The 52,677-nt window shown below is 47.2% G+C and overlaps 2 protein-coding genes across 3 annotated transcripts in view; both read left to right on the forward strand.

Annotated features, from left to right (window-relative positions):
* The window catches only part of SMG5 (SMG5 nonsense mediated mRNA decay factor), a 19,877-nt gene extending 9,409 nt beyond the window's left edge, over positions 1 to 10,468 (forward strand). The window contains exons 7-22 of the mRNA XM_088467564.1: positions 1 to 41; positions 1,586 to 1,711; positions 1,927 to 1,995; positions 2,311 to 2,519; positions 2,624 to 2,755; positions 3,125 to 3,781; positions 4,351 to 4,520; positions 4,686 to 4,761; positions 4,864 to 5,039; positions 5,440 to 5,598; positions 6,774 to 6,833; positions 7,428 to 7,587; positions 8,013 to 8,103; positions 8,200 to 8,274; positions 8,588 to 8,726; positions 9,720 to 10,468. The exon at positions 1 to 41 is cut by the window's left edge and continues 38 nt beyond it. Coding sequence (XP_088323690.1) covers positions 1 to 41; positions 1,586 to 1,711; positions 1,927 to 1,995; positions 2,311 to 2,519; positions 2,624 to 2,755; positions 3,125 to 3,781; positions 4,351 to 4,520; positions 4,686 to 4,761; positions 4,864 to 5,039; positions 5,440 to 5,598; positions 6,774 to 6,833; positions 7,428 to 7,587; positions 8,013 to 8,103; positions 8,200 to 8,274; positions 8,588 to 8,726; positions 9,720 to 9,803 — 2,424 coding nt within the window. The 3' untranslated portion in view covers positions 9,804 to 10,468. The remainder of the gene's footprint in view (positions 42 to 1,585; positions 1,712 to 1,926; positions 1,996 to 2,310; positions 2,520 to 2,623; positions 2,756 to 3,124; positions 3,782 to 4,350; positions 4,521 to 4,685; positions 4,762 to 4,863; positions 5,040 to 5,439; positions 5,599 to 6,773; positions 6,834 to 7,427; positions 7,588 to 8,012; positions 8,104 to 8,199; positions 8,275 to 8,587; positions 8,727 to 9,719) is intronic.
* Positions 10,469 to 15,865: 5,397 nt separating this feature from the next.
* PAQR6 (progestin and adipoQ receptor family member 6) lies at positions 15,866 to 51,837 on the forward strand. 2 transcript variants are annotated; one of them, XM_088467566.1, is made up of 8 exons: positions 15,866 to 16,013; positions 34,743 to 34,888; positions 37,230 to 37,357; positions 41,281 to 41,486; positions 45,059 to 45,185; positions 45,263 to 45,359; positions 45,731 to 45,875; positions 47,090 to 51,837. In XM_088467566.1, exons 2-8 carry the CDS (start codon positions 34,838 to 34,840, stop codon positions 47,359 to 47,361), a joined length of 1,026 nt encoding a protein of 341 aa, XP_088323692.1. In that variant the 5' UTR covers positions 15,866 to 16,013; positions 34,743 to 34,837; the 3' UTR covers positions 47,362 to 51,837. The 2 variants fall into 2 exon arrangements, with proteins under 2 accessions (XP_088323692.1, XP_088323691.1); XM_088467565.1 differs by lacking the exon at positions 15,866 to 16,013 and adding an exon at positions 19,240 to 19,387.
* Positions 51,838 to 52,677: the final 840 nt, after the last annotated feature.

Here is a 52,677-nt window from a genome sequence, read left to right on the forward strand (position 1 = left end):
AAGTACTACCACGTGGAGGCCACTTACTGTTACCTGCGCTGGTGAGTGATGTGCGTTGCTGTCTGTCCCGCCATGAATGTGGCTCATTCCATATTGATATAAAGCCCTGTATTTAAGCTAATATTTGCCTGCAGCACCCTTGTGTCAGATAGGGGTGTAAATTATGTGCAGAGAAGGGAGCTGGATGTATGTATGTGCAGACTAGACTGTCCAAGGCAGCATAGCGGTGTCAGTTACACATAGCAACCAAACAAAACCGTATTACTCAACGAGAAGCCATCCACTGCTGGATCTTCCAAAGCAATGTTCTCAGGAGCCATGCTGGGGAAATATGGATAATGGGGCTGCATTTATTTACTGTGAAAGGAACCTGTTTGAAAGTGAAATTCTTTTAAATACCAGCAGAGGGCGCTGTAGTTATCAGGTTTATAACGCACTCACAAATTAAAATTTGTTATCAGCTAATTGCTTACTGCTGGAGTAGTATTTACATATTGTAGCTACAGTATAGTAATCCCCCTATTTAGGCGTTTTCACATTTTATTTTCATACAATATTGGAACAAAGTGAATTCATTTGAAAATTGGGAAATCGTTACCACTGGTCAATTCCAGACTATTGTAATGTCCAGTTAAAAAAAAAATATATATATTCTTTGATCTTCATGATGAAGCTTTTGTTTCAAAGTGTGGAATAGTGTGTCATCTGATAAGTGTACTCATGTCAAAATCAATTAAAACACTTTTTTTTAATTGTATGCAAGTGAACTCCAACCAGTCACATAGACTATGAAGACAACTAACTGGTCATCTACTAAGTAATTTACAACAGGCCGCTGTCAGACATGGGAGTACCACTTCAGAGTGTTTCATTCTTCCCACTGAGGGCCTGATTCAGAGCCGGACGCTATTTGCGCTCGCTCGTTCAGAAAAAAGGGCTGGCTATTTAAATTGACCGTTCGCTCTTTGCGGTCTGTTGACGCCACTATGTCTGAACGAGCGAACAAAACATGCGGTCGTTATTTTGTAAAGACGCTCGCTGGCCGCTCACATCATACGTCATCTCCGCTATTTATTAGATTAATCGAGTACATCGAAAGGCGTATGAACTGCTCGCTATTCTTGTGGTTGCATTTTCCTACCGCAATCATGCGAGCAGTTCGGCTAAAAGACAACCAAGTGACGTGGTCGATGATGCTGCTTTGTTAATTATGCACACCCTTAAAACGCCCGTTTTGACCTTTTGGCACGCCTGCGTTCGGATCTCCACTCCCCGTTTTCAAGCACCTTCCCCTGTTACCACCCACAAACGCCTCATCCTGTCACTCAAATTAGCAGGCATTCGCTATTTTACGAGCACACGATTTTCGACCGCACTGACTGGTTCGCGCATGCGTATTACAATCCGTACGCATGCGCAGTTGTGCGAACATCACTCGGAGCGAACGAGCGGCTCTGAATGAGGTCCCTGAGTGTGGACTCTGTATTAGTGTTTGTGCATTAGATTGTTAGCTCTTGCTGAGATGTATGTTTAGTCAATGCTGCTGATCCATCATACAGATCTCTCTTTCCCCCACCACCGGCAGCATCCAGTCAGAGGTCTCGTTTGAAGGGGCTTACGGCAACCTGAAAAGACTCTACGACAAGGCGGCAAAAATGTATCACCAGCTGAAGAAGAGCGAGAACCGCAAACTGTCACCGGGCAAGAAGAGGTGAGAGCGCCCCCTTTGTTGTTTCTTATGCAGGTTATGGGTAGTGACCGTAGGTAAGGAGAGTGCTGTCTTCACTGTACATCCTTACCCAGGGCTGTGGAATTAGGGGGAACCCGGGTGAGACTTTGTCCCAGGCAGCATGGAGACGAGATTGGAGGATGAGACCGTTTGGCTTTCCTAAGCATTGATCTGTAAACCTTGTTCTGATTTCACAGATGTAAGGACATAAAGAGGCTACTGGTCAGTTTCATGTATCTCCAGAGACTTCTGCAGCCTAAGAGCAGGTCAGTGGGAGTGAGAAATATTCTTGCTTTGTTTGTCCCAGGAGGACCAGAAATCTCCTCTCAGTGGTGCGGTGACCTGTCCACGGTGCTGGCTGGACTTGTTACATCCTTGTACTGCATGCTATAGATGTCCAACGTAGCGAGTGGGCTGGTGGTAGGGAAAGCAGAAAATCCAATTGAAGCGATTTTCATATTGGCCCCACCATATTGAGATTTATCCTGGGCAAACAGTGGGGGCTCGGTAAAAGTTACCCTTGTGTCCTTCTCCCAATACGTCATGAGTGGTAACACTGATTCTCTGCTCCACACACCCAGCTCAGTAGACTCAGAGCTGACCTCTCTCTGCCAGTCGGTCTTGGAGGACTTCAACCTCTGCATGTTCTACCTGCCCTCGTCCCTCAACCTGAGCTCGGCCAGCGAGGATGAGGAGGAGTATGAGGGCAGCTACTCCTTTCTGCCCGACCCGCTGGTCTTTCGGATGGTGGTGATCTGCCTGATGAGTGTCCATAGTTTGAAGCGGGCAGGTGAGAATGCCTGGAGGGGATAAAGGACTGTGTGATGGTCCATGCTTGGGGGAATAGCCTATGTCTGACATGACTAAGGTTGTGGAACACTCTCTTGTTTCCAGATTCCAAGCAGTACAGTGCGGCCATCGCTTTCACCCTGGCCCTGTTCTCCCACCTGGTCAACCATGTAAATATAAGACTGCAGGCTGAGCTGGAGGAGAGCCCCATCCCCGCCTTCCAGAACGACTGCCCGGGTGAGTCCCCCTGACCGTTCCTTGTCATGGGGTTGCTTAATCATCGATGAGCTGAGGACTTTGTAAAGGTAGGTCCAGTGGTAGTCCCAAAGTCGTGTAACTGATACATTTCGTTGCGGCTTACTCTGATCTGATGAAGTTGCACGTTATTCCACAACGAAATGCATCTGTGGTTCCCGGTGGGACGATCTTTAAGAAATCCTCAGCTTCATCACTTGCGTTAAACTTAATGTTCTCCTTAACATCACTTCTGAGAGACAGTGTACTTAGATAGTGGATGGTGGGTGGTAAAAAGGTGGACTTTCCCGTGTATTTGCCATTCTTTCTAAAAAGTAGCATTTCCCACTTGCATGTGATTGTCCTCCGCAGACGATCCGGAATCCAGGGAGGTCTCCGATGTGAAAGATGCAGAACTGGAGATGAACCAGGTCATCAAGCCGCCACGGGCGAAGCCTACAAACAAGAAGAGCCAGAGGTACTCTCGCCTGTCCTGTCTCAGGAGGAGGAGACACGCTCGCAAGGTGGACGAGAGCGACCTGAGCGAGGGCTTTGACTCGGACTCCAGCCACGGATCGGCTAAGGGAAGCGACAACTCTGAGAGTGCGTCGGAGAAGAGCGACGAAGAAGCCGCATTTGACATCGAGTCGGACTCCGATATGAACAGCCAGGAATCCCGCTCCGACCTGGAAGACATCGAGGATGACGCTGGAGAGGAGGGAAAGAATTTGAAGGAATCTCCCAAGTCCTCAGAGGAGAAGATAGACGTAAAGCCCGTGAGCGCCCCTAAAACTGATGTCCAGGAGCAACCTACAAACGGCCCAGGTCCCACTACCACCGAAGCCAGTATGGCCAGCAACCTCCAAGCCATGTCTACGCAGATGTTTCAGACCAAGCGCTGCTTCCGTTTGGCGCCCACCTTCACCAATGTCTTCGTGAAACCTGTAGCGGAACTGGTGGCCCCCAGCTCCACAGAGAAAGAGCCACTAATGAATGGAGACGTGGAGAAACCAAACAACATGGAACAAGGTAACGATGAGGACGTACATAACCTCCCCCCACCCTGCAGCCTAACTCTCCCTCTAGTGTCTAAACCTAATAACCCATTGTCGGGATGTCAGTGGTCGGGACTCTGAATCCAGGACTGCTGTTGAGATTCCGGTGCCGGTATACTGACTACCGGGCATCCCGACCACGTCCCCTAGTATAGCTTTTCAGATTAACCCGCTGACCTCAGTTAGATGGTAGGAAAGCTATGGTCTAGCTACATACTACCAGGGAGTGTGCGCTAAGCTTTAGGGTAGGGGGTTATACTTGCAAAATACAAAAAACAAGGAAGATGGACAAGGCCAACTAAATTCAGGTCTTAAATCATTGATGAAATATAAAATGTTGACCCAACTGGGCATAAATCAGAATTAATAGCCTATTTTCGTACACTCCCTTGGCCATCCTCTAGCTGTCAGCAGATCGTTGGTTGCAAGACTGTAACGCATTCACCGTTTTGTACGATCCCGCAGTGACCTTTTATTGGATTGTTTATTCACTGTTTGTTTAATTGGTTTTAAAATTCTCCAGTCGTTTTGTTGTTTTTGGAGGAGAAATCTCTGAGTCGGAGGAAAGCGTCGACAGCGCCAAATCTGGCCACAACGAGAGGAGTCTCCAGGAGAGGCTGGAGGTGATCACCAGCGAGGGACTTCTGGCCAGCGTCAAGATCTTCCTGGACTGGCTGAGGACCAACACGGATATAATAATCATGTGTGCACAGGTAGGTAGCGGAGCCGATGTGCGCCTTAGTCGTCCCCCCACTCCCTGGTGCTGCTCGCTCAAATGAGAAATCATGTTACCACCAAGTGTTTCGGATGACTTTGGAAATAACTTGCGTGTTGCGTTGCTGTTAGTAGGTTTAACTCGTTTCCTGGTTGTCTTGCAGAGTTCCCAGAGTCTGTGGAACAGATTGTCTGTGCTTTTAAATCTCTTGCCGTCTGCAGCCAAGATCCAGGAATCCGGTAAGAAAATCGACCCGCGGGGTTACAGTAATCCTGTCCCAGCTGGGTGACCCCTTTCTACACCCGTGTAGAGATCTTATATGTCGCTGTCCTGTGTCTCAGGTACCCCCTTGTGCAGCGAAGTGCAGACTATACTGCCGGAATCAGAACAGCCGGACCTGAGGCACCACTTGCTGCTACCGGAGGACGCGGCCCTGAGGAGCCTGCCGCCACTGAAGGCCACGCACCGCAAGGTCAATTTCGAGAAAGAAAGGCCGGTGCTTACTGTCCTGGAAGAGGTAACTGGCTGGGACTCTTTAGCGTCTTCGCGTCCGAATGATAGTGGTGTAATGGCTTTTCCTGAGTACTGTATAGGAAGATCATATACTGGGCAGCTCTCCCCACCCCCTCTCCTCAAACATTCCTAGAGCTTGCTGCCTATTTGGGTCTCTGTGTCATGGTTTAGGTGGGAAGGGTCAGAACCAGAGGCCTCCACCCCATTGCTTCGTCCTTTGATAGGGTCCGTGCTGACGGATGGCGCTTTGGGAGTAATACTGAGCAGTTATCGGAGTTCTCCACCTATAGAAGCAAAGTGGTGCATGTATTCTCCTAGCTATTAATGACGGAACGTCCCTGTATAACGATCTATAATCAGGATCCGCTCTGAATGGTTAGATGCCGTGTTTGCTTCTCTTCCAGTCCATCGTCCGCAGTTGCTACATTCGCAGTTTTGGCCATTTCCTCACCCGGCTACAGGGCAACGTCCTGCAATTCAATCCAGACCTGGGGATCTTCACCAGCATCGCCGAATCCCAGCAGGACAACACCATACACCAGGCCCAGGCTCAGTTCCGCATGGTGAGTGCAGCACCTCCGCCTTATAGCCCTGAGTGATATATATTCTGCCCGCTGGAGCCCCTTTACAGGGCGCATAGCCATGGGCGATTTTTGGATCCACCCGCAGTAGTTTGCCCTATAGTCACCGAGCAATAAACATGGAGTAAGGTTATAAGACGGCGATTTCCATCTTCTTCCTGAGTTGTCAGTGTGAAGAAAAATTACTGTGTAGCATTTTTCCAACATGAATTATTTGCACTTACATTTGCTGCATGTCAGCTACTGCTCTCTGTTATCAGCTGGAAGCGCACTGCTACTCTCAAAAAAAAGAGGATTGGGCTGTGTGTTTACTAAAGTGCTATTTCCCTTTTCTTGTTATATACACGGGGGTAGTGGTGGGGGTACGTAAAATATCTCTGGGACCAGCGATCGGTAGCTGTTTTTTGGCAGCGCCCAATAGTTTAGATGGGTTTAGCCACTTTACATGGCTAAATCTGGAGCATTTGGCTTCGACAAGCACGATAAGTAATGGGTGCCCGTGGCACTCGCGCCCCAACGCCTCTTCCCTGCCCGCCTTCTAGTGGAAGGAACAGATTGCACTTTGTTAGTTCTCAGGCCGACTGCCTCAATACCTTACAGCGCCCCTTCTCCGCTGGCCCTGGAGAGAGAGCATAATGCATGAAGACCACTTTCATGTAGCCGAAGCGGCCTGAATAATGACCTCAGAGGACCTGGTGACCGCAAATACCAGTGTCCTGTACCTTTTATCCACTGCCTGTAGAGGGCAGCACATGCATTCGTAACCGTCATGCAACTGGCATCTAATCCCCTCCAGACACGGGTACCACTTACATTGTTAGGTAGCCTGTGGTCTCCGTCTCTGCCAGTCGGAGACATAGTAATGAAATGTGAGTGTAATGGGTTGACATGACAGGCCCCATAAAAAGGTTTTCAGCTGTGACATTGCGGATGCACCCGGCTGTGAGGGGGTTACTGCCCTCCTAGCGTGCTGGGTTGCTGTTTCGTCAGCTTGGAGAGGGGATTGGAATTACCATCGAATGAGGCTTCAGTCAGACAGACTGCGACAGCTGGCACACACAATAATAGCCGCGGTCACTTCCGCTGGGAATGAAAGGAGATCCTCTGCTGTTCTGTGGTCCTGCCAAGTTGTCGTCATCTCTCTCTCTTTTTTCCAGGCGCAGGAGGAGACACGGAGAAACCGGCTCATGAGAGACATGGCGCAGCTAAGGCTTCAGGTACTCAGTCCGCGATCTGACCCATTCCAGGCCTGTCCTATCATCCATCTGGCTTGTCTGAGATAAAGTGCCAGGCGAGGTTACCCCGATCCTCTCTGTATACTGGCCGCAGATCAGGTCCTTTGGCCCAATCATCCAATAAAGTGGCCACACAGAGGACCACACACTGCAGTGTGGCTGGGTTAGTGCGTGTGAGCAGGTCAGAGAGGGCCAATGGCAGCGCACTAGGCTCCTATCATATAAATGTCCTATTTTGTGGGTTGTAGTAAAACCTGTTGTACCTCCTCCTGCAATTTCAGGCCTGGAACTAGCCTGCTGCCAGCATATACCCACAATCTCCATATAACAGACAGAAACAAGAGCCAGCAGTCCCTTCTCATATCATCTATCCTGCCCTCATATCTACCCACTTGTTACACCAGACTGCAGGCCGCCTTCCTGTGAGCTGGCCCAATATGTAGCCTATTAATTAATTTGTAGCTGGTTACTTGGGAAAGGATTGGGCAGGTATCGGTTCTCCCGCACGGCTAGATCCTTTCCCAGATGCGACAGAACAAATCTTTAAACCTGGCTTTTTTTTTTTTGCCTCTGCAGTTGGAGGTATCACAGCTAGAGGGCACCCTACAGCAGCCCAAGTCTCAGTCTGCCATGTCTCCGTACCTTATACCAGACACTCAGGCTCTCTGCCAGCATCTGGGTATCATCAGACAGCTGGCAAACAGCGGGCGCTTCATCATTATCATCCCCCAGACAGGTAAACCCCCGGTAATGTACTTCTTACTGAATAAATATTGGCTGACTGGTTAACTATATCCATTAATAGGATTTGTGACACTTCAGACCCTGCTTGATGACTTTATTTCTTATCAGATGGGGGGGAAATAATCAGTTATTGATTTTCCGATTACCCACCTGCCCCTTTCTCCTTGGCTGTCGCATCGGCTGTTTCCCTGCCACAGGAATCTGAAATTGAAGGGGAGCAGGAATTATCGTTAGGATCTACATACAGGCAGTTCTTCCCTTTATAAAAGTCATGTAATGGTTTTGTATAAAGCAGTTTGGCCTAAGTGTGAAATGTTCCGTATCAAACATCCATTTAGTGACTGAGTTAATCGTCAAGGTAACTTGTCAGTATACTGCGTTTTAACCCCAATCACTTCTGTCGCCTCTGTTATCCAGTGATAGACGGCTTAGACTTCCAGAAGAAGGAGAATCCTGGAGCTCGAGACGGCATCAGATACTTGGAGGCAGAGTTTAAAAAAGGAAACAGGTAGTAGCCCCCCCCCTCCCCGTAACCTGGTCACTGCTGGAGGTATTTGTTGGCACTGGAAAGGGTTAAGTTATCGCTGGTCTCCATTCCTTCCAGGTATATCCGCTGTCAAAAGGAGGCTGGGAAAAGTTTTGAGAGGAACAAACTGAAGCGGCAGGACACTGATGCCTGGTAAGAAGCCACCGCCTGGCTCCCCGCTGAGTCTGTCCTGTCCGGCTGATCGCAGACAATGACTGAACCAGGTTCCCCGCAGTGTAAATACCCCTGAATCACCGTTGTTCAACATAATGGCCGTTGTTGGTGGGACCTGTCCAGCTGTTTGTGTAGTATATTCATGATGTTGGGCCTTAGGACACTCGTCCGTTATGGTTACTATGTTTGCTAAACAATGTTCTGTAGAACAGACTTAGCCAATCTATAGCCCTCCAGCTGTTGTAGAACTAAATGGCCCAGCGTTATTCAGCTGTCCTGTATCGCCCGGCAGGCACCTCTATAAGATTCTGGACAGCTGCAAGCAGCTTACGGTGACACAGGGCAGCAATGAGGAGGAAACCGCCGGAATGGTCACCATTATTACCGGCTTCCAGCTCGATGATCCGGAATGTTTCTCCACCGCCATGCAGGTAGGTGCAGGCTCCGAATCCAGGGCAGATCCGGGCTTCCGGCGGGTCATGTCTTGTCTCTTTAAAGACAAGTGGGACATTTCTGAAAACTAGTAGACAGGAATATCGTAGCGTCTCCCCCAGCCACCAATCAGACGTGTGCTTTCATTTTCATGTGAAATTGATAATTGGGTGTTTTATAGTTTCTTACGTTAGACTTCAGCTACTCGGACCGTGAGTGTTTGACAGTGGTGGCGAACCCTGGCATGCCATTTGCTGTGGGACTACATATCCCAGCATGCACTGCAAGAGTTTTGCTATTAGGGAATGCTAAAACACTGGCAGGGCATGCTGGGATATGTAGTCCCACAGCAGCTGGAGTGCCAGGGTTCGCCACCACTGGTTTAGGATGTATATACCACCAGCAAAGACCATTGCCCATATACCAAGGTTGCCAGCCAACAAGGGACCTGTTCTACTTGCTAGTTGTCAATGTCACTCAAGGTTTCACCTGCCAGATCATAACCACCTTACACAGTCTGCATCTGGTGTGATCATCTGATATAAAGCTTCATAATCTGGGTAGGAGTTTATAAAACATCCATTTATCACTTTCAGATGGAATTTGGGACCTTGTTATATTTAAAAGTTGAGGCACCCGAAACAACCGTCGTGATAACGCAGCCTGTGACCTCACTGCGGCACTTTGTGTTGTCGCTCGCTCCCTAGCGAGTTGTATGTATTTGTCCGAGTTTAGCTGGGTGTATTATTATATACAAACACAGGAGACTCCTGCGCTCCCACATCTGCTTTGGTCAGGCCAGCAGATACTTTGTGTATACTGAGATATAAACTTGGCACATTGCTCGGAGGCTGTGGGTTCCCTCCTTATGAAATGAGATTTCCTCATATGTTTGAAATGGAGGAAGGAACCATGCGTTGCGGAAGCCGGGGGTTTTTCTGTTGTTATATTGGGGTCAGGTGCTTTCTTTCGTAACCCGGTTATTGTGTCAGTCCGCACTGCAGGCCGCGTCCGGCTCCAGCATCGAGATAAAGAACGTCCTAGATTTCTACAAACAGTGGAAGGAGATGGGCTGAAGGGCCGACGTCAGGAATGCCGGAGGCAAGACACAAACCCTAAACATAAAAAGAAACACACAAAACCTTCACGCCCTCCTACGCCGCGGCCGCCGCTGCGGCTTCCGGGAGCAGACACGGCGACGATTTTGAAAACGACCTAAAAAAAAATGAGTCAAACTGCAAAAGATTTAAACCAGCACGCTAAAAAAAAATATAAAAAAAAGTTTTTGGTGTCCTGTATGAAAGACCTGCAGCGCTCCGTGTCCGTAAGTCTGTGGCGGCGGTAATAAAGGGCAGAAGGAGTTTGCAACTACCGCTGGCAGCCGGGGCTGGAGGCGCGATCCTGGCGTTCATCTGCTGCTGTGTGGTGACCTTTGTGATTGACCTGTGACCTTGGGTTAAAGGCGTCCATCTTCCAGACCTGTGGCTGATCGGACTGTACCATGGCGAATCTTTTCTCTTGTGTGGTGACTGGACAGCGCAAATCCTCTCTGCATCATGCTTTTTCCTTAATTATGACCCTTCCTTCTTTCTGTCCCCCCCACCCCCTCGTCCTGTACCTCACCCACCCCGACCATCGCCCATTATCCCCCGTTTTCTTTCTTGAAATTCTTGTCAAATTATTTTCCTGTGGGATCAATTTTAAAGGATGCAAAATAAAGAAAACTGCGCTATTTTATTTACCCTACGCGTCCAAATGTTTTTTTCTCGCATTGCGTGTGGGTGAGGGGGTAGTAACTACAGTGCACATCCACAGTGGAGAAGATGGGGGTAAAGCAGGAAAGTGCAAGCAAACTGCACCTGGACAAAACCATGCTAGAATGCAAAAGGGGCACATACATTTTTTTTGGCATGCAGTATAAATACTGGCTGCTTTTGCATTTAGCCGACAAATGCTTGGCAGCTTTATCTGTACACTGCAGTTTGGATCTGAGGGCCTGATTCAGAGCTGAACGCTCTGACCAGAGCGCTCGCTCTGAATCAGGGCCGTCCTATTTAAATGTGGAGCGGCCTTTTGGACGCTCGCATAGCTGTGGGTTACCACCCACAGCTTATGCGAGCGTCCATGATGATGGTCGCGATGGTCAAAGACCATCGCGACCATCGGGCTTGCGACGAGACCCTGCGGTAGGGTCTCGCTGCCGCAAGCCCAGGAGTGATTTTGGCTCTATCAGAGCCAAAGTCACTCCCATTGACATCATTACTGATGGGAACGCCTCCGTCTGGCAGCCACGCCCCCGGCAGGCCCACCAAAGGGGGCGTGCTGTCAGTCACCATCGACAGCACGCCTCTTTTGGTGCGAGACCCCGAGCGACGTATTTCTCGTCGCTCGCCAGGTCTCGCGCATGCGCACGACGGAGCTCCCTCCATCGTGCGCATGCGCATTCACACAACATCGACCCGCTTGCGAGCGAACTTCCCTCGCGAGCGGGTCTGAATGACCCCCTGAGTTTGGCCACGCCCCACCTAAATCTATCTTTTTGTGCATATCCTACATCTGCCCCCCCCCCTGCAGCACAACATGGTATAACCCAGGTGCGGTTACTTGCTCTTTCTTGCTTTATTCCCAACTCCGAGTCGGACCCTTTGTGTGCTGGCCCTATGTTTAGGAAAATGCAGCCAATCCGTTCACTTGAGATTCTGTCAGGGACTCACAAAGATCCATGTTGTCACTAGTTCCTGGAGGTATTGGTTCATTCCACACACACAAATCTGCCACCTGTGTGTAAATGACGGGGTGCATTTTTGCAGCATTTACCGTACATATGCACTTACACTCAATCTGATTGGTTTGGGTTGTGCCAGGAACAGGACAGGACTGCAGGTAGCTGGGATTGGTTTGGGTTGTGCCAGGAACAGGACAGGACTGCAGGTAGCTGGGACACACATGGGGTGTTGCAGTTTGCAGCAAATGGTTCATTTAGGATTTGGCTGATCCAAGGCTTCTGACTTCTAAATCACACTTTAATGTTCATAAAATATATTCTATAAGAATTACCTAAAAGCAGAAATCTGTCAGGAGGAACTGGCCTCTGTGGCTAGTTGTCGGTACCAGGTACATCAGTGTGTGTGTGTAGGGGGATGGTCTCGCTGGCTCATCTAGGTCCCCAGTGGAGGGCCGGCTGCCTCTCTGCTCCCTAGGCAATGCCTCGGCGGAGAAACGCTGAATGTTAATGAGATTTGTGGCTGGAGAGAAGAGCATTGTTCCCAGGGATAACTAGGAGGCTTGCCATACCTTAACCACCTCATAGCCGCAATGGCCTAAACAGCGACTTACCAACCCTCACTCCCGGATTTTTTGAGACTATCTGCAGGTGGGAAAGGGGTTAAATGAGCGGGGAGTCTCCAGTTTAATCGCTGCGATCTTTGGGTAAAGACCTGAGTGTTTGCAGTGCAGCGAGGAATTGTATACAGTGGTGAGATTATATCTCGGGTCCCATGGCGTCATGGCTCATTAATGAGCGTACATCGGTCCCTACATCTCTGGGCAGATGTCGCAGGCAGCAGAATGTGATACAAGCGGGACCCGCAGTGGTCCACTACCAGCGCTAAGTTTCATATGTGTGGCTTAGACCCCCTCCCTGCACCCACCGGATGGGTATCTGTTCTGGCGCTTCAGCTGTAAGGTTGTCACATTAATTCAACGTGTAAAATTCCCGTCCTCCGTCTCCCACCATCTTGAAGAAGCCACTGTTATCTACTCTACGTCCCGGAGCCAGGATTAGGGAACAGGGACCTGGTGAATATTAAACGCTGTGGTTTTGCGCTCAGAATCTTTGTAGTGATGAGGTTACTGTTACAGAGGTTAAATCCAACATCCTTTGCTCAAACCCATCCTTGGTGCTTGATTTGAGTTTTACTGTCTTAGACGGGAATATTAACCTTGGAGATCGGGGCAAACAGGCGACTGAATAGGATTACAAAAAAATGAAGACTATTTGAGTCAGGACAGGAAACCCCCACATGCTCCAGAGCCGGGCTACTCAACATGTGACCCTCCAGCTGGCTTGGGACGGAATGGGTATGAAATCCCAGCAGTCGGGATGCCCGCTGTCAATATACCAACAGCGACATCCCAATGCTCAGGATCCCGACATGGGTCCGGAAAGCATAGTAACCCTCCCCCTAACCCTCTGTTCCTACATCCTAACACTAACCCTCCCCACCCCAGACCCTTACCCTCCCCGTTAGTGCCTAAACCTAACACCCCCAGTGTTGCCTAACCCACCCCCGGGGGTACCTTATCCCACCCTCCCGTGATGCCTAAGCCTCCCCCTCCCAGCGGCTAAGACCTAACAAGCCCGCTATACTCCCGTTTGGGATTCCTGCATCGGCATGTCAACTACTGTCGGTTTTCCGGGGGCGAGGTAGTGGTGTTCTGGCGCCAGGATTTCATCAGCCGGGATTCCGGGTGTAGGTATATTCACGACGTCCCTCTGGAACTATGCATCCCCAGCATGCTCTGCCTCAGTTTTGCTCTTCGGACATGGGAAACTTGTGTCAAGGCATGCTGGGATGTGTAGTTTGACAGCAGCTAGAGGGCCGCTTGTTGATTACCCCTGCTCTAGACCATTATTATAGAAGCTTATTGTGCGGGATCCTCACTGCCCTGAACTGGACAATAAGATATGTCAGTGGCTTAATGGTGCGGACCAGGATGGGAGAGGTCTTGTGTGAGAGTTTACAGTGGAAATTATATATATATTAGTCCTCAGTAACTCTATCCAAGGTAAGGTAGAAGGCCCTGATGTGTTTAAGAACTAGGAAAGACCTCCTTTTGTGTCATGTGACAGGAGGTTAACGAATGCTTGTTTGGCTTAGAGAGATATCCTAGCGGGCAGTACGTATATCACAGCCCTTGTTTGTATGCGAATGTAAAGCTGCTTCTGCGATGTCCGAGATCTTCAGCGACCACAGGGGTCTGTTCAGCAACAGTGACGATGTTGCCCAGAATATTATCGGGCAGCATCGTCACGATATCTTATCAATTATGATCAAATATGGAAGCTATTCAGCAAGTTGCGGTTGCGGTAACACGCTGTCCCTGCGATGTCACAGAAGGCGTTATCTGGATTCCAATAACAATCCCTTCTGTTTGTTCCCTGTGCATGCTCAGTCATGCGCTCGGGAACAGTCTCCGTCCTGGCTTCCCGGTGACCGCGGAGGGGTAAGTACAGCTCCGGCCTCCCGAAATTGATTGATATGTGTATACAGGCTTTATACTAGCCTGTATACATGTATATTTATGCACCTTTATATTTAACATTGCTATATAAATATTAAATATACATGTATACAGGCTAGTATAAAGCCCGTATACACTTATCAATCAATTTCGGGGGGTTTAAAAGCCTCTAGAGTGACTTACCTGCCGCCGGTCACCGGGAAGCAAGGACGGAGACTGGGCGGGCTTACAAGATGCTGCAGGGCTTATGGGAGGGTTTCTGGGTGGCAGAGAACGTATGTACTGGGTATATCTGCTTAGAAACCTCAAAAATTAGTACTTAACACTTGTGACAGCCTGATGGGAGGATTTTATGCCGGGAGGTCCTGCAAAGCCGGGTGCACATTAGGCAGATTGGAACGAAGTATCGGTCACATCGCATAGTAATGTGTGCGTTCACGTGCATCGTTAATACATCTGATGTGCTGCACGTCATATGAGAACATCAGGGGAGCAATATGGTGCACATCGCTCAGCCTGTACGCGTGACCGGAAGACCACACAATATATTGGTCCAATCTCTGAAGACCTCATCTGAGCTACCAGTGATCTATACAATGATTGCATAGTGTGTACAGGAGGTAATGTGCCGACATGATGTATGGATTGCGTATTCTGTACGCTCTATATCGTGTGTTCTGGGATGCAGGGGAGTTGAAACGTCCATTGGGTCTTTCGTACGTTATTCTGATGTGTACCCGACCTAACTAGACAATCGCCAGAAGTGAAGAGGCTGGTGTCGGCATGGGACATCAAGCCTCAACATCGATGTTACCTCTCACGATTGATACCAAACCGACATTCCTCAAAATCAGATTGTAATCGCCAAACATGTTTGATTCCGGCTGTCGCTCTCTCCTTTGGAGCTGGTACAAAGCAGAATGTTCAAATGCAAATTCTTGGCGATTGCAAACCATCGATGGTGGATAAACTTCAACATATCACCATCGGGGACTTGGAACCATTGGACATCGGCCTAAAACCTGCAGTGCTCTCCCTAGTCTGAGGTGCCACACAGACATGCCTACACCATCTCAGGACAGGTGCTCGCTGCGTGGTGCATTCCTACTGGATATTCTTGCCTACCATTGACCATGGCTGGTGCTAACGATTCAAGAATTGGCAAGCCATGTAACTGTAGGGTAATAACATTGGAGTGGTGGTAGGGATGGCCAGTGTTACCATTGATGGCAAATTAGCAAGCAGCCATCGATGGCTACAAACTGTTCAAATGTTGACCATCGATGGCTTCACCAACCGATAGTCATCCCTGTTTGTGACTGGCCCATGGGCCAATAAGAACCTAGGGGCGGGGTTTTGCGGGTGCTGGGAGTGAAGCTATGCTCTGAGCCCCGACACCTTTTAAAAAAAACAACAACCATTTGGTTATGCTTAGACATCGATGGAGAAAAACCATCTGGTTATCCCCCATCGATGGCAAAAGCATTCAACATCGACCATAAACCATCAATGATTATGAATCATCGATGGCCGTCCCTAAGTGGTGGAGCTGATGCCAGGCCATGGACGGTGTAAGCCCCCCTATACCACAAGATGCGTCTGACAAAAGCCGGGATCTGAAAGCTGCTTCTCCAAAACTAAACTATGGGAGTTTGTGCTGTATGAATATAGTGAAGAAATGTGTCCGAAACTTGACCCCACACACCCACATTCCACTCTGCAGAAATACAATACCTCACAATGGCTGGGGTAACATGCAGACTATTCTCTCATCCACATCTGTGCCTTTGAAAATGTATAATCTAGACATCCCCTTCACAGCCCCCCTCCAAAATAACAAAACAAACTTATATTGTGTCAGTCATCGCAGCCTCAGTGTCGGGTTTATGGCAGCAGGAGAGAGGCGCGGATACAGCCCCACCAAGCAATGACTCTGCTTCTTTCTCATGGAGGACCGGCGGAAGTAATAACCTGCAGAATATATCACTATGTACCTGTCAGGGGGTAGATGGGACAGAGCGATGTTCTGCAGATCACCAGAGGTCAGTAATGTAATAATCTGCAGAATATATCACTGTGTACCTGTCAGGGGGTAGATGGGACAGAGCAATGTTCTGCGGGTCACTAGTGAGGTCAATAATGTAATAATCTGCAGAATGTATAACTATATGTACCTGTCAGGGGGTAGATGGTACACAGCGATGTTCTGCAGATCACCAGAGAGGTGAGTAATGTAATAATCTGCAGAATATATCACTGTGTACCTGTCAGGGGGTAGATGGGACAGAACGATGTTCTGCAGATCACTAGAGTGGTCAGTAATGTAATAATCTGCAGAATATATCATTATGTACCTGTCAGGGGGTAGATGGGACAGAGCAATGTTCTGCAGATCACTAGAGAGGTCAGTAATGTAATAATCTGCAGAATATATCACTATGTACCTGTCAGGGGGTAGATAGGACAGAGCAATGTTCTGCAGATCACCAGAGAGATCAGTAATGTAATAATCTGCAGAATATATCACTATGTACCTGTCAGGCAGTAGATAGGACAGAGCAATGTTCTGCAGATCACCAGAGAGGTCAGTAATGTAATAATCTGCAGAATATATCACTGTGTACCTGTCAAGGGGTAGATGGGACAGAGCAATGTTCTGCCGATCACTAGTGAGGTCAGTAATGTAATAATCTGCAGAATATATCACTATGTACCTGTTGGGGTAGATAGGGCAGAGCAATGTTCTGCAGATCACTAGAGTGGTCAGTTATGTAATAATCTGCAGATTATATCACTATGTACCTGTCAGGGGGTAGATAGGACAGAGCAATGTTCTGCAGATCACTAGAGAGGTCAGTAATGTAATAATCTGCAGATTATATCACTATGTACCTGTCAGGGGATAGATGGGACAGAGCAATGTTCTGCAGATCACTAGAAATGTCAGTAATATAATAATCTTCAGAATATATCACTATGTACCTGTCAGGGGATAGATGGGACAGAGCAATGTTCTGCAGATCACTAGAGAGGTCAGTAATGTAATAATCTGCAGATTATATCACTATGTACCTGTCAGGGGATAGATGGGACAGAGCAATGTTCTGCAGATCACTAGAGAGGTCAGTAATGTAATAATCTGCAGATTATATCACTATGTACCTGTCAGGGGATAGATGGGACAGAGCAATGTTCTGCAGATCACTAGAGAGGTCAGTAATGTAATAATCTGCAGATTATATCACTATGTACCTGTCAGGGGATAGATGGGACAGAGCAATGTTCTGCAGATCACTAGAGAGGTCAGTAATGTAATAATCTGCAGATTATATCACTATGTACCTGTCAGGGGATAGATGGGACAGAGCAATGTTCTGCAGATCACTACAGAGGTCAGTTATGTAATAATCTGCAGAATATATCACTATGTACCTGTCAGGGGGTAGATGGGACAGAGCAATGTTCTGCAGATCACTACAGAGGTCAGTAATGTAATAATCTGCAGTATATATCACTATGCAATGTTCTGCAGATCTGTTAAGGGTGAGTAACTACACCAGATTCTGCTTCTCAGTTTGTTTATGGTCACCGAGTAATAATATGTATTATATATTTTACTTGTCTGTGACTAATAATCATGTATATATATATATTTTATGTTGTGTATACAGATTATGAGATTACTTTTACACTCTCCTCCCGGAGAAGCTCAGGAGAGAAGTGCAGCTGACTGGAGGTGGGGGCGGGGCATCACTAGGCCCCGCCCCACCATAGAGAATGCAGCGAATGGCAGGTCGATGGAGAGGAGTCAGGGCCAATATGACACATATAAAAACACATCATATAGGCCCCGCCCTGTCCCTGGTTACCGGCATTATCCTCCCCATAGTGCCCAGTTGGCTAGGAAGTTAGCAGGATGCGGGCCGGCTATTGTTCCGTGGGACTGGCCGCAAATTAAGAGATTCTCCCGTAGCTTCCGGGAGAGTAGGCGCGTATGCTTCTACCAAGTATTAAAACAAAGTGGAAAATATATATATATGATGTAATTTATTTCTTCACATCACTGTTTGTGTCCGATGGCATTTACACTCAATGGGGGCTGAGTCTGGGATGGGAGCAAAGCTAAAATATCAGCAAGGACCTGTGCCCCTGGACATACCATGCTGCACTGCAGGAGGTGCAGATACATGTAATATTGTGCATGCAGGGTAAATACTGGCTGCTCTTGCATGTAGCCCACAGATGCTGGACAGCTTTATTATTACTTTGCAATTAGATCTGAGCTAGGACACGCTCCCAAATCTGTCTCTTCAGGATACATTCCCCCCCTGCAGTGCAGCATGGTGTTACCCAGGGGCGAAGTTACTGGCTTGTTTTAGCTTTGCTCCCAACTCAGCCCCCACCTGGTCATCTGCTCTCTATTTGCAATTAAATTTAGAGAACGGCCATTTAGATGCTATACTTCCAGAAGCCACTCGTTCTCTATGGGGCTAAGGCCAAGCCGGCCGCACTCACAAATTGCGTTCACTAAAATAAAACTGCAGCAGCGTGCTTTTGCAACGCGGCAACTGTTACGGATGCGTGCGGGTCTGGTTTATACCCCTGTGGTTTTTGTTTTGCAGAAATACATCGCACTCCCCCCCCCAGGTTTTTTATAATTTTATTTTGCTTGCAAAATGGTCATTCACTAATAGCCATAAATACAACATAAGCTACTCGCTATAACAGCTGCAGAAAATGACCGAATCGCGCACGTATCACAATCTGATGCAAATCCCTAATCACAGGTAACGCAGAGAGCGCATGTCAGCGGTACATTTGCCAACTGCCAATCACAAGCCGGGGCTCATCATCCGGTATTTGCATCTTCCCCGACCCACCGTAAAAAAATATATCTTCGCTGTTGCGTGAATGTGCGCGGTGTTTCCATGCAAGTTGCGTTTTGCGTCAGGATGCTGTATTCTGGGGCAGCGGATGGGGTGATTTGCAGCCGTGAACCCCGACAGCTGTGCCTCGGAGGGGACGATCTGTTCTGGGTCACATCACATCTATTTGTCCGGGCTGTGGGATGGCTGTGCTGTGTGGAGATGGATGCTGCAGGGCTTACAATGGTGGGTGTGTACAGAAGGGGGCACAGTACTGGGGCTGTTCCAGGGCAATACAAAGGACTGTCTTACAGAGTCCGGATCTCCTGACTAGGAGCAGCCGGCCAATAGCAGCCAGGAGGGAGAGACACTGGGAGAGGTGGTGGGGGGGAGATTTGGCTGTGGTCCAGGAGCCCAGCCAAGGAATGTGGTGAAAAAAGCAGCCCGTGGAATCAGATCTACAGGATTCAGTCCCATCCTGTAACAGCAACGCCAGCCAGAGCCACCGCCGGCCAAGAGGGACCCATGAAAGTGAAAGCCCCCAGGACCAGGTCAGTCTGGGTGAGGGCAACCTGCGGGCATTGTTCTGGCACTAACCCCCTGGCATCTGGCCCCTGTCACTCAGCTGGTTGATTTCCTATTGCGGTGGGCTGTCTGTGTACCTGTTTATACCACCAGCTTCTAGACTAGAGGGATGTAATCCGTGTGTCGCAGACTACCAGCCTCCCCGGACCCAAGAGCTTGCACTTCAATTATTGTGTTCTATTTTATTACCATGGTGAATATGTTCTCTTTTATCTGTGCTCCGCGTATGACCAGCGACAGCGCTGGTGGTCTGTGTATACTCACTGGGCAGACCTGGCACACCATTCTATACTGATATCAGTAATGAGGGTGACTGACGGACAACGGTTTCACATGGGCTTTGCCAAAATTCCACTGAGACTGAATGGAAAGGAGATTAGGGGACGTGTGAAGAGGGTTTACCAGCCCATGCAACCTCAACACTTCACTTTGCCAATTCTCTATGTAATATTTTTACTGACCTCTAGCTTTTCTTACTGACATGTAGAAATTCCAGCACATAAATTGGACGTTTTTAATCTTGCGTTTACAGGCGGCGTCACCTGGCAAATCATTCTGCTTCAAAGCAATCATGTCATTTCCCATTTACGCACTAAAATGGGATATAAATCACTTAATCAGATTATTGTCACTCGTTCTCGTCTGTAGTGGCGGCTGTAGAACTGCAGAGAATGGTAGGTTAGTACTGTACCCGTATATTCACCAGCGTTCTATCTGCAGGGAATGGGGTGTGTCCTGTCACTGGGAGCTATGTATATAATATGTGTTTTATGCTCACATGGCTTCTGTACGTTACATTATGTACGTACTGCTGGTCTCTAGCAGTAACTAGTCCCTTACCGCAAATGTGGCTGTGTATATCCATATCCATTCACTTGTATAGTGAATGACTAAATAATCTATATATAAAGTTCTGTCAATAAGATGTTACCTACAGTATAGTGATCAAATATATATACCAGATCCCCAGGACACAGAGAGGGAGTGATATCACTATATATACATCACTGGTAATATCTCACCTACAGTATAGTGATCAGTGCTATACACCAGATCCCCAGGACACAGAGAGGGAGTGATATCACTATATATACATCACTGGTAATATCTCACCTACAGTATAGTGATCAGTGCTATACACCAGATCCCCAGGACACAGAGAGGAAGTGATATCACTATATATACATCACTGGTAATATCTCACCTACAGTATAGTGATCAGTGCTATACACCAGATCCCCAGGACACAGAGAGGGAGTGATATCACTATATATACATCACTGGTAATATATCACCTACAGTATAGTGATCAGTGCTATATACCAGATCCCCAGGACACAGAGAGGGAGTGATATCACTATATACATCACTGGTAATATCTCACCTACAGTATAGTGATCAGTGCTATACACCAGATCCCCAGGACACAGAGAGGGAGTGATATCACTATATATACATCACTGGTAATATCTCACCTACAGTATAGTGATCAGCGCTATACACCAGATCCCCAGGACACAGAGAGGGAGTGATATCACTATATATACATCACTGGTAATATCTCACCTACAGTATAGTGATCAGTGCTATACACCAGATCCCCAGGGCACAGAGAGGGAGTGATATCACTATATATACATCACTGGTAATATCTCACCTACAGTATAGTGATCAGTGCTATACACCAGATCCCCAGGACACAGAGAGGGAGTGATATCACTATATATACATCACTGGTAATATCTCACCTACAGTATAGTGATAAGTGTTATACACCAGATCCCCAGGACACAGAGAGGGAGTGATATCACTATATACATCACTGGTAATATATCACCTACAGTATAGTGATCAGTGCTATACACCAGATCCCCAGGACACAGAGTGATATCACTATATACACATCACTGGTAATATCTCACCTACAGTATAGTGATCAGTGCTATACACCAGACCCCAGGACACAGAGAGGGAGTGATATCACTATATAAATATCACTGGTAATATCTCACCTACAGTATAGTGATCAGTGCTATACACCAGATCCCCAGGACACAGAGAGGGAGTGATATCACTATATATACATCACTGGTAATATATCACCTACAGTATAGTGATCAGTGCTATATACCAGATCGCCAGGACACAGAGAGGGAGTGATATCACTATATACATCACTGGTAATATCTCACCTACAGTATAGTGATCAGTGCTATACACCAGATCCCCAGGACACAGAGAGGGAGTGATATCACTATATATACATCACTGGTAATATCTCACCTACAGTATAGTGATCAGCGCTATACACCAGATCCCCAGGACACAGAGAGGGAGTGATATCACTATATATACATCACTGGTAATATCTCACCTACAGTATAGTGATCAGTGCTATACACCAGATCCCCAGGGCACAGAGAGGGAGTGATATCACTATATATACATCACTGGTAATATCTCACCTACAGTATAGTGATCAGTGCTATACACCAGATCCCCAGGACACAGAGAGGGAGTGATATCACTATATATACATCACTGGTAATATCTCACCTACAGTATAGTGATAAGTGTTATACACCAGATCCCCAGGACACAGAGAGGGAGTGATATCACTATATACATCACTGGTAATATATCACCTACAGTATAGTGATCAGTGCTATACACCAGATCCCCAGGACACAGAGTGATATCACTATATACACATCACTGGTAATATCTCACCTACAGTATAGTGATCAGTGCTATACACCAGACCCCAGGACACAGAGAGGGAGTGATATCACTATATATATATCACTGGTAATATCTCACCTACAGTATAGTGATCAGTGCTATACACCAGATCCCCAGGACACAGAGAGGGAGTGATATCACTACATATACATCACTGGTAATATCTCACCTACAGTATAGTGATCAGCGCTATACACCAGATCCCCAGGACACGGAGAGGGAGTGATATCACTATATACATCACTGGTAATATATCACCTACAGTATATGTTGTACCCATAAAAGGAGCAATGTGTGCCCAGTTGGACCTAAGATCATTTAATAGGCCGTCTTATTCATTGCATGTAAAGGCAGCATAGAGAGGACTTGTCCCAAATAAAAAAAGGGGGCTCGTCCGGGAGATATTAAATGGGGAGGAGGAGTCATGCAGATCACTGGTTTCCTCGACTGAGTGTGGATTTGGTGTATGAGTTCCCACCCGCTATTCCACTCACACGTGCAAAACCAAGGTATACAGAAGGTGCGTATTGGGGTAATTCTTCATTTTTTTATTTTTTTTTTGGGTGGGGGGGGGGGTTGTAGTGTACACAGCTCCATTCTGCACACTAAATGACTAGATTGTTCTCCACCTATTACCTATTACACCTCTTAGGTACCAGATATTGGAATTCCTCACTATACATGTATTTGGGATGCATTTTGCAAGAATTCATAGACCTATGGAAGGCAGATAAAGAACAAGCAAAAAAAAAAAAAAAAAAAAGTTGCTCTGACCAGTGTCTATAAGATAAGAAAATGGAGCCGGTTATATGTATATACCAAAGACTAAGCATACATGCTAAATACATAATTACAAGCAAAGATAAAACCACACTTAGCAGGGAGGGGGGGAGAGGGACTGGAACTCTATGTCACATGATCGCCAGGACCTGAGAGAAGACACTGGAGTTGCTGCAACCACAGGAACCAGGTGACTGCTGGGCCACCAGGGATGCTAAGCATGTCGACACGCTGACATTCTCATGTTAACCTAATGCACAGCAACAAGCTAAATGTCGACCCAACATACCATACCACATGCCAAATTCATGAGCAGCCTGAGTGTGTCAGTAGCTGTCATGGTGGCGGCCTCAGTTACATACACATACGAGCAGTCTCTTAGTACTTCAGGAGTTGCATTTGGCTGGGTGATGAAAGGAGAAGTCTCCCCCAACCCCCCCCCATTGTGAGATGGCACAATGGTCTTATAGGCTGACAGCAATGCTGGGGTCAGGGGTTCTAATCCCACAATGAGTTTGTACATTGGGGATGCTCCTTGCAAGCTCTGATTGTGTTTTATGCACCATCAGAGAAGCTGGGAGCATCCTCCACCCACGTGCCCTACACGGGGACTAACACCATGGTCACCACTAACATCACCATTAGAGCAGCAGGGTATTAGTGCACTGAGCTACACAGCTCTTACTTAGAGCTCTGCACTTTTTACTGTAATTAATCAGCCATATGCACCATTCAAGGCACTGAGAGGTAAAAAGACTGGGGACTTTGCCAATGATCAACCCAATGAGGCACCGGACTACATGGGTTTATTCTGTCAGTGGGAGGACTCTATCATCCAGCCAGATGCAACATCCAAGGTGCTAAAATAAAGGCCATGAGGGGATGCTGTCTGGTGTTCTAACCCCAAGATGGTCTTATTTTGCTATATATTGGCCATTGCACTGGGTTAATTGATGACATTGAGAAAACTCTTCTCAAAACTAAGAAACCTGGGTTGTATGTTATCAGGTCACCGACGTGCCCCTAGAGGCACCTAGCTACATGAGCCATTCATCATCCAGACACATACTACATTCATCCACATACAGCATGCAGACAGACATACAGGGGCTAAAGCAAGGTTTCCGAAACTCTACCATTAGAGTCCAAGTATTAAGGATAGCCATGCATGAGCGCATGTGACTGAAATATTACATCAGTCAATTTGATTTAACCATCTGGACTGTAATAGCAGAGTTTGGGAAACTCAGTGCTAAAGGGAAGGCCTTCTGGAGATTTGAACCGGGGGTTCCGCTAACATTGCTGGTAGTGAGATCAGCGTCTAACCCACTAAGCCACACAGGCTTCAATCAGAAAAGCAGATATTTCCCACTTTTATCACTTAGATGAGGCATCTGGCTACATGGGTTTATTCTGTCAATGGGAGCCTGCTCCAGGTTTATGTAAGCAGGGAGACTCTATCATCCAGCAAGATGCAACATCCAAGGTGCTAAAATAAAGGCCATGAGGGGATGCTGTCTGGTGTTCTAACCCCAAGGTGGTCTTATTTTTCTATATATTCGCCATTGCACTGGGTTAATTAATGACATTGAGAAAACTCTTCTCAAAGCTAAGAAAGCTGGGTTGGCTTAGTCTGTCTGTTAGCAGGTCCTCTATGTTGCTGGAAACAGGGGTTCAAATCCCATGGTGTTCTTGTTTTTCTATATAATGGGCTTTGCACTGGGTTCATTGATGTCATTGAGTAAAATCTTTTAACTGATATGAAACCTGAGATAGCTCAATCTGCAATGTTGTTGGAGTTATGGGAGTTATGGGTTGGAGTTATGAGTTCAAATCCCACAGTATACTTATATTGCCCATTGCACTGGGGTGATTTATAACATTGAGAAAATTCTGTGGATTCCGTTAAGACCTGAGATGGCTCAGTGTGCTTCTTGGCAAGTACTCTATGGTTCTGGAGTTAGGGTTTCTCATCCCACGGTGATGTTGTTTTGCTTTATATTGGTCATTGCACTGAGGTGATTGATAACATTGAGAAAAATCTTCTACTTACTATAAGACCTGAGATGGCTCAGTTGGTTGGCAGGTCTTCTATGGTGCTGGAGTCAGGGGTTCTAATTCCATGGTGGTCTTGTTTTGTTGTATATTGCCCATTGCACTTGGGTGATTGATAACATTGAGAAAAATCTTCTCTTCGCTAAAAGACCTGAGATGGCTCAGTTGGTTGGCAGGTTCTCTGTGGTGCTGGAGTCAGGGGGTTCTAATCCCATGGTGGCCTTGTTTTGTTGAATATAGCCCATTGCACTTGGGTGATTGATAACATTGAGAAAAATCTTCCCTTTGCTATAAGACCTGAGATGGCTTAGTTGGTTGGCAGGTCCTCTCTGGTGCTGGAGTCAGGGGGTTCTAATCCCATGGTGGTCTTGTTTTGTTGTATATTGCCCTTGGGTGATTGATAACATTGAGAAAAATCTTCTCTTCGCTGTAAGACCTGAGATGGCTCAGTCTGTATGGCGGCAGCTCCTCTACGGTGCTGAAGTCTGGGGCTTCAAATCCAATGTTATCTTGTTTTGTTGTATATTGCCCTTGGGTGATTGATAACATTGAGAAAAATCTTCTCTTCGCTATAAGACCTGAGATGGCTCAGTTGGTTGGCAGGTCCTCTGTGGTGCTGGAGTCAGGGGTTCTAATCCCATGGTGAACTTGTACGGGGCAGTTTGTTATTTTTTATGGTGCTCCAAAAAAAACATTTAAAAAACCGAGCCCGGGCTTCCTATCGCTGACCTCCCTACTGGCAATGCTAGCGGATGCCCCGTCTCAGAGCTCCTGGTGGGGGATGCTCCTTGCAAGCTCTGATTGTGTTTTATACACATCAGAGCTGCTGGGAGCATCCTCCACCGACGTGCCCCTAGAGGCACCTAGCTACATGAGCCATTCATCATCCAGACACATACTACATTCATACACATGCCGCATTCATCCACATACAGCATGCAGACATACAGGGGGCTAAAGCAAGGTTTCCGAAACTCTACCATTAGAGTCCAGGTATTAAGGATAGCCATGCATGAGCGCATGTGACTGAAATATTACATCAGTCAATTTGATTTAACCATCTGGACCGTAATAGCAGAGTTTGGGAAACTCAGTGCTAAAGGGAAGGCCTTCTGGAGATTTGAACCGGGGGTTCCGCCAACATTGCCAGTAGTGAGATCAGCGTCTAACCCACTAAGCCACACGGGCTTCAATCAGAAAAGCAGATATTTCCCACTTTTATCACTTAGATTAGTGCAAAATCCATAATACTAAATAGAAATCTACACGGGGACTAGAACCACGGTCACCACTGACATCACCATTAGAGAAGCAGGGTATTAGCGCACTGAGCTATACGGCTCTTACTTAGAGCTTCTCACTTTTTACTGTAATTAATCAGCCATATACACCATTCAAGCCACTGAGAGGTAAACAGACTAGGGACTTTGCCAATGATCAACCCAATGAGGCATCTGGCTACATGGGTTTATTCTGTCAGTGGGAGCCTGCTCCAGGTTTATGTAAGCAGGGAGACTCTATCATCCAGCAAGATGCAACATCCAAGGTGCTAAAATAAAGGCCATGAGGGGATGCTGTCTGGTGTTCTAACCCCAAGGTGGTCTTATTTTTCTATATATTGGCCATTGCACTGGGTTAATTAATGACATTGAGAAAACTCTTCTCAAAGCTAAGAAAGCTGGGTTGGCTTAGTCTGTCTGTTAGCAGGTCCTCTATGTTGCTGGAAACAGGCGTTCAAATCCCATGGTGTTCTTGTTTTTCTATATAATGGGCTTTGCACTGGGTTCATTGATGTCATTGAGTAAAATCTTTTAACTGATACGAAACCTGAGATAGCTCAATCTGCAATGTTGTTGGAGTTATTGGAGTTATGGGTTGGAGTTATGAGTTCAAATCCCACAGTATACTTATATTGCCCATTGCACTGGGGTGATTTATAACATTGAGAAAATTCTGTGGATTCCGTTAAGACCTGAGATGGCTCAGTGTGCTTCTTGGCAAGTACTCTATGGTTCTGGAGTTAGGGTTTCTCATCCCACGGTGATGTTGTTTTGCTTTATATTGGTCATTGCACTGAGGTGATTGATAACATTGAGAAAAATCTTCTCCTTACTATAAGACCTGAGATGGCTCAGTTGGTTGGCAGGTCTTCTATGGTGCTGGAGTCAGGGGTTCTAATTCCATGGTGGTCTTGTTTTGTTGTATATTGCCCATTGCACTTGGGTGATTGATAACATTGAGAAAAATCTTCTCTTCGCTAAAAGACCTGAGATGGCTCAGTTGGTTGGCAGGTTCTCTGTGGTGCTGGAGTCAGGGGGTTCTAATCCCATGGTGGCCTTGTTTTGTTGAATATAGCCCATTGCACTTGGGTGATTGATAACATTGAGAAAAATCTTCCCTTTGCTATAAGACCTGAGATGGCTTAGTTGGTTGGCAGGTCCTCTCTGGTGCTGGAGTCAGGGGGTTCTAATCCCATGGTGGTCTTGTTTTGTTGTATATTGCCCTTGGGTGATTGATAACATTGAGAAAAATCTTCTCTTCGCTGTAAGACCTGAGATGGCTCAGTCTGTATGGCGGCAGCTCCTCTACGGTGCTGAAGTCTGGGGGTTCAAATCCAATGTTATCTTGTTTTGTTGTATATTGCCCTTGGGTGATTGATAACATTGAGAAAAATCTTCTCCTCGCTATAAGACCTGAGATGGCTCAGTTGGTTGGCAGGTCCTCTGTGGTGCTGGAGTCAGGGGTTCTAATCCCATGGTGAACTTGTACGGGGCAGTTTGTTATTTTTTATGGTGCTCCAAAAAAAACGTTTAAAAAACCGAGCCCGGGCTTCCTATCGCTGACCTCCCTACTGGCAATGCTAGCGGATGCCCCGTCTCAGAGATCCTGGTGGGGGATGCTCCTTGCAAGCTCTGATTGTGTTTTATACACATCAGAGCTGCTGGGAGCATCCTCCACCGACGTGCCCCTAGAGGCACCTAGCTACATGAGCCATTCATCATCCAGACACATACTACATTCATACACATGCCGCATTCATCCACATACAGCATGCAGACATACAGGGGGCTAAAGCAAGGTTTCCGAAACTCTACCATTAGAGTCCAGGTATTAAGGATAGCCATGCATGAGCGCATGTGACTGAAATATTACATCAGTCAATTTGATTTAACCATCTGGACTGTAATAGCAGAGTTTGGGAAACTCAGTGCTAAAGGGAAGGCCTTCAGGAGATTTGAACCGGGGGTTCCGCCAACACTGCCAGTAGTGAGATCAGCGTCTAACCCACTAAGCCACACGGCTTCAATCAGAAAAGCAGATATTTCCCACTTTTATCACTTAGATTAGTGCAAAATCCATAATACTAAATAGAAATCTACACAGGGACTAGAACCACGGTCACCACTAACATCACCATTAGAGCAGCAGGGTATTAGTGCACTGAGCTATACAGCTCTTACTTAGAGCTTCTCACTTTTTACTGTAATTAATCAGCCATGTGCACCATTCAAGGCACTGAGAGGTAAAAAGACTGGGGACTTTGCCAATAATCAACCCAATGAGGTACCTGGCTATATGAATTTACTCTGTCAGTGGGAGCCTGCTCCTGGTTTATGTAATCAGGAAGACTGTCATCATCCAGCAAGGTGCAACATCCAAGGGGCTCTATTTACTACAATCCGCATTAAAATGCAGATTGTAATCTAGTGCTGTTAGAGTTTAACTCAACTGTTCATTATCCAATACTGTTTGGTATATGACAAGCATGGTAGTGGGTGTGTACCCATTGTCCTCTAATCTTCCAAAGTGGGATTGGAGGAGAGAGGGCGAGCACAATTCTTTTTCTTTTTGCTTGTTGTTTTGATCAGTTCATTTGATTATATATTGAGACAATGGTGTTATTTGATTATTATGCTCACTATGTGCATTCCATTCTATAAAGTTACCCTTATCTATTGGACTAATTTGTTCCTCAATATTTATATCATAATGTAAATTAGTTTAATTGATGACCTTATGCAACTATCTGTTTTTTTGTTTATATGTTACATTTTTTGTGTTAATGTCATATGTAATTTGATAAGATGATTGTTATATCTTGCTGTAACAGTCATGGCTTAAAAAAAAAAAGATATATATAAAAAAAAATATGCTGATTGTAGTGTAATATTACCAACTGAATTCGCAACATCACAGGGACTTATTAAAAATCCCTTACGATGAAGCTCTGTCCCTGCGAATCCCCTCCGCAGCCTGATCACTGTATTTTTTTGGATCGCGCCCCAACCTTCCCCTCTTAATTTCACTTACCTCCGGTGATGTCCTTGGTGGCTTCTGGGCAGCTGGTCTCCCATCCTGCAGCTGACCAGGGCACAGTGCAGGATGGGAGATCAGCTGACCGGAAGCCACGGAGGACATCACCGGAGCACCGATCACCGGCCCTGGACTCAGGTAAGTTTTTTTTCTTACTATTTTTTTTTTGGGCAGTGATCAGCTTGTGGCCTGGTAAGACCACACAGCTGATCACGAGGGCTGACTCCGGGCTCTGCCTGTTAGAGCAGAGCAGGAGTCTGTTAACCGGGGGGAAAGTATTTTTTCACAATTTATTTTTAGTAAATCTCAGGCCAATCACATTTCCCATTTCAATTATGGGAAATGCGATCTGATTACTAAAAATATGTGATAATTAGGGCTTGGAGTAGAATTTTACACCAACTGCCCTTTTAGTGAATTTAGGTAAAACTAAAATAATGTGAAAAGGGTGTAAAAACACTTTAAAAACATTTTAGTAAGAATAATGTTAATAAATAGAGCCCAAGGTGATAAAAAATAAATCCCATCAGGTGATATGAACCAGGGATCCCACAATCCCTCCCAGTAGAGGAGCTGGCTATTAGCCCACAAAGCTACATCAGATTCAGCATGTAAGGGGGCTTTTCCTCATTAATCAGACTGGGGCAACATTCACCATACTAAGGGGCATATTTATCAGTTAGCAGCAATTGGTCCCTGATAACATTTCTCATCGCCCCTTATAGCAGCAATAAATCAAGGCGCTCCTTTTGTAAAAAGTAAAGTGATCACTAACGTCATCACTGTACTTCTGGGTTCAGGACCCTTCTACGCTACCCCCTCCCAGAAAATGTTGCATAATGTAGCCCTTAGGCTACAATGACACACCGGAGTTTGGTACATTTGGGCATTTAGCAGCCCCCCCATAAAGCACCTGCGTATGTAAATGAAATCAGGGGACAGGAGAAGATACCTCGGATAGGTGCTGTGGTCACCGTACGTAAATCCTGGGGATGCTGAGTATCTGCAGGTATCTGTTCTTGTGGGATATCCAGCAATTTTTTAAATAAATGTGCCCCTAAAAGAGGATAAACAAGAGATAAGGACTAGGACAGTTACCTGGGCAGGGACACATTAGACCGGCAGGACACTGAGCCACGCTTTGCTCTTTGGGAGGTGGCAGCCATTTTTTTAAGGGGCCCATGCACGATTTTCAAACGTTCCAATCTCGTGTACGATTGTCCCTTGAGATTCTTCCCTTGAAATGATTTCCGATTTGTGCCAACAACTGGAACGATTGTACAAACGAGCATACGATTAGATGTGTTTGCAGATCGTTTACGATATATCGTATGCAACAAACAACCTCACGATGCATCTGCTGGAATCTTTTTTTTTTTCAAGGGAAGGGATTTTTCAAGACGTCGTACATCGTATCTTTCGACAAGCAAAACAGCACACGATGTGGGTCACATCGTACACGATTAGTCGAAATCTCATGGCAGGTTACTCTGATCTACGATGCCGATTCACGACGCCTCGCATCAGCATCGCAATCGTCTAGAAAACGCAATTTTTTTTACACGATTGGTCGTTACGAATGATCGAAATCGGCCATATCGTGTAAAAATAATCGCACCGTGTATGGGCCCCTTTACTGTCATTAACTCTGTAACAGGTACAAAATTGCATAATAATGACTTGCATAATAGTGGCGACTGTAATAATATTATCATGCAGCGATGATCAGTATATAGAGAAATTTGGCAAACTGTATGGTTCCAGCAGCTGGCAACGGGTTACTTGGTACCCCAGTCGATGGTCCTGCTTATCGCACCACAGTAACAGTCCAAAAACAATCTCCTGGGTATGTGCATATCCTACACAACCAGATACCCTAACACTATGCGCAGTATATTCATTGTCTTGTTCTAGGCACAGCTAAGCACCAGTTATTTGCGGCTCCTGTCCCTTTAAACATGCACAGGCAGGGTGTGGTGGCTACTGATCTGCAATCTTACTGTAGATATATAAGCTGCAGGCTGCAGAAAGCCCAGCTGACATGGATCTCACCCCCGTTTGCAGAGCACTAAGGATGTCTATGAGGCAGATTCAGGGCACAGTGGAGATTTACAGCCAGATTTCCTGAAGGTCCCTGTTCTGGGATCTTATCTGTAAGAATCAGCGAATCAGCTTCCTGCTCACTGTCATCCCACTGGGGGCCCCATGTAGGTCAGTGTGGGGGACCTTATAGTAGGCTTTGGCAATCTGTGGCTCTATTGCAGTTGTGGAACTACAATTCCCAGCATGCAGCTTGCCTCTGTTTGCCCTAAGTAGTATGCCAGGTTCCCTACATTTCTCTCAGATACATGTTGCAAATATAATAGTCTTTTCACCCATATTTAATACTAATTTCCCATGTTACGTGTCTGTTGCCTGCACCTCCTTAAGGGGTCATTAGCATTCACATAGTAGCCAAATGTCCTCACTTTTCAGAGGCAGACTCAGGCCAAGATTTAAAGATTTGTCCTTGGGAATGTCCCAATTTTTCATTTCCAGTGTTGAGTTTTTATCTCCATACTACATCACAGACAGCTAAGAGTACCTCTCACTGTTCTGAGACCATGGTGCTCAGACAGCAAAGCATTGCATATACGTCAATTTGCTGTCACACTTGCAGTGAAGAGAGCAGGCCTGCCCTTTAGTCAGTCCCCAGTAATGTACGGAGAGTCTCTGTTACCTGGGAGAATATAAAACGGTCACTTAAGCTGGGTACACACTTAACAATTTTTTTTAGTGATTTGCCCGATTCTGATGGATCGGAACGACAGATCCTCCAAATCGTCTAGTGTGTACCCACTATGTCCCGTGAGGTCGTTCCCCCCCCATCGTCAGGTCAGCCCTGCATGCAGGCCAACCTGACGATGCAGCTGATGATTCCATACCGGGCGGATGGGCACCGGATTGTCTAGTCTGTACTGGCCTCCGGATATGTCGTACTGTCTGCTTGGGGGTCGCAGCGTACACACGTCGATTAGTGTGTAGACTAAGATGCACCTTCAATTTCCATGTCGATTTTTTTTTTTTTTTTCCCCGGTTTTGGTAGATTTGCTAAATTGGTAGCTATGGGCAACATCTTCCCTTGTCCACTCTTTAAAAGGTTTCATACATTTCCCATAATTATCACATTGCTATCAATCCCTGGGGGTGGCGCTATCAACCCACAGTCCTCCTCCGTGGTCAGGTCCCCCAATTGTCCTCTCTGTGGTCAGGTCTCCCATTCCTCCTCTCTGTGGTCAGGTCTCCCATTCCTCCTCCCTGTGGTCAGGTCTCCCATTCCTCCTCCCTGTGTTCAGGTCCCCCATTCCTCCTCCCTGTGGTCAGGCCCCCATTCCTCCTCCCTGTGGTCAGGTCCTCCATTCCTCCTCCCTGTGGTCAGGTCCTCCATTCCTCCTCCCTGTGGTCAGGTCCTCCATTCCTCCTCCCTGTGGTCAGGTCCTCCATTCCTCCTCCCTGTGGTCAGGTCCTCCATTCCTCCTCCCTGTGGTCAGGTCCCCCATTCCTCCTCCCTGTGGTCAGGTCCCCCATTCCTCCTCCCTGTGGTCAGGTCCCCCATTCCTCCTCCCTGTGGTCAGGTCTCCCAATTGTCCTCCCTGCGGTCAGGCCCCCCCATTCCTCCTCCCTGCGGTCAGGCCCCCCCATTCCTCCTCCCTGCGGTCAGGCCCCCCCATTCCTCCTCCCTGCGGTCAGGCCCTCCATTCCTCCTCCCTGTGGTCAGGTCCCCCATTCCTCCTCCCTCCGGTGGCCCCCCTTTCCTCCTCCCTGAGGTCAGGTCCCCCATTCCTCCTCCCTGTGGTCAGGTCCCCCATTCCTCCTCCCTGTGGTCAGGTCCCCCATTCCTCCTACCTGTGGTCAGGTCTCCCATTCCTCCTCCCTGTGGTCAGGCCCCCCCTTCCTCCTCCCTGTGGCCAGGCCCCCCCATTCCTCCTCCCTGTGGTCAGGCCCCCCCTTTCCTCCTCCCTGTGGTCAGGCCCCCCCTTTCCTCCTCCCTGTGGTCAGGCCCCCCCCTTCCTCCTCCCTGTGGTCAGGCCCCCAATTCCTCCTCCCTGTGGTCAGGTCCCCCCCATTCCTCCTCCCTGTGGTCAGGTCCCCCCATTCCTCCTCCTTCTGGTCAGGTCCCCCCATTCCTCCTCCTTCTGGTCAGGTCCCCCATTCCTCCTCCTTCTGGTCAGGTCCCCCATTCCTCCTCCCTGCGGTCAGGTCCCCCATTCCTCCTCCCTGCGGTCAGGTCCCCCATTCCTCCTCCTTCTGGTCAGGTCCCCCATTCCTCCTCCCTGCGGTCAGGTCCCCCATTCCTCCTCCCTGCGGTCAGGTCTCCCATTCCTCCTCCCTGCGGTCAGGTCCCCCATTCCTCCTCCCTGCGGTCAGGTCCCCCATTCCTCCTCCCTGCGGTCAGGTCCCCCATTCCTCCTCCCTGCGGTCAGGTCCCCCATTCCTCCTCCCTGCGGTCAGGTCCCCCATTCCTCCTCCCTGCGGTCAGGTCCCCCATTCCTCCTCCCTGCGGTCAGGTCCCCCATTCCTCCTCCCTGCGGTCAGGTCCCCCATTCCTCCTCCCTGCGGTCAGGTCCCCCATTCCTCCTCCCTGTGGTCAGGTCCCCCATTCCTCCTCCCCGCGGTCAGGTCCCCCATTCCTCCTCCCAGTGGTCAGGTCCCCCATTCCTCCTCCCAGTGGTCAGGTCCCCCATTCCTCCTCCTTCTGGTCAGGCCCTCCATTCCTCCTGCCTGTGGTCAGGTCCTCCATTCCTCCTCCCTGTGGTCAGGTCCCCCATTCCTCCTCCCTGAGGTCAGGTCCACATTCCTCTTCCCTCTGGTCAGGTCCCCTTGTCTCCTCCTATGTAGTTTTTCTCATACTTAATTCCCTGGGAAATCTGACCACTGAGGGGCGCTGTTACATTGCGGCTAATTATTATTTTACCTCAGCTGAGACATCAATATGGCTTCTGTCTTACAGAATGTTTATAGGAAAACAAATGGCAGTTTAATACCTCTTTATATACTACTGTAGAACATTTGGAAAACATTGTGGCTAGAATCCACAGGGTGGTATTTACGCTGTCAAACCGGGGTTCCCCACGCCCTGTGGACGCTGCTTGGGATCAGAGAGCGAAGGACATCTGGAAATCATACTTTGTGTTTGACAGCGAGGGATGTAAGAGGAATAATATTTGTGCAGCTTACTGGCAGTGGACCTATTGGCATTCACACTGCATCAGTGCACTCTCTCTCTCTCTCTCTCACACTCTCTCTCTCTCTCTCTCTCTCTCTCTCTCTCTCTCTCACACTCTCTCTCTCTCTCTCTCTCTCTCTCTCTCTCACACACTCTCTCTCTCTCTCTCTCCTCTCCGTCTGTGGCTGTAGCCTCACTTCCTCTTGTGTTAACCTGTTTTGCAGAACGGATGTGTGGTCAAGGGCTGGAGCCCATACTGGGGGTTTGAGGAATCGGATCAGGCCGCCACATCTCTGAGTAAAGTCGAGGAGGCATCGAGATGCTTACCATCAAACTGCCCCAGCTCCTGAGTGTCCACCAGATGCCCCGGGTAAGTATCTCTCTGCCCTGTATCCTCTTATAGCAAGACCACCTTCTTCAGGACACGCATCACGTCTGTGGCTGAAAGCCGTCTGTATGTTACTACAATCTGATCCCTAGAAGTACAGGTTAGCGACAAAGCCTGTGGTGTCATACCAGGCCCGCCTTAAAATAGGCCCAACCAATACAACCTATGCTTTTAGAATTTACCTTGTGGATAATTATATTTAGATCGGATGCTATGAACCGCTGTTTATTATAATCCAAATGTTTTATTGACCCCGAACTATTTATTTTTATTTGTTTTTAGATTTGCACAGCGGGGGCAGCTACGCTGTCATTTCAAACCATATTCGTGAGTACGTGGCCTTTCCATTCACTAGGAACCAGTGGGCCCAGGCTGAAGGGCCGATTTATCACGCTTATCGGGAAAACACGCGGTGGCAGCATTTCCCGAGTGCCTTTTGTGTCTTTTTAGGATCAGCAGAATTTATTACAGGCGTAAACGCAAAAGATTTAGCGAATATCTCCTGCATTACTTAACGATCAGACCAGCAAGTCAAATGTTTCAGGCTCGGGGAAAAGTACGTATTGTCGAAGCCTGAAGTCTATAGGAGAGATGTACTAAGCCTTGTTGAGTGATGAAGTACCAACCAATCAGCTCCTGCCATTTTGCAATCACAGCCTGTAAAGTGACAGGAGCTGATAGGTTGGTTCTTTATATCTTTTCACTTTATCACTATGCAAGGCTTAGTACCTCTCCCCCTATATGTGACACCAGCTTCGGGACATTAGAGGCTACAGCTCTATAAAACGTCATCATTTTACGTATCCGGAGCTTTAATAATTTGACCCATGGTGCTGGACGGCAAATTAAAGGCAATTATAATTTATTCTTTATTTTACACATTATACTCCCATCCTAGAATGATCTATAGGCAACCCCTTATTACTTGTCTGAGGAGGAGGTATGTTGAATAAATGACTTTTCCGACTATCACCCTTACCACCGTCATTTTTATTTAATTGATTGATGCAAATAAAATCATGAACCATTACTAAGTTAATAAAATAGCAACTTGCCAGACTTTTACTGTTTATGCACAACCCCGAACTTGACTGAGGACATGCGCACCCTTTGCCTGAAGTCTTTGGTATCTGCAAAAGGCTGCCGCGGTCCACTTTTGACCCCAGAGGACATTTTCGCTGCGACAATTGGTTTCAGGAAAAGCGATCCTGGATCCAGCCGCTTGATACATTGAGGAAGTTGTTTATGAAATTGTTTATCATGAATTATGATAAATAGGCCCCATAATGTACTAATAATAATAATCTGCAGGATATAACACTATGGTGCCCAGTCGTCATAATACGCGATGACCCCATACAAATGTACAGTAGTATCTGACCCGCTGTGAGTTGCGGCAGCAGATACAATTCTATTAGAGCCATTCCGTATTGCTCTGGTGCCGGGATAGCTGCTGCGAGAAGCAGCTGACCTGTAAGGCCTGAAATATACACTGTTGCTGCTAATTAGTAGTGGAGAAGGTTTATACTGCTGGGCAGTGTTGGTGCACATGTATAGACTTAATTCACGTAATCGCACAGCGAGGGCTGGAGCAGGCGGAGACATCGGAATACGTCTCTAGTTGTCAGGCCCTCCTTACCATAAAAAGGAGTGGTGCTCAGCGGTTCCCACAGTCAACCTCCGAAAACTCAGTAAGGGCCATACTGTGTACCCTCTAGAGAGATTTTGAAAAGGAGATAATAAATAGACACCTTAAGGCAGGGGTCTTCAACCTTGGCCCTCCAGCTGCTGTGGAACTACACATCCCAGCATGCACTGCCAGTTTTAGCATGCTGTTATATCAAAAAGGTGGCAGTGCATGCTGGGATGTGTAGTTCCACAGCAGCTGGCGGGCCAAGGTTGAAGACCCCTGCCTTCAAGGTGATAAAATAAATAATCCTTCTATATGGGATTGCTTCTTTTACTGAGGGCATGCGGTCAATATCCCAGCAAGTTGGATGCCGGCGCTTAGAATACCGGCGCCGAAATCCCGTCACCTGTCAGAATCCCGGCACCGACATACCCACAGGCAATATTTTTGCAGCCTGTACCTACTAATTAACCCTGTGTTATAAGCTACCTATTTCTACTTGGTTAATAAACCGACTCCCAGGTTAAGCCAATGCGCTGTGCGGACTGACCGCCATACACACACCGGCTGCGCACCCAGCGCGTTAGTCACACTCAGACAATATAAAGCGCCTGTTATAGACTTCTGTGGGGCAGTTCACACAATGGGCAAATCATTGGGTACATTACTAACACGTTATTTCCTCAATGTCAGGTATTCTGGGAAGATGGGATCATGTCTGGGTACCGTCACCCTAAAAGCTCCGCCCTGGACTGTTTACTTAGTTCCTTTCAAATGACCAACGAAACTGTGAACATCTGGACCCACTTTCTGCCGACGTGGTGAGTGGATAAAAGCTGCGCAGGGGGTGTTTATTGCACAGGGCGACAGTCTGCAGATGAGAGACTGAGGGGCTGTGAGATGAGGATTTATTATAGGAGAATCACACTGTTGCCAACATTTAACACACGTTGCAGCAACACTGCTAAAACCGTACTGTCATGGCGGACATTGGATATCTACACTCCCGTCATGTCATGATTGCCGAATGTGATCATAATGAACTTTTTCAGTTTAAATACTCATGTTTATTAAATATTAATTTATAAAGTCTATAACACAAGAAGAGATGGTACGAATTTCATCTGGTAGCAAGTGACTAGTTAGGCTGCATTCCCATATCCTAGTTAATGGATATGCGCTGTTTTTCTTATTGATGTCAATGGCTCCTAGTGACTGGATAGGCTGCACTCTCAGTGATGTCACTGGCTCCTAGTGACTGGATAGGCTGCATTCTCAGTGATGTCACTGGTTCCTAGTGACTGGATAGGCTGCACTCTCAGTGATGTCACTGGCTCCTTGTGACTGGATAGGCTGCATTCTCAGTGATGTTACTGGCTCCTAGTCACTGGATAGGCTGCACTCTCAGTGATGTCACTGGCTCCTAGTGGCTGGATAGGCTGCATTATCAGTGATGTCACTGGCTCCTAGTGGCTGGATAGGCTGCACTCTCAGTGATGTCACTAGCTCCTAGTGACTGGATAGGCTGCACTCTCAGTGATGTCACTGGCTTCTAGTGACTGGATAGGCTGCACTCTCAGTGATGTCACTGGTTCCGAGTGACTGGATAGGCTGCATTCTCAGTGATGTTACTGGCTCCTAGTGACTGGATAGGCTGCACTCTCAGTGATGTCACTGGCTCCTAGTGACTGGATAGGCTGCATTATCAGTGATGTCACTGGCTCCTAGTGACTGGATAGACTGCACTCTCAGTGATGTCACTAGCTCCTAGTGACTGGATAGGCTGCACTCTCAGTGATGTCACTGGCTCCTAGTGACTGGATAGGCTGCACTCTCAGTGATGTCACTGGTTCCTAGTGACTGGATAGGCTGCACTCTCAGTGATGTCACTGGCTCCTAGTGGCTGGATAGGCTGCACTCTCAGTGATGTCACTGGCTCCTAGTGGCTGGATAGGCTGCACTCTCAGTGATGTTACTGGCTCCTAGTGAATGAATAGGCTGCACTCTCAGTGATGTTACTGGCTCCTAGTGACTGGATAGGCTGCACTCTCAGTGATGTCATTGGCTCCTAGTGACTGGATAGGCTGCACTCTCAGTGATGTCACTGGTTCCTGTAAATTAATAGGCTGCATTTCTCAGTGATGTCACTGGCTTCTAGTGACTGGATAGGCTGCACTCTCAGTGATGTCACTGGCTCCTAGTGACTGGATAGGCTGCACTCTCAGTGATGTCACTGGCTCCTAGTGACTGGATAGGCTGCACTCTCAGTGATGTCACTGACTTCTAGTGACGGAATAGGCTGCACTCTCAGTGATGTCACTGACTTCTAGTGACTGAATAGGCTGCATTTCTCAGTGATGTCACTGGCTTCTAGTGACTGGATAGGTTGCACTCTCAGTGATGTCACTGGCTCCTAGTGACTGGATAGGCTGCACTCTCAGTGATGTCACTGGTTCCTAGTGACTGGATAGGCTGCACTCTCAGTGATGTCACTGGCTCCTAGTGGCTGGATAGGCTGCACTCTCAGTGATGTCACTGGCTCCTAGTGACTGGATATGCTGCACTCTCAGTGATGTCACTGGCTCCTAGTGACTGGATAGGCTGCACTCTCAGTGATGTTACTGGCTCCTAGTGAATGAATAGGCTGCATTCTCAGTGATGTCACAGGCTCCTAGTGACTGGATAGGCTGCACTCTCAGTGATGTCACTGGTTCCTGTAAATTAATAGGCTGCATTTCTCAGTGATGTCACTGGCTTCTAGTGACTGGATAGGTTGCACTCTCAGTGATGTCACTGACTTCTGGTGACTGGATAGGCTGCATTCTCAGTGATGTCACTGGCTTCTAGTGACTGGATAGGTTGCATTTTCAGTGATGTCACTGGCTCCTGTAAATTAATAGGCTGCATGTCACTGGCTTCTAGTGACTGGATAGGCTGCCTTCTTAGTGATGTAATTGGCTCCTGTGAATGAATAGGCTGCATTTCTCAGTGATGTCACTAGCTTCTAGTGACTGGATAGGCTGCACTCTCAGTGATGTCACTGGCTCCTAGTGACTGGATAGGCTGCACTCTCAGTGATGTCACTGGCTCCTAGTGACTGAATAGGCTGCATTTCTCAGTGATGTCACTGGCTTCTAGTGACTGGATAGGCTGCACTCTCAGTGATGTCACTGGCTCCTAGTGACTGGATAGGCTGCACTCTCAGTGATGTCACTGGCTCCTAGTGACTGGATAGGCTGCACTCTCAGTGATGTCACTGACTTCTAGTGACGGAATAGGCTGCACTCTCAGTGATGTCACTGACTTCTAGTGACTGAATAGGCTGCATTTCTCAGTGATGTCACTGGCTTCTAGTGACTGGATAGGTTGCACTCTCAGTGATGTCACTGGCTCCTAGTGACTGGATAGGCTGCACTCTCAGTGATGTCACTGGTTCCTAGTGACTGGATAGGCTGCACTCTCAGTGATGTCACTGGCTCCTAGTGGCTGGATAGGCTGCACTCTCAGTGATGTCACTGGCTCCTAGTGACTGGATATGCTGCACTCTCAGTGATGTCACTGGCTCCTAGTGACTGGATAGGCTGCACTCTCAGTGATGTTACTGGCTCCTAGTGAATGAATAGGCTGCATTCTCAGTGATGTCACAGGCTCCTAGTGACTGGATAGGCTGCACTCTCAGTGATGTCACTGGTTCCTGTAAATTAATAGGCTGCATTTCTCAGTGATGTCACTGGCTTCTAGTGACTGGATAGGTTGCACTCTCAGTGATGTCACTGACTTCTGGTGACTGGATAGGCTGCATTCTCAGTGATGTCACTGGCTTCTAGTGACTGGATAGGTTGCATTTTCAGTGATGTCACTGGCTCCTGTAAATTAATAGGCTGCATGTCACTGGCTTCTAGTGACTGGATAGGCTGGATAGGCTGCCTTCTTAGTGATGTAATTGGCTCCTGTGAATGAATAGGCTGCATTTCTCAGTGATGTCACTAGCTTCTAGTGACTGGATAGGCTGCACTCTCAGTGATGTCACTGGCTCCTAGTGACTGGATAGGCTGCACTCTCAGTGATGTCACTGACTTCTAGTGACTGAATAGGCTGCATTTCTCAGTGATGTCACTGGCTTCTAGTGACTGGATAGGCTGCACTCTCAGTGATGTCACTGACTTCTAGTGACTGAATAGGCTGCATTTCTCAGTGATGTCACTGGCTTCTAGTGACTGGATAGGCTGCATTCTCAGTGATGTCACTGGTTTGTAGTGACTGGATAGGTTGCATTTTCAGTGATGTCACTGGCTCCTGTAAATGAATAGGTTGCATTTCTCAGTGATGTCACTGGCTTCTAGTGACTGGATAGGCTGCACTCTCAGTGATGTCACTGACTTCTGCCGACTGGATAGGCTGCATTCTCAGTGATGTCACTGGCTTCTAGTGACTGGATAGGTTTCACTCTCAGTGATGTCACTAGCTCCTAGTGACTGGATAGGCTGCCTTCTTAGTGATGTAATTGGCTCCTTTGAATGAATAGGCTGCATTTCTCAGTGATGCCACTACCTTCTAGTGACTGGATAGGCTGCACTCTAAGGGGTCCATTAAAGATTGTATATGAATACAGAGCCTTGATATGTAATTATTAAGCTGCAAATGAATAAATAATAAATGGGGACAATGGGCAGCAATACACAGAGATCCTGTTGCAGACTACAAAGCAGATCAGTGATGACTGTCCATCATCCTGTCTCTCCAGGTATTTCCTGTGGAGGTTCCTGCTGCTCTCCTATACCCTGGATTTTGTGGGGGAGTCCTACAACTGGCCTCTCTTAGTTTACATGATGCTCATCTGCCTGTACCCCTTCACCTCCAGCTTCGCACACACCTTCAGCAGTATGTCTGCCCCTGCACGCCACATCTGCTACTTCCTGGATTATGGAGCCCTTAGCCTCTACAGCCTGGGTATGTACTGTGCTGTACCTCTACAGCCTGGGTATGTACTGTGCAGTACCTCTATAGCCTGGGTATGTATGGTATTGTACCTCTACAGCCTTGGTATGTACTGTGCTGTACCTCTACAGCCTTGGTATGTACTGTGCTGTACCTCTGCAGCCTGGGTATGTACTGTGCTGTACCTCTGCAGCCTGGGTATGTACTGTGCTGTACCTCTGCAGCCTGGGTATGTACTGTGCTGTACCTCTGTAGCCTGGGTATGTACGGTGCTGTACCTCTACAGCCTGGGTACGTACTGTGCTGTACCTCTACAGCCTGGGTATGCACTGTGCTGTACCTCTGCTGCCTGGGTATGCACTGTGCTGTACCTCTACAGCCTGGGTATGTACTGTGCTGTACCTCTACAGCCTGGGTATGTACTGTGCTGTACCTCTGCTGCCTGGGTATGCACTGTGCTGTACCTCTACAGCCTACATATGTACTGTGCTGTACCTCTGTAGCCTGGGTATGTACGGTGCTGTACCTCTACAGCCTCGGTATGTACGGTGCTGTACCTCTACAGCCTGGGTATGTACTGTGCTGTACCTCTATAGCCTGGGTATGTACTGTGCTGTAACTCTATAGCCTGGGTATGTAATGTGCTGTACCTCTACAGCCTGGGTATGTACTGTGCTGTACCTCTGCTGCCTGGGTATGCACTGTGCTGTACCTCTACAGCCTGGGTATGCACTGTGCTGTACCTCTGCTGCCTGGGTATGCACTGTGCTGTACCTCTGCTGCCTGGGTATGCACTGTGCTGTACCTCTGTAGCCTGGGTATGCACTGTGCTGTACCTCTACAGCCTGGGTATGTACGGTGCTGTACCTCTACAGCCTGGGTATGTACTGTGCTGTACCTCTACAGCCTGGGTATGTACTGTGCTGTACCTCTACAGCCTGGGTATGTACTGTGCTGTACCTCTACAGCCTGGGTATGTACTGTGCTGTAACTCTATAGCCTGGGTATGTAATGTGCTGTACCTCTACAGCCTGGGTATGTACTGTGCTATATTTGTATAGCCTGGGTAAGTACTGTGCTGTACCTTTATAGTCTGGATATGTACAGCGCTGTACCTCTACAGCCTGGGTATGTACTGCGCTGTACCTCTACAGCCTGGGTATGTACTGCGCTGTACCTCTATAGCAGGGGTGGGCAATAAGCGACCCTCCAGCTGTTGAACTACACATCCCTGTGACCTGTGCTGCACTTCTACAGGTTGGGTATATACTGTATCTCTATAGCCTGGGTATGCACTGTGCTGTACTTCTACAGGTTGGGTATATACTGTATCTCTATAGCCTGGGTATGTACTGTGCTGCACTTCTACAGGTTGGGTATATACTGTATCTCTATAGCCTGGGTATGTACTGTGCTGTACTTCTACAGGTTGGGTATATACTGTATCTCTATAGCCTGGGTATGTACTGTGCTGTACTTCTACAGGTTGGGTATATACTGTATCTCTATAGCCTGGGTATGTACTGTGCTGCACTTCTACAGGTTGGGTATATACTGTATCTCTAGAGCCTGGGTATGCACTGTGCTGTACTTCTGCAGACTGGGTCAGGGGCATATCAATGGCAGAGGGACCCATGTGTAGTGGGCCCCTCCTCTGAGCCAGGTACAGTGCACACAGGTCCAAGGCAGCCCATGCCTCACACCCTGCACCCATTGATTCAATACTTACATTTCTGGAGTCCTGCGTCGGCAGTAGCAGAGCTGTAAAAGTCACCAGCAAAATGGCGCAGTGGGCAGGTTACCAGCGTTATGCGCAGAAGGTAAATTGCTAGGAAAATGGCTGCAGCGCCATTTCCCCAATGCCCTGTGCAGTAGACTCTGGCACAGTACTAGAGTATACTAGTGCCCAGGGTCTACTGCTGTGCTCAGTGTGCTGCTGGCCGGGGTAGAGAGGACAGGACCCCGGACGGTCTGCACATCCAACCTTGTTCCAGCAAACTAGTCCCTCCTCCAGTGGTATCCAGGAACATGGCGTGTGCGCACAACACAATAATGCTGTCTCTATGCAGTGCCATCTTTACAAAGATATCACTGGGAAGATGGAGCTGCGGAGGAAGAGGGACCCGCTTGCTGGAGTAAGGCAAGTAGACTATGGGTGCAGCGTGTGTGGTGCGAGCCGCATTGGACCCACTCTACACTCATTATATATATGCCTATGGTGTGGGTATGTACTGTACCGGTTCTCTATGGTGTGGGTATGTACTGTGCTGGTTCTCTATGGTGTGGGTATGTACTGTGCCGGTTCTCTATGGTCTGGGTATGTACTGTACCGGGTCTCTATGGTCTGGGTATGTACTGTGCCGGTTCTCTATGGTCTGGGTATGTACTGTGTTGGTTCTCTATGGTCTGGGTATGTACTGTGCCGGTTCTCTATGGTGTGGGTATATACTTTGTTGGTTCTCTATGGTCTGGGTATGTACTGTGCCGGTTCTCTATGGTGTGGGTATATACTTTGTTGGTTCTCTATGGTCTGGGTATGTACTGTGCCGGTTCTCTATGGTCTGGGTATGTACTGTACCGGTTCTCTATGGTGTGGGTATATACTTTGTTGGTTCTCTATGGTCTGGGTATGTACTGTGCCGGTTCTCTATGGTCTGGGTATGTACTGTGCCGGTTCTCTATGGCCTGGGTATGTACTGTGCCGGTTCTCTATGGCCTGGGTATGTACTGTGCCGGTTCTCTATGGCCTGGGTATGTACTGTGCCGGTTCTCTATGGCCTGGGTATGTACTGTGCCGGTTCTCTATGGTCTGGGTATGTACTGTGCCGGTTCTCTATAGTCTGGGTATTTACTGTGTTGGTTCTCTATGGTCTGGATATGTACTGTGCTGCACCTCTATAGCCTACTTATGTACTGTGTTGTATATTGTACCTCTGTAGCCTAGGTATGTACTGTGCTGCACCTCTACAGCCTGCTTATGTACTGTGCTGTATATTCTGTACCACTAAAGCCTGGGTATCTACTGTGCTGTACTTCCAGTGGCTCAATAGCCTGGATATGAACTGTGCTGTACCGCTATACTGTAAACTGGGTATGTACTGTGCTGTACCTCAATAGCCTGGGTATGTACTGCGCTGTACCTCTAGAACCTAGGTATGTACTGTGCTATACTTCCTGTGACTCTATGGAGCCGGCATGTACTGGATTGTACTTCTATAGCCTGGGTAAGCGCAGTGCAGGAGCTCTGTAGCCCCGGTATCTTTCTCTGTATAACATCACAAATGATGTGCGCAATCTTTCCTGATATAAGAATCATTGTCCTTATGTTATATATTGGTATGGTACAATTGTATAGCAGAATTTGTGCATAAGCCCCACATCTAGGATACAGGGACAAAGGTGTGGACTGGCGGCTTGGTGAGACAGATCCGTCATAGCGGGAATGTTGGGAGAAAGGTGTCCTCTATGTATAAACTGCATACTACCACGTAGCTTGCTGTGTGTGCCAGATATATTCTATATGCTGCTTCTCTTTTGCTGTAGGCTGTATGTGAGTGTTACGTATTTGTGTATCTCCTCTACAGGCTGTGCCTTCACCTACGGCGCCTACGTTATGCCGGATCGCTGGATAAACAGCGCCCTGCATCGATACTACATCCCCATCGCTGCGTTTAATACCTTTATATGCACCGGCCTGTCCTGCTACTCCCGGTATGGACATGTACCTACTTTATATCGCCTAACATACCACATAAAGCCATATATTACTGATCTCACTTCATTTACAGATTCCTGGAGGTAGACCGGCCGCAGTTAAGTAAAGTTCTCCGCACAGTCGCCTTTGTCCACCCGTTTGTGTTTGACAACATCCCGCTGTTTTATCGGGTGAGTCGCAAGTCTACAACAGAAACGTAACTTTATCCCACAGCGAGGATCAGTCCACTGGGAGTCACAGCGGGGTCGGCCATTTTGTGGTTGGGACTGATATTTATGAGCGTTGCAGCTAGGATCTACTGACATGACTGGGGCACAAATGAATGTAACGTTCAGCCCCCATAATGGCTGCCTGCGCTGGGTTGCAGTGATTCTGCCGATTCCTAGTGAGTGGATAGGCCACATGGGATCGCACGTTACCTCAAACCTCAAAATGGCAGGTTTCATGGAATGTAGGTGACGGGTGGGGACTTTGGCCCTAGATATAGCGAAGGCTTTGTATAACAAGGCGTTTGTTCATAACCTGTCCGTCCATCCCGCAGCTTCTGTTCTGCTTCGAGGAGGACTGTACCCGGAACGACGCCATCCCGCTCCACTTCTACCACCTCTGTTTCGCTCTACTCACTGGATTCCTCTTCGCCTCTCACTTGCCCGAGCGCCTGGCGCCTGGACGCTTCGACTACTTTGGTAAGATAAGACCACACATGCATGCAAACACACACACATATAGTTCATTTGACATGCATACAGTACATACATTCCTGTGGTATATAGGTGGATTATCACCTATAGGGACAAGTAAAATTTAGCGCCACCTACTGGCTGTATCCAGCTGTGGTCTCCTTACAATACTGAATGTTACCTTGAATAGCCTGACCTGGGTACACAGTAGACGCCTTGTCGTCCGATGCCACAGATCAGAGCGACATATCAGGTACATCGTCTAGTGTGTTCCCATGATAAGCTCGCTCCCGCGAGTCGTAAGCGACATCGCTACTCCTGTAGTAGGACGTACGGGGGATGTCGTTACCTTTGCCATGCCACATGTCGCATCCCTCCCCCATCGGACCCGGCATCGGAAAGTGTGTATGCACTTGCCGCAGGTTGTATCCCGCGCCGGAGATGTCTAATCTGTACCCAGCCTGTCCCTCCAAAAGGGTAAATGTAACCACTTAAAGAAACTTGTAATAAGATATGCTGGGGGCCACAAGTGAAGACTCGAAGGGCCACAGACAGAATATAGGCTTCTCCCTGCTGTAAAGGGATTTTCCATTTCCACCTCCATCTAATTTGTCTTACAAGCAGCCTCTTGGAACTTTGGCGAAACACAGTGCTTTTTCCTTTTCCTTCTGTGCACTTTAGCCATGCATTTATATAATCAGGCAGAGTTGTTCATTTTTTGCTTGCCCCAGAATAAGACACAAAGTTGCCTTCTGTGCAAAACGGTACCCATTACAGGGAGGATAGAGCTGGTGTAGCCCACAGATAGAAAAATGAAATCGCTCAGCCTGATGATATAATGATATGGCTGAAAAGCACAAGAGACTGCCAGAAAGAGAAATCAAATCTATTAAAAAAAAAAAGTGGCAGTAGTTTATGTGTAAAGTATTGCATCAAAGTATATATCGAAAACGCAAAGCCGCTTTAAGGATTTATTTCTGGTTGGGAGAGGGACAGGAAATAATACAGAAGCCTTATTGTCTATGGGGCTCCATATTATTACTAGTATTATCATTATCTGCCGCGCATACAGTGCCACCTACAGGCTAATTGCAGAACTGCAGTTTATGACCAATTGACTGATTACAAGATTGTCCCAGATTTGTTCTATAGGAAAAGCTACATAAAATAATAATGAATCAGGTGACTGTGTAATCTGCCGATGTCTTCCCCCCCCCCAGGTCACAGCCACCAGTTGTTCCACATCTGCGCCGTCCTGGGCACACACTTCCAGATGGAGGCCGTGCTGACCGACCGGTCGTCTCGGAAGGCCTGGCTCAGCTTACATTCCCAAGCCGACTCTCTAGCCAGCACCTTGGGGGTGGTGGCTGCTGCGGTGATCGGGAACATTGTCCTCATCTGTCTCTTCACCGCCACCTTGCTGTGCTCTCCGCGGGCCAAATCCATCCTCCAGAACCACATCCCGGGAGAGGCCAGGGTCAAGGAGCATTGACCGGGCCGCTCACCACAAATGGACTCAGCAGAAGGAGCATCTGCGGGCCCAGTGCCCATCTCAGCATTAATAGCCATGGGAGGGTCCTACCCCCTCCCCCACCCCCCCTCTCTCTGTAACCCAGGTCTTAGCCTCAGTTCCCAGCATTTCTTACACCTTCTGTACAAAGGGCTGATGTTTCAAGTTTACTTTGAAAACAAAAAACACATTAGTACAGAAAGTAGCTAGTGCCTACCCAGGGCTGACATTTATAGTCCTTACAGCCATATGCAATACCTAGGAGATCACTTTCGAGGACGTCCCTACAGGAACAGGGTAACGGCCCAAGATAAAAACACAAAAATGAGCAAGAAAATTATTTTTGTTTCACCATGTTTCAATTAATGGGTCTTTTAGTGCTAGAGCTAGTTCAAGCCTCTGAATTAGGACTCGTGCCAATATTTGGGTTATATAAGAGCGAGGACGAGGTCCGGTTGTTCTGTTCGCAGATCTTAATTAGAATATGGGGATTGGGATCTTTGTGATAATTGGCGCCCAGCAGTGAGAGATAAGAAGTCCTTTTAGAAACTCTCCCATCTTAATTCTATATTAGAAAGTGCAATAGTCGGCCCGGGGGAAATGCCCCCTAGGGCCCTTTTAGTAACATAGCATTGTGCCTACCTTTGTGTTTACACAGTCAAGGGCTTACACTCATTCATGTCTCAGTCCGAGGGAAGTCTGGTGGGTCTGTTCTTTGTCGAAATATGGAAGTGTGCGGTCACACTGAATACGGGCTCATACAGGATTCTTTACATGCTCAGAGAAACAGTTTTCCATTGGTTTTCAAAGTTCTGGTGAAGTTATGGCACGCCCTTATGTATGTTAGTCAGGACCTGATATAGACCCTTTTCTGGTAACTGGCTATAGTAATCTGGTCGCCTCAGTGCTTATTGGTGGGAGCCTCGATTTTCTAAAGTGTGACCCAGTTCTGAGTTTAGCTACTGGTTTGTGAGTTGATAAACTACGGATTTTAGTGTAAAGGTACGTTCTTTGGAGCGATTACTTGCTAATAAGGGATTCCAACAGCTTTTGGGCCGGTAGCGAAACGCCTGGGCAGTCACAGGCCTCAGGATGGATAAATGCGTATCAGTGGAGCCACTCGGAAGAGGGGGAATTAGTGCAGGGACGAGGAATGTTGAAAAGAAACAGGAAAAGGGATTGTACGTTGCGATGGTGGACTGGCCCCCAGTCACTGACTCGTTTGCGCTGTGTGTTACAGGACTCGCGTTCAGTGGAGAGGAGCAGTCGGGATGTGTGGAGAAGTAGATACGTTACTTTGCATGTGAGTTTTAGGGTATTTGTAAAGGTGAAATCTGGAAGATTTGTTTTCGGTGAGTACTTAGTGGATTCACGAGGCGTTTCTCCAAATGTTGTTCGGGACCACGAATGATATTGCAGCCTGGGACCCAGATTACGGGTGGGAGACTGTTTCAGTACGGTACTGCAAGTGAATTATTATATTTACCATTGTAAATGTAAGTCGATGCATTAGATACTTGTAGGCTCATTCAAAATTTATTAGTAGTTTCTTCATTTCAGGTACACTGTTATTTTCCAAAGGAAGGGGATCTGCCATAACTCACACACATACCTGGATTTTGGAGTCTTGATCCGCCTCTTAACAACCTCTGAGATAAACTGGGCGTGCTCGCAAGAGCTTACACTCCATCAGGGGACATCACCTGCGGAATAAGACAGTGAAGGTCTATCAGTGTTTTAAGCGCCCTCATGACCTGTTTCTAGCAAGGCATCAGAAGTCAGGAGAACGGCCATGCTAATTAAGACCTACTGGGGCCCAGGGGCATGTAACCTGTTGAGAACCCTTCCACTATAAATGAGTTGTCCAAGAGAAGCCCCCATCTGTGCACGGGTCAGACAAGCCCTGAGCAGACTGCCTGCCATTACTGCTGCCTTGTGAGAGAGCCGAGCGGCAGGCATGCATGGCTCACTGTGTACAGCACAGGGTCCAATCAGTTTATGGGAGGGGGGGAGTTGGAACACTATTTGCACCAGTCTATAATCCAGCTCTGGGTCAGGTACAGGCATTAAAGACACAAGTCTGCTGCTGACACTGCATTGAATGTAATAAGTGCTGTGCTGTCTCTTTTCCTGCTGCGCCCATGGCGGCTGTCTTTCCTGCCTTCCCTTTCTCCTGGACCCATTTTGGATAAAGACTCAGAATGTTAAAAGCCAACACCAGGGATTTGTGGGCAACAATCACACGTTGTCCTATTGCTGTAATATTTCAATACAGACTGATATGTGTATTTCTAGTGTAGGGATCACTGGGAGTGATCGGTAATTTGGTTGCAAGACTAGAAGACAGCATGAGGGTCTCGGTTGATAAATGCCACTTAGCAGGAATTGCAATAAGAGCCAAACAAGGAGCAAGTGGCTTTAAGTGAGGTAGACTGTGTGAGAAATGGGTGTATAGTACATATTCCAATACCTACCTACCCTAACGGTGGGGAAACTGGTGCTTACATTATACAGCAATAACATTTACATGAACAATCACCCTCAGCTGACTCAAGATCAGTAGCGAAAGTCACTTCACACAGGAAAAGCATTGAATGGGCATTAGAAAGCCTCGGATTACATTAAGTCTCCTGGCGCCATCTTGTGGTGAAAGTAGGGTACTGATTCCAGTCATTTTTTTACACAGAGTTGTTTGGTGGGTGCTGCTATATTTAGTGACCAGGGGGTATATTTACTAAAGTGCAGGTTTTTACAAGTGGAGATGTTGCCCATAGCCATCAGATTATGGCTATTATCTTCTAGAAGGTGCCAAATAAATGATACATAGAATCTGATTGGTTGCTATGGGCAACATCTCCATTTATAAAAACCTGCAGCTTAGTAACTATAACCCTAAGAGTATGCTTGTACACTTTCACACTCCATAGGCTCCCCAGCATTATTTGGAGTAACATCAGTATAATTAATAATAATATTCCGCCTGAAGTTATTACCATAACTACTTCCTGCTGCTATTTTTCAGAACGCTCCATTTTCATACAAATAACCTGAAATTGCTGCTTTTTACCATAATAATCGTAACAGATTTTTAACAGGTGCAAAATCTGCGTTGACCAACCCTGGGCCTGCGGAGGGCTGATGCAGTTCTCCTGCCTTGCCGCAGAGAAGACGGCAATATAAGCTGAATAACAAGGTTTTCTAGATAGATACCGGGTCATATTCCTGTTACATTAGCAACTTCGCAATTCCGTGCCTTCACCATACTGAGCTCTGTTGAATGTAATTTGTTTGTTTGTTTTATAAATACTAACCAGGGAGAAAAATAGATTGTATTTTTTTTCCTCTCGATAAATGATGTCATGTGTTTTTTTTCTATTAATTGTACTAACCATTAAAAAAAAATTGTAATGAACTTTTTATTGTGGTTTTGACGTGATAACAATTAACTCTTTAATACCGGGGATTTGTTACAAAAGCCGGATTTATAGGGTACATTCCAGAGGCATTTTATGCTCCTCTCATAATATGCTTTTTAGCATAACATAATGAGATTATTAGAAGAAAAAACAATTAAGTATTTTCTTTTTTTTTTACTCAATAACAAAAGTCAGAAGAGCTCACCCATTAGCTGTAATTTACAGATGATATGTCCTCACTTATCCTTGCTGCAGTCAAGTCAAACAGTCCCGCGTGCCCCGACTGGCCGTGTGAGCCTCTGATAGCACCAGGCGTCTTTTTGGGCCGAAATTGCTTCTAAGTGGCGATGTGATGCGACTAGGAAGCATCAGGAGACCCTGCGGATTAATCTGATAGATATATATATACTTATGCTGGGTATACACTGTCAGAGATCTCGCGGAAGCCAGGCATATCGTGCTGCAGGGCGTACTGAGTCTAGATCAGCGAGGACACATCTGTACTTGCCATTGATCTTCACGGGATCAATTGGAAAAAAAAAAAAAAAGCGCATTGGATGAAATTTAAAATCAAACTCGGACTTTACTGTCCGATTATAAAAACAATTGGAAGATGATCAGATCGGGGGGTCACTATCATGAGGCAGTAATTGGTAGCAATACCGGATCTTACAAGCAGGCTGGTAGATAAGTTTTACTTTTGCTGCACCAGTTTTTACACTGCTATTATTTTTTATGGAAGAACAAAAATCTGATTTCAATTTTAAATGGTTACTGTTGGCGATCGCGAGCGCTCAGCGCAGAGAAATGCCGTCAGATTCTGGATCTTATTAACTAAGTGCATTGCAAATTGCCTTCATGGTCACCAAAGTGCGCTACAAGGGTGCCAGCCTACCCTCCGCTCTTAAGAAGCCACCTTGTCACACTAGAAGTATCTCTTGGGTTTTCGGGGTGGCACACTGTGAAATAAGGTGTATTCATCTCATCAAAGTCCAACGTTTAGTACCATCAAGTTCAATAAAACTTTGTTTTTCTCGTCTTACGCTGCTGTTTTTATCCTCATTTATGACCTATTTCATTGAGGAGGGGAGAGTGGGGATTTCTTGGTTGCATGTGTTGAGGTTGTGCATTCAAAATAAAATTTGACATTGCTCCAGGTACTCCTAGAATACTAGTGTTCCCACGCCCTGTCCAATTTCAAAGTGAAGAACGTGCCCTGCCCGTATGGCTGCGCCCTGCTAAAACAACCTGCCGGGAGTCGTACCCACCCGCGGGCTGCAGTGTACTGCTGGCGAACAGATGCCATGCGGCATCTGCTCACAGCGAGGGGAGAGCTTGGGGGCAGCCCAGCATATTCGTATGTGATGGGCACGCCCATGTGTGATGAAAAGGGGCGTGTCTTTAAGTCACATCCCCCCTTTTCTCGTGGCCATGCCCCCTTTTTACGGAGTGCGGAGAGTGTCCTTTCTACTGTCCAGCGTCCTGCCCCACGCCAGATCTAGAATGAACACTAAAATACGCTTCTCTGCCAAAGTGCAACATTCACCCTACAGAAATTACGGAACAGGATTTAATTAATCCATGCAGGGGTATATTTAGGGGTCTGAGTGCCCCTGGCAAAGCAAGGGACTGGCGAGCCCATGCCCCATATTTTAGGAATAATTACACGCTGCACTTATAATGTTAGAAACTAAAGAAGAAACTTAAAACAGAGATTTTAACATAAACAAAATATATATATATAATGATTAAATTTTTATTATAACTAATAATGATCACTAACCTTTTTCCTGCTTCTCCCAGTCAGATTCCCTAGGGGGGGGATTCCAGGTTGCGGCTACTGCTGTCACACCGGCACAGCTGGAGGAGCAAAGGGGTTAGT

This window comes from Taudactylus pleione, unplaced genomic scaffold (genome assembly GCF_031769625.1).
Source record: "Taudactylus pleione unplaced genomic scaffold, aTauple2 ptg000073l, whole genome shotgun sequence".
Classification (NCBI taxonomy): domain Eukaryota; kingdom Metazoa; phylum Chordata; class Amphibia; order Anura; family Myobatrachidae; genus Taudactylus; species Taudactylus pleione.

Excerpts from the sequence above, each read along its gene's own strand:
- PAQR6 (XM_088467566.1), top strand. The coding sequence starts at position 34,838 with ATGCTTACCATCAAACTGCCCCAGCTCCTGAGTGTCCACCAGATGCCC. Across the intron at positions 37,358-41,280 it reads ACCCACTTTCTGCCGACGTG|GTATTTCCTGTGGAGGTTCC; the intron begins GTGAGTGGATAA and ends CTGTCTCTCCAG. Across the intron at positions 45,876-47,089 it reads TGGACGCTTCGACTACTTTG|GTCACAGCCACCAGTTGTTC; the intron begins GTAAGATAAGAC and ends CCCCCCCCCCAG.